Genomic DNA, 69,203 nt, shown 5'->3' with positions numbered 1-69,203 from the left:
ATAAATATGATCCTCCTAGCTGATTCCTTTTTCCTTAAATCCTGAACCATGGAAAAAAACATGTGAAAAAAGTGCCTAAATACATTATAGCACATTTCTATAAAATAACTTAATACTTAGTAATATGCAACTTGACACTTTTGTATTCATAATTTGACACTGTAGATAAAAAGTGCCTAAATAATTTGACACAAAATTTACTTAACAGTTTAAACTATATAAGTTGACACTATATAATGATAATATTGACAATTTATATTTTGCTGAAACAAGTAACTTGACACTTTGTAGCATGATATTACTTGCCGTCAAAAATAGGTGTTATGGTGTAACTTGCTGACAAAATAGACATTACAAATAATGGGATACTAAATTATTATTTGCAGAAACAAGAACTAATCCTGTATTCCCGTAATACCCTAGGCACCTAACAAAAAATACCATGATACCCATAGGCTATGTCGCTGTCAAGCTATTCAACAAAAACTATTCCACATGTTGTTCAGAGATTAAGGAAAACAACACAGGGCCAGGTAGGAAATGGACCGGGATAAGGCGCGACTGGTATGATCGCGCAGTTGCATATAGCACGACCTGCTCCCACATCTAACCTGAGCAGATGGAAGCGCACCTTACTCTCCCCTGCAGCAAATTGCATAATGCAACAAATAAATCTAACAACAAGGTATGATCGAACGATTAAGGGATACAGACAAGAGAGACATAGAGAGCTTGTTCATCATCTTTTAGTTTTCATTTCCTGGTTGTGCTAGAAAAGAGGAAAACAAACAAGGAGAAAATGACACAGAAAAAATAGTAACACATGACTTGACACTATTATATTGCTGAAGTTGACATAACTATCAGAAAGTAAGTTGACATAAAATGTATCATAAGTTGAATTTTTTTTATCCTCAGTCAAAGGTCCCAGTAAGTTGGGTGGCAGCTACTAGCTTCTATAAAAAAACATTAATAAATTGGGTTCCATGCATATTGGGTGCAAGCTATTAGGTCCCTCTAAAAAATAATATATCATGAACGGTTTACAATGCGTGCCCTCTATCCTGCTTGCATTGCCTCTCCACTCGGCTCCCCCTGCCTATAGCTATGAACAAAATGCAACCATGCCTATGTTGAAGTTTTTTCACTAGTTACATGGGGGGTGAAAAGCCGTGCATGATATATTTGTGTTGGGGATTGCTACCTCTAGAGGTCCGGGCCTCTCGAGAGTTCCGAAAGGGTCAGCAGGCTCCTAATGGGCATGACTTTAACCTTCGGTCCTGCGAACCGAACCGGTGAATTCTACCTTTGTTGCAGGGCCGAGTCGCGAGCAAGCCGAAGGTCCAGGAGAGGTTCGAAAGGGAGAATGAACAATCAGGCCCGCCTTCGGGGATGAGGCGGCGACTCCGAAGACAGGCGTGAAGGTCATCTTTACATCCAAGCACACACCAAGACAAGGTTAAGGACGTCAATGTGGCGTTCCGAAGGTGTCGAAAGCTCCGGTAATGACATGAAAAACATGATCATGCAGAGAAGTCCAACTTCAAATTTGGAAAGGAGTTCTGTGTCAGTAACTTCAAATTTTTGCTTCCATGCTATGCTAGAAAGAAAAAGGTAAAAAAATATCAAATAAAACTGCATTAGTTGTTTTATCAAAAGTTGCTATATAGCTGAGGATTAGCAACATATATATGCCAAGGATTAGCACCGGCGAGGGTTCAACAAGAAAAAAAGCAGTGTACGTGATCTAAAATAAATTGAAATAAAGATGTTGCATGTTGTATCAAAATAGAAAATAAATTTCTGAATAAGTTGATACATGGTCTATATAAGTTTCTACATCTTAGATAAAATAAATTGTACAGATATAAAGACTAAATTTCTCCCTGTTCAGAAAAATGGTCATCTCCCATATAGGTTCAGCATATGTTCTAATCTTAAAAACTACACATTATAATCTTAGGAAAACAACCTACAATTTTTCACATGAGTTATAAACACAAAATTGCACTTACATCTCAATACATGATGAGTTCTAATCCAAAAATTATAGCAAAAAACTCAAGCACACAGGGTACATTAGGATCTAATCCAAAAAAGCATCTGAATCACACTATACAGTTTCTGAATAAAAAATAATAGAGATGCTATGTCACAAGGAGCATATAGCACATCACACAAAATCTAATTTAGAAAAAAACATCTAAAAATTGCATTGCACACTGCATATCGCACATCATATTGAATAAGAAAAATTGCACAGAGATGTTGTGCACAGGTAGCACAAGCCCAAACAAGCATCATCATACGACCAAAGAGACATAAACATTATCGCTCAGGGAAGCACATCACACCTGGCAGGCAGCACATACATAAGCATAATTGCACTTACGTCTCTACATGACTAGCAGTAGCATAGGTAGCACATGGAGCATGCGGAAGGTTGGGAAGAGGGACTCACCTTGATTTGTCGTCGGGGCCGGAGGATGCCGTGCATCAGGGTGCGCGCCTCCGCCTCCTCTCCTCCGATGCTCATGGATGTTGGCCTGCTTGGGGAGTCACCGCCTCCAGGTCAAGCCCAGCTTGACATCCTTGTTCTCACGCGAACCGTGGCTTTCTCAAGTCCTCTTCGCTGCCGGCATGGAGTCTGCAACCACCAATCTCCCTCGCCGTTGCTCCGCCACACAACTACCATCTTCGAGGTGGCGTCGCAGCCCGTGGTTTCTTCCGGGCCCTCCTCTCCGTCGCCGGCACGAGCCCCGCCGCACAGCTACTACAGCTCCACCCCGCAACTGCCGCCTCCCCTCTCATCGATGGCGGCATCGATTCCTTCCAAACGAAGGAAGACGTCTCGATCTGATCTGATCTGTAATGGCCAGCGCGGCCTAGTATGAAGGCCGGTTTGGATGGGTGCGTTGGGTAAAAGGCCGATGGCCTGCTGGGCCGAGGAGTCGCGCTCCGGCGCGACCAGTCGTCCCTTAGACTTTACGTATTTTATTTTCTACCAGAACACAACTCATATGTACGTACTACGTGTGGATGTAGAAAGGCTCGAAACAGAATGAGGTTGTGCGCACTCCTATTGGAGGCCCATTCAAATTGAGCCCATGTCAGCCCAGCAATTTGTTAGCAACCTTTCTTCATACCGGATTCCATTACCAGGCTACCAGCACAAGTGAAAACAGGCAGAGATAGCTCACAGAAGATGGAGTCTAGGAAGTAGAATTACATGCGAGAGGAGGCTAGAGGACTTAAGGGCACGTCCATCAGATCGATAGGTGCTCTCTACAAGAGAATCCATATCAGCATTTATCCTACGTGGAAGGGATTAAATGAGGAGAGAGAGCCAAACTATCTACAGACCTGAAGAGATACTATAGCAAAAAACCAGGTGGGTCAGTCACATGAACATACAAGCATTAAAAACAGCTATAGACATTTTTATACATACTCCATTGAGATGGTTTACTATAATATTGCATATAGATGATATGGAACATGCTGTAGAGAGTTGCTCTCTATAATCATTGCGGGTGCTCTAATAAGTTTCTTGTGTTCGACATGTCAAGCAGTAACCAGTAATATCTAAAAGAACTTGTGTTTGCCATGATAATTAATTACTCTTCGACAACCGTTTGAAAGGTTTGGCAGTATTAATGTAGCCCAGCAGTGCTTTGCCACCACCAATTGAAGAAGATGAAGCCAGGCATCTGAATTCCGAAACCAAATCCATGATGTACCTCCACCGGCAAGGGCCACCAAACTTCTGGTGTGGGCAGCCTTACCATTTGTGGGAAAAAGCTTGCCAGATAAACGGATCCAAGGAATATCCTGATTCTGAAGAAATTTGAACAACACCGCTTTGTTTGGGGCCTCAGATTTGGAATCCCACGTTCATATGGACATGGTTGCCGGCTTGCCGCAAAAGGTCACCAGAAGAATACCAAAGCGGGTTTACCACAAAAACCTGGAAGAAGATCAACTTTACTGAACAGACAAATTTGAAACAAGCTTAACTGAAGACCGAAAGAAAGCTTCGCTGCAGTTCCTCCACATCTGAGGATACGATCCAATGGGACATCCAGACGCTAGATGATACCACAGACTGCAAGAGGGGAAAAAAATTCACAGCACTTACCCAAGCCGAGACAATTCACCATGCCAATAATAGCAAACAACAGTTCTGCTTGACTGCTTGGCACCCTTTCTCAATTTTCAGAAACCAAATATCGCATCTCATATGTCAACACACCCATGCTCTCGACAAGTGTCATAGAGAAAAAAAAAACTAGAATCTTCTCGGTCTTGAGAACACACACACCATAGTAAAACAAAACCAGCTCGACAGCATGAATCATCATGGGTTCGTGGTCCACGGTTAATCTTCAGGAATAAACCACACTTTAACACGTCTGCATCCTCTGTAAACATTGTCAAACAGTCCTGTCAGGTTTAACCATGTTGACTTTCCTTATTATAGTTAATTGGAGCCAGAGATTCGATAGTGTGTAAGTGTGCTCAGTGAAACCGGGAAATATTACAGAAGAGCAACACACAATTCTTGCATCGTGATTCGGTTGGATACTGTCATGAATGTATCACACGTGCAGTGCCTATGTAAACCAAGATGCTCACAAGATCCCAGAAGCTAAGCCAAGCTAGTCAGACTTCCAAAACTAAACCACTACCCTGTGCTTAGTTACACAACGGCTCAGATCAAGATGAGCGCTTCTTTATCAATATAATGCGCAGCTCTCTTGCCTGTTCATTTCAAAAGGAAAGAAAAAAGATCAAGATGAGCAGCTTCAACAGCAAAGGTGAAACTCCTAGCCTACTTGGTATATTACCTAATAGTAGTCCGTGAGCTTGCTCTCTTGAAAGGCTAAAGGAAAGAAGGATATATCACTCCACAGAGCACAGAGAGGAGATGAAGCAGCAGAGGAGCTGGTGCCCATTCCTCAGGCATAAGCTGATCGCGGTCCTGATCTCCATGGTCGTCCTTGCAGCGATACTCATCGGCTTCCTCACAGGAGGTAACAGCACTGTCGTTTTTTTTTCTCTCGCCTCGTCTATTTTCTTTGGCCATGCATTGCTTCAGCATCGCTATTGTCCTTGGTTCCTTGCCAGTATTCATAGTTTCATTCCGAAGCATCAAGCATATACACATTCCAGTTGCTCTCATCCATTTCAAAAGAAAAAGTCCCCATTCTGAAATTAGACTAATGCAGACAATGATGAAAGCAGCATTTTTTTTAAAAAAAAGGAGCATGTAGCACTTTTTCTTCTCGGGAAATGCTGAACATTAGCTTATGTTCTACTAAACTTATAGTACCAAAGTACATGGGCGGGCGAGTAGATGGCCTGTCGCCTCCGGCGCCAACCTCAAGCGGGAGCCCTCATTCAGCTTCCATATTTCCAGATAAAGGCTAGGCCCCGGTGTGGCATCTCCATGTCATTGAGCCCCAAACTTGGATTGGAGTTTTCATATTCTCCCGTGGTGTTGTATTCTGAGGCAGCAGAGTCGCATGGTTTGTATTGGGTAACAGATGCACACCAAGCTTACTGGCTGATTAGCTCGTAATCACCACAATTCTCTCACAGAAAGACTACCTATAATAATTGGAGAACATCCACTAGCTCTAACTAAAGCAAGTGGTACCGCGATTCAGTTTAAATATCATGGTTTTCAGATTTGAAAGTGTCTCTGTTTTTTATGCAAAAGTTGCATATTGTTTCATTCTGGGGAATGTTGCTACTCTTATAGCACCTTACATAATACTAAATTTACAGCAGCAGAGTCCATGGGTGGGCGATGGCGCGGTGAGCCGCCACCAGCTCCAGTCTCCAGTCAGAGCCATCACCAATTTTCCAGGTACAGGGATCATGGCTTGCCGTCCTCATCACCAGACAAAAGCTAGCCTAACCGTAACTGGTGTGGCATCATTTTGACATTGTTTGTTGCATTGTTCAAGAAAACGAGTTCTTTTCTCCCAATGTGAGAAGGCAGTAAATAAATGGGTTGTGCTGGGTTTATATGAATTAGCGGATGCACATAACAAGGTTTCCCATAAAGTGCAATCATTATGATTTGAGATTGGAGTGTGTTTTCAATTCCTATTGTTCTTTTGCAAATTACCCTAATGTTGTTCCTCTCAAAGATGGATCACGCATTCAATATGGAAAGCCACCGATTCAACCAAACAACAAAGATATGCTGGACACTGATTTTATGAACTGAAACTAATAAGGATTATGGAGTTTAATAGTCCACCTGAAACATGATAGACACACCACCTATTTTTCACTGGAAAAAAGAAGGCATATGGCAACCCCAGCAAACATGCACACCATGATAGACCTTCGTTCAAAGAAAACTAATGACATTTCAGTGATATATGATGCGTGCAGATGCAATGGTCTCCAGGTGGCAACCTGCTCTTCTCAAGACAAATGGCATATGAGCTAAATCTAGAAAAAAAATTGATGAAGAAAATCTTAAAGCGTGGGTAAACCATGAAGTCTGCTGTGATCTCCTAATCCTTGGACCAAAAAACCAGCATTAGCAGTAGCATATAACCTCCCATTTACGTAGATCTTTGCCAAATTCATCCATGTGTGTGTTTTTAGTTTGGGAAATCAAATTGGTTTATGGAAATGCTTTCTCTCATCTTGCCCTTGCCCTTGCCCTTGTTAACGATAGTGTTCTACTTGTGCACAATACATGGTGCTTGGATAATTGGAGGTATGCAATTCCTTTACTTATTGTATGTCTATGGAATATTTCTACTACACGTGCAAGCGCGCGCACGAATCTTTTGGTTGCATTACAACAGTGAAAACTTGAGTTCACTTTGGGTCCCTTTTCGTGCGATGAAATTTAGGAGAGAGTAGAAGAATTCTAGGAGCAAGGCAAGGATATGATATGAGCCCCCACACCATCATTGTGGCACGAAGTCTTCCCACTCAGAACACTATACCCACGGTTCAATAATGGAGCCCTATATTTACAAGTAGTAATATCATAATTCTGCAAGACTGCAGTTACAAGTGATGCACTACTGTACAGTAGCAGAATGTCGATACGAGCATACGACCTGTGCCAGTATAATTTGCTAGGTTAGCTACCTGTTCCTTCTTTGTTCACAATGGTGTAATTAGGGAGGCAGTTAAGCTTACTAGCAGAAGAAATTAGTCGTGCTAGTAGGAAGTGCCTAAGAAGCTCTTCTTACGAAATCACAGTGCAGTCAGTGTCAGTAGTTATACATGGGTGGTATGCCTGTGAGCTGCGAGATGCGAAGAAGGCACCTTTGTGGGGGAGGGGGATGACCGATGGCGATGACATGCCCCGTCCGGCACTGGCCTCGCTGGAAGCGGCTGCGGGAGCGGAAGGGCCGCCACCGAGAGAGCTGTGGCGCTCGGAAGCCGTTCGAGGCAGCCTGGATCGCTGCTACGGCGCTACCGCTGCCGCCGCCGGCCGAGATCGGAGGAGGTCAGGCAGGGCACTCAGGCGGACTGCCGGACGAAGGGAAAGGAAAGGAAGAGGGCCTGTAGATGATACTGTACATTTCTAGCCTACTAGCCCACCAACAGAAGGCAGGCCGGCCCAATAACCGAACAAAAAGAAATGTTCTAGAACAAATCAATGGAATGAAAGCTATAATGTTCAGGGAAAAAATATTCTAGAACAAATAATTTTTTTCGAGCTTGCTCAAAAAAAATCGCGCATAATGTTATTGTTCTAAGAGAAATCAAGATGTTTCATGAAAAACAAAATAAAATATTCCAAAAAAAAGGAAAAAAAAACAAGTGTGCGGACTCCCCGGCTGCAAGTGAGCCGCACTGGCCGCCGGCTACCCGCCTGCAACGGATAAAATCCATACGGATATCAACTTCATAAACTCGTACCCACATGTTAAAATCCGCGTCCGTGCCCCTACCCGCAATTCGCAATGGGTAGAAAACAATACCTATACCCGCTATCCGCGGATACCCGCATACCTGCGAGCACGCCCATATACCCGCAAACTTTAAAAAAATCAAGCCCACAAACACATTTTAATAGCATGTAAATATTAATATATCAATGAATGCACCTCTATATCTCATCACTAATACATTATAACCTACTAAGCAACACTCCAACACCATTTATTTGAGGAAACAAATAAATCTTAGCAAATAAATGAACTAGTCTCATACATAATACATCGCAAGAGTCATTGTTTGTGGGTTTGCGAGTTTACGGATTCGAGTATTAATTTTTCAAACCCGTTTAAAGATATCTGTTGGATTTAGAGTTGTACTCATGTCCGTGCTCACAGACACAAACTTATACCCGTATCCGCGCCCGTCGAGTTTAGTATCCGCGGATACACGGATATTCGTACTCGTTGCCATCCCTACTCCCATGGCACGCGCGGAAGCGAAGCCTCTGCCCGGCGTCAAGGCAACGGGAAGAGCAGGAGACGTGTGGTTGAAGACGCCATTGAACCGCCGATTGCTGGGAGCGCACGAATGTCAAAGCTGCCCTGCGTGTTCATGTAAATAATCTTATGCACCGTTTGGCCAGGTGTTTGACTCCATATGCATGAGAACGAAAGTGATTTCACTACAACAGTTGATGCTGTTAATCGTTAAGGGTCGTCGACACTAAAAAAAAAAGTATAGTGGGCTAGTGGCTATTCGACAACCATAATCCTTGAGATTGTAGCCTCTAATGATCTTTAGATTTGACATGTGTTCTTCGGCATTGCCCGTTATATATGATAATGGTATCAATGTACTTAATCAGTTGACTCTATTTATCGAGGAAATTCAGTGGCAAGCTCCTCGAAGGCGAGTGCAATAGTACAACTGCAGCTATCAGTTTGTGTTCTACTCCCTCCTTCCCAAATAATTAATTATTTTAATTTTTTTAGATATATAGATTTTACTATGTGTCTAAATATAATATATATTAGACGCATAACAAAATTTATACATCTATTAATAAAATAATTTAGAACACAGGGAGTAGCTACTTTCGCCGTCCTCCGAGACTGCACTTTGTTACAGAAGCTTTATTTGATCTCATCAAATGAGCTGTTACAAATGGAGGCCATGAAACATAGTTAAGGCCATGGTTAAGGCTAGGCTAACAACCATGGTTAAGGCTATGCTAACAGCCATTTCATGGCAATAAATCATCTTTATTGCTGCTGTTACAAGAGTTACAATTCCTGAAGTTAGTGACATTGTAAATCTCCCTATATATTGTAATCCTTGAGATCAATGGAATTTGGACTTTTCACCACACATTTTGTCTACACAAAATTTTTCTAACACGTTATCAGCACTGGCCCTAGCCAACTGAGTAGAAGAAGAACAATTATCTTACGCACTTTATGCATTTCCATGATATTTATTTTACAAGTATTATGCAAATGTAAAATTCCACGTCCTTTACATTATTCAATGCAAAAATCCCTCTAATTTGGATCAATTCTTTGAAGTATGCGATCATATGGATTTACATATGCATTAGCATTGCGATAATCCCTCTTACTCGGAATTCTCTACCAAATATGAAGGAAATTTTATTCATTGTTCGAGTTCATTCTGAATTCACAAAATTGAATAAGTATGCCATAATTTCTCAAAATTTTTGGCTTTTCACAATATAGGTGATATGGCAACCAAAGAGTTTGATATTCTCGCTCTTGATGGTTCCAATTTCCCTTCATGGGCGATGGATCTCAAAGTCAGTCTGTCGACCCTTGGACTATACAGATGTATAGACGAAACAGCTGCTGGGACTGTTACCCCTCAAGCATGTCCAATTACTCCGCCTTAAAGGTTACGAGGAATCATATCCATCAAGATCTAAAAATGGAATACATGTATGAGGAGGATCCACGTGCCTTATAGACAGCTCTCAAAAATCGCTATGAACAGCACAAAGCAATTATCCTCCCCGAGGCAACGCAGGAGTGGAACCACTTACGTCTACAGGATTTCAAATCTGTAGACGAGTTCAACCACGCTGTTCATAAGATTTGCTCTAAACTTCGGTTTTGTGAGAAAGAGCCTTCTGAAGCGGATAAAATTGAAAAGACTTTGTCCACAATGCTTTCTTCAGAAAGGATTCTAACTCAACAGTACCGTGAGAAGAATTTCACAGTATATTCTTCACTCATACAGACATTGAAACAGGCAGAAAAGAATCATGAGCTCACTGTATGGAACTCAAATCAGCGCCCTTTGGGTACTGCACCACTGCCTGAAGTTCATGCAAATGTGAAGAATACTGGTTCCAACAGGAACCAGCAATCTAGAAATTCCTCATCAAAGGGCAAACAAAAGAGAGCCAGAAATCCACGTGTTAACGTCCAAAAGGGGAAAGGCATTTCTAAGCCAAAAACTGATAATAGCAACAAGATCGCTTGCTTCAGGTGTGGCTGCTATAATCATATTACTAAGAAATGCAGGACTCCTAAGCATCTTGTTGAACTATACATGAAGTCCATGGGTCGTACACAGAACACCCAGAAGCCTGAAGCACACTTCGTTTCTCAAGTGTTGGAGACTAAAGCTATGGAACCCATCCCTCAAGGAGCGGGACCAAGCAACACCAAGACTCCGCCAACTGACGAAGGCTCTCTGGACATCAACGACATGCTCGTGGATTTCTCCACCAATGACATCTTTGGAGACCTCAAATAGACTCCATACCTTCATATTTAAATTTGCAGAAGTATTCTTGTAATAAAAGACATGATATTGCTACTTTCTCATTGTAATAAATATTAATATTTTCTTATGCAATAAATATTTTGTATTTATATGTACTTTCTATATTATGTATTTATTCTTATGAATTTAAATTCTGCATTATATAGATTGTTACGGGAGTCAATCTAATGGAAGAAGAAATGTGCCTAGTGGACAGTTGTACCACTAACACTATACTTAGGGAAGTCAAATTTTTCCAAACTCTCACCAAGAGAGGACAAATTTTGACCATCGCTGGACGCGATGCTATGATCGTTGGCTCCGGCAGGGCCACTTTCATACTTCCAATGGGTACTCAAATTCATATCGAGGAGGCATTACTATATCCCAATTCAACACGTACCCTACTAAGTTATAGAGATATCCGAAAAAATGAAATTCATGTGGAAACATATGAAGAACACAATGAGGAGTTCCTCCTCTTCACAAAAAATACTGGATATGGCAAGCAAACACTTGAAAAAGTGCCTTCTCTCCAGTCTGGATTGTACTACACATACATCAAACCCGTATCACATTTTGCATACAAAGTGATTTTTCAAAATGTTGATACATTTAAAACTTGGCATGAACGCCTTGGCCATCCTGGCATTGGGATGATGAGAAAAATCATGAGTAATTCTAATGGACGTGGTATGAGTGACAGAAAATTCCCCAAATCCTTAGATTTTGTGTGCACCTCATGTGCAACTGGGAAATTAATTTTGAGACCATCACATCTCAAAATTCAGGCTGAACCACTAAAGTTTCTTGAACGCATTCAAGGAGACATTTGTGACCCCATTCAACCTTTGTCTGGACCATTCAGGTACTTTATGGTTCTAATAGATGCATCCACACGATGGTCTCATGTGTGTCTATTATCGACACGGAACAATGCTTTTGCAAAATTGATTGCACAAGTCATCAGACTTAGAGCAAGTCAACCTGAACACCAGATAAAATCAATCAGATTGGACAATGCTGCAGAGTTTTCTTCCAAGGCCTTCAATGATTATTGTATGGCTTTAGGAATTGAAGTTCAACATTCTGTACCATATGTCCACACTCAGAATGGTTTAGCTGAAGCTCTTATCAAAAGAATAAAGCTCATTGCCAGACCATTATTGCAAAGTTGTAACTTACCAACCTCATGTTGGGGTCACGCAGTTTTACACGCTGGTGAATTAATACAATTGCGCCCAACTGCATACCATACAGCTTTCCCGCTGCAATTGGTTCGTGGTGATCCTCCTAGTATTTCCTATCTGCGGAAATTCGGTTGCGCTGTATACGTACCGATTTCACCACCACAGCGTACATCAATGGGCCCTCACAGGAAAATGGGGATCTACGTGGGGTATTTATCTCCGTCGATCATTAAATACCTGGAGCCACTTACAGGGGATTTGCTCACAGCCCGATACGCTGACTGTATCTTCAATGAAGAACATTTTCCGGCATTAGGGGGAGAATTCAAGTACCACACTGAATGCCCGAAAATAAATTGGGATGCCTTTGACACCCTAAAAGAGGATCCTCGTACCACAGAATCTGAACTACAAGTTCAAAGAATCATTAATTTGCAGAATGCTGCAAATAATTTGCCAGACTCATTTACTGTGAGTAAAGGTGTCACAAAATCATTCATTCCTGCAAGGAATGTGCCGGAAAGAGTAGAGGTACCAAATAAAACTATTCAACTCCCTATCTCAAAAGAGAGTGGGGAAAGTACGGCAAACCCTCGCAAGCGCACGAGAAAACAGAGGAAACAATCCTCTGACACAGTAAATGAAACTCAACCTCAAGTTGAGAGACACCAAGTGGATTTACCCAATCCACCTCCCACATCAACAGTGCACTCAATTTCTGATGATGGGACATTGGAACGCCCTGACGCTGTCGTATTGGGAAATACCGAACCGTCAAATGGGGTACATGAAATTTCCATAAACTATGTTGATTCTGGAGAATCATTCGATCGTAAGACTACAATTGTCGACATATACTTTGCCTCATCAATTGCATAAACCATCCAAAACGATCCAGATCCAAAATCCATGGTAGAGTGTAAGAAACGCTCGGACTGGAACAAATGGAAGGAAGCAATTGAAGCAGAGTTAGCCTCGCTCAATAAAAGAGAGGTATTCTCATCAGTGATACATACACCTACAAAAACCTTCCCTGTGAGTTTTAAATGGGTTTTCGTCCGGAAGCGGAACGACAACAATGAGATGGTGAGATACAAGGCGAGGCTTGTAGCACAAGGGTTCACGCAGAGACCCGGCATTGATTTCAATGAAACATATTCTCCAGTTATGAGTGGAATTACGTTCCGATATTTGATTTCGCTGGCAACTCAAAAACATCTATCTATGCAGTTGATGGATGTTGTGACAGCATATTTATATGGGTCACTAGATTCGGATATATAGATATGAAGGTCCCCGATGGGATCCCAATACCGAATAAAAGCGCAAATCGCAATATGTATTGTGTAAAGCTCAAAAGATCACTCTATGGTCTTAAGCAGTCGGGAAGGATGTGGTACAACCGACTGAGTGAGTACCTTTTGCAAAAGGGTTACTCCAATAATGATGATTGCCCGTGCGTCTTCATAAAAAGATCCTCCACAGGATTTTGCATTATATCAGTGTATGTAGATGATTTGAATATCATTGGCAACACACAAGATATTGATGCAGCCTGCAAACATCTTAAGACGGAATTTGAGATGAAGGATTTGGGTAAAACCAAATTTTACTTAGGTTTGCAAATCGAGCACCTTCACTCAGGAATTTTAGTGCACCAATCTGTCTATATCCAGAAACTATTGGAGAAATTCAATATGGACAAAGCATATCCAAATAAAACTCCCATGGTTGTTCGATCTCTCGATAAGGAAAAGGACATTTTCCGACCACGGGAGGAAGGAGAAAAGATATTAGGATCAGAATATCCTTATCTCAGTCTCATCGGAGCACTAATGTACCTTGCAAACAGTACCAGGCCTGACATTGCATTTGCAGTGAATCTATTAGCAAGACATAGTGCTGCCCCGACTAAGCGTCATTGGACCGGAGCAAAACAAATTCTTAGATACCTGAATGGTACTAAGAATCTTGGCTTATTCTTTCAGAAAACCAATGATCCTAGCTTAGTTGGATACACTGATGCTGGCTATTTGTCTGATCCCCACAATGTCAGATCACAGACAGGTTTTGTGTTCCTTCACAGAGGAACCGCTTTATCATGGAAGTCATCTAAACAAACCTTAGTGGCTACCTCTACAAATCATTCTGAGATTATTGCACTATTTGAGGCATCACGTGAATGCGTGTGGCTCCGCAGAATGATAAACCACATTGAGAAATCTTGTGGTATTGATTCCGCAGAATCACCTACCATTATCTATGAAGATAATGCCGCTTGTATTACACAGATGCAAAAAGGTTACATCAAAAGCAATATTACCAAACATATTGCACCTAAGTTGTTTTATCCCCATGAGCTTCAGCAAAGTGGAGAGATAAATATCTTACAAACAAAGTCTTGTGATAATCTAGCAGATCTCTTCACCAAATCCCTGCCTACTTCCATATTTGAGAAATGTGTTAAGGGAATCGGTGTGAGACGGTTCAGAGACTTACAAGTTTCAGGGGGAGACTCTCTGAATGATGGACCCAGCTAAACGCTTCACATTGCACTCTTTTCTTTGATGAGTTTTACTATCAGGTTTTCTCATTCAAAGTTTTTAATGAGACAATGTTCAATACAAGCATATGTCTTATCTCATGTTTTCCCCACAGGGGTTTTTCTAGAGATAAAATCAAGGCATATATATTACTCCCTAAACCTTGCAGGTTTATGGCACTGTAATAATCATTCATATTATTCCTAATTTTTTCCCACAGGGTTTTTAAAAGGAATTTAAGCATATTTTGATCCCAAGATGGATTCGATCAAAAGGGGGAGTGTTACAGAAGCTTTATTTGATCTCATCAAATGAGCTGTTACAAATGGAGGCCATGAAACATAGTTAAGGCCATAGTTAAGGCTAGGCTAACAGTCATGGTTAAGGCTATGCTAACAGCCATTTCATGGCAATAAATTATCTTTATTGCTGCTGTTAAAAGAGTTACAATTCTTGAAGTTAGTGACATTGTAAATCTCCCTATATATTGTAATCCTTGAGATCAATGGAATTTGGACTTTTCACCACACATTTTGTCTACACAAAATTCTTCTAACACACTTGTTAGTCCATAGCACAAACGGCCCAACAAAGCGCAGATCAGCGCCTCATTGCTTCGGGGAAACGTCCGTCATTTTACAACCCAACCGGCCGGTTTCCTTGCTGGTCTCGCGGAATCGCAGCGGCAGAGAATAATCTCACGTCAGCGGGCGCCCGCCGCTCGCCGGAGAACAAGGGATGCGCCGCCACGCGGGGCGCGACTCGTAGTTCGTCGTGGTTCAGGGCTTGGTCAGCAATGGTCGGCTTCCATAAAAGGAAATTATGGGCTCAGCTGTTGTTTTCAAAAAACAGATAAGATAGTATGGGTCAGCTGTCGAGCTATAACTAAACCGAGTGCGAACAGACTGCATCCAACCAAAACCTACACGTTTGCAGTCCGGTATGCTAGCAGCATGAAACACAGCGACGGCAGAGGCCGAGTGGATGGGACACCGGTGACTTTGGCAGATTTTGGTCATCTCCGGGCGGCTAACTGCACCCTTGATTGAATGGTAGCTACCTATTTTCGCCAAAGAGGAAAGCACAGTCACAATCACAACCTGTTGACTGACTCGCAACACGTCATCACGTCAAAGTAAACGGTCCATCCATTAATTGGCGGATCAGCTTTGAATATGACATTTATTTTTCTTCCTTGGAATGACTCGACCTTTCGCTTTCCTTCTGAACCGGCATTTTTTCGAGTTCAGATAGCAGCGGGTATCATTATCAATGAATTTGCCTTTGAGGAGCTTGATTACCTGAAATTTAGGAAGTGTAAAAGAGGGGGGGGGGGAGGGGGAATGGTATGATTCTTAATTAACAGAATAAGTGACGAGTATGAGAACATCTATCTGGAGACATCCTATAAAGCCGACAAAAAAGTTTGAAGAGGCAAGCAGCATTCGAGTACAACAAACAATACAGATTTCAGATTCTAGCTACTTGTTTGTATAGCACATTGGCGATTCACCTCGTGGAATCAGCAACACTCAACTCTGATATTGCACTCAACTCCGAGGTGGAGAATTGGAAGCTGTCGGCTGAAGAATCCTGCTCGAACCCACAGAAGAATGGCTCGGGTGGTATCTGCAGGGCATCAACGCCAGCTTCAAGCATCTCTATGACCTCAGCCATTGTCGGCCGATCATGAGGTTTCATCTGGATGCACCATAGACCGACAATGCACAGCTTCCTCTCCACCTCATGGATGTCAAAAGCTTCGCAAATCTCACCTACTAACTCTTTCCGAGATATATGACTATACACCCAAGCTGGGTAGTATGTCTGGCTTCTCCTTGCTGCATGCTGATCCAAGTTTCTCCGCCCCCCAGCCATCTCCAGCAAGAGCATGCCGAAGCTGTAAACATCTGATTTGCACGAAACAACACCAAAGTTACGAGATATCATCTCAGGAGCTATGTACCCAATCGTTCCCCGAGCAGCGCTCACCAGCACAAAGCTGTTGTCCCTTGGGTACAGTTTGGCCAGCCCAAAGTCAGCAATTTTAGGAGTGAAGTTACTGTCTAAAAGGATGTTGTGTGGCTTGATGTCGAAGTGCAGTATCTGCATATCGCATCCTCCATGCAGGTAACTGATTCCTCTGGCGATGCCTAGAGCTATTTCATTGAGTTTATCCCAGGAAAAACTTCGCTCAGAGGAGAAGATGTACTTATCAAGAGATCCACGGGGCATGTACTCGTAGACGAGCGCCCTCCTCATTTCCTCCGAGCAAAACCCCACGAGGCGCACTACATTGACATGGTGGATACTTCCGATGGTGGAAACCTCACTGATAAATTCGTCTCCATTGCAGAACGAATTGGCCAACATTTTGACAGCAACAAAAACATCACCAGGAAGCGCACCTTTGTACACAGACCCGTAGCCTCCTTGGCCCAGCTTCTCTCTGAAGTGCCCTGTGATTGCAGTGATATCTGTATAGGCATATCTTGTTGGGCTAAGAGTTTGTTGCATTTGGAGAAACTTCTCAACTGCATCAATGGATATCCTTGTTTTCCAGTATTTGTAGGTGAGGAAGGTGAATACAGCTAATGGTGAAAACACAAACCTTGATAGCATAGCAAGTACTGTATAAATAAGATTACAGACTTAAGTTAGATAAATGAAAGGATACAGGCTTGATGATCAGAATAGGTAAAATCTCTCATACCAATCATGAACTTCACAGTGTCCATTGTAGAAATTATGGTGAGGACGGCCCAAAATAATTTAGTCCGGTAGGAGTAATCATTTACACATTTCAAGAACTTCCAGTCGATCCCAAAAATGGCGGTAAACGTCCGATCCACAATGCTAGAATTAGATATTCGATCATGGAAATAACTGCAGGTTTTGCCAGAGTACACAGATCAGGATTAATGTGCAGAAAGCAGCTTAGGACCTTTAACAAACGAAACCAAATTCTGAAAGGAAATGGAGAGATAAGTCACCAGATCCAAAACTCACCTCATCGAATTGTCCATGCATTCCTTAATGATCTGACGATATGTCATGTCTTCATTTTGGTAAGGAAATCGAACAGCAAATCCATTCCTCATAAATTTTGCAACATCTTCAAAGGTTGCATTATATGGTGCCCTCAGTTGCCGATTGCCCAAAGGAATCATGGACAAGTAATTACATGAAGGTTGATGTATTGAACCCAAGGAATGAATGTAGTGGTGAAGACATAAACAAAAGAATTCTTTGTACTCTGGCAATCGACAAGCCTGTAAGTACCACTACAGCAACCGGTGGACGAGGAAATTACATCACTTCTTAGCATCTCTGAACAATTCACAAAAGCAGCCCAAGTAACTGTATCAGTATCCAACAGGATGATGCCATTGGTCCCTGAACTGTTTATATAGGGACGATGATTGCTCGCAGGAATGGGACAACTGCTATTATCCAAATTGGCATCAACAACCCAGAATATATTGTCAGTATAGGAGATGTTGGTCACAAAGTACTTTCCACTGTTGATGTAAATTATAGCCTTGTTATCAATACAAACCAGCTCATATTCTGGAAAACCGCAACCAGGTGGATCACCTCGCTTACGGAAAGGATATCGAATGTCTTGGAGAAGCCCACAGGAAGAAGAAGGGCAAATGATTTGCCCTTGAACATCTAGCAGTTCAGTGTTCGTTAGAAGGGCTGAAAGTGTGGAAGCCATGGCTAATGCTTGCAGGGCAACACAGAGAAGAAACACACGAGAGCTAGCCATGGAAGCTTAACAAAGGCAAGATCAGGGAAGAAAGTGGAAAGCAGAGCAACGAAGAAGATTATCTGTGGCTTGAGTGCTTCACCTATTATACGGTTGCGGTTGCGTGATGGTTAAAAGAGAAACTTTTGGTGTACATTGAAGGAAAGAAGAAGAAAAGTCAAGCCTGATGTACTGTACTGATAGTGAACTGCAGCACGAAATGATTCTGTTGATACAGTTTTCAAGATGAAGGATATGGTTTAGTCGATATAATGGTTAGTCAAAGGTTATTTGTGTGAGACTTAGTCCAATGTGGCAAGCGGAATTTCAGAGTGCATATGAGACAGGAGAAGGGAAAACAATTGTGAATTCTCCTCCTTAGGTGACTAGTCCATTCCAGTTTTATAGTGCTAATAATACTGACAAGGATTTGACTTGTATGGCATCTCTGAAAGAACTATCCAAGAAATTCCATCTTACGAAGCTGCTGAGTAAATTCTTGCACCAATATATTGGGCAGACCCATCACGACAGATTCACTGAAACCAACAAAATACTCAATTTCATAGAGACAACATCACCTCTTTCCCTTCTGTCTTCCTTCAACAGTTCTACCACAAGTAATGTGCAAAGCATTAGCTGCAGCTCTGGTGCTCTCTGTTCTCAACTACGGAATCACGATGGCCACAGCAAGCAGTGATGAAAACTTCTTCCAAAACTGTCCAGCATCCAGTTGCAGAGAAGGTGGACCGGAGATCCGGTTTCCATTCCGCCTTGAAACCAGCCCTCCATCATGTGGTGCACCAGGAATGAAGTTACGCTGCTCTAAGGAAGCAGACACCATCCTTGTTCACCCAAATCTTGGTTTATGCAAGGTGATTGCCATCGAGTATAGGTACCGTTTTATTGATGTTATCCCACTTGCAGCCTCCAACTGCCCTCTTCAAAAGATCATCTCTACCAATCTATCAACTGATGTATATAGACCTTATGGAGATCTTGCGACCCTAGTGAGCTGTTCAACAGAGTTCAGGCCACGTAATCAGGACCGTGTTGTTGGCCCCATCTCTTGCCTTAGCAACACAAGCGAATTTCCGTATTTGGTGTCTTCTTTTCAACCCATGGATGTCCTTCCATTGGATTGCATGGTGGTTTCCAAAGATATTTGGATACCTTACATTCTTAAGAATGAGAGAGAGGTGCTCTTTAATGAAACTGCAAAAGTAACCATTGCATTTGGTAAGACGATGTTCAGGTGGTCAGTTCCCAACATAACAAATGTTTGCCAAGACTGCGAAATTGGAGGGAGGCCTTGTGGATTTCGCTCAGAAACAAGGCAAGCATTCTGCAAGAAACACAGTAAGTTTCTAATTAGCTCCTGCAACTTCCAACTCATCTTTATCAACAGATCATATGCTATGGTTTACTTCTTATTGATTTCGGCATGGAAACACAACGGCCTAAGTAATACAAAATATCATCTTCCATTCCTTTCTAAGCTCTTTCAGCTAGTTGGCGCTGTTATGTTTGTTACTGCAGAGTATTCTTTGTTAAAGGGGCGTACCCAGTGCCGTAGGCTTCCCGCACTGTGCGGGGTCTGGGGAAGGGTTGTTTTTAAGCCCCAAGCCTTACCCACACAAATGTGCAGAGGCTGGGGCTCGAACCCGGGACCTTCCGGTTACAGACGGTAGGCTCTACCGCTGCACCAGGCCCGCCTTCTTTGTTACAGAGCACTTTTGCTGATTCCAGTAAAATGGTTCTGCTATTTCACTAAAAAGAAGTCATAACTAGTGACAGAAAAGATTAGGTCCCTATGATTAGTTCAAAATACCACCACAGCGCAAAATCCAAATTTGGCCCTTTTGCAAGATATCCCTACATGCCAATTCAAAAGCTATGTTCTCAACTTGCACATCACCGCTTTTATAAGCCTGCCAGCTAATACCCTGAAAAATTAAATTATTATAATTTCCAGATGCATATCAAATGAGTGTTGGAGACATGTTGCTGTCAGATACGTGGTTAGCATTGCTCTGGGGGCGAGTTCTCTAACTCTTTTGAAGAACAAGCTCAACGTTTCATATCTCCTCCAGTACCCAGTTATTTGGCTGTGAACTTAAAAGATTCCACCAAAAAAGAAAGCCATGACATAATCTAATTCTTTTCTTTCCTGCCTGCAGGATCACATGTCAAAGTCATTGCAGGTATGCAATTTAAACCCCTCTTAACCCATGGAGTTATTTCGCTGCATACAACTTCAATTGCCACACTATCATTTACAAAAGAGATAGTATCTGATGGATAATTGATTTTTATCTGACTACCTGATTTTCTTCATTGTGTTTGTTCAGCAACATCATCAGTAGCCATGATTTTAGTTGCTTCAGTGATTGTGTCTGCTGCATTATATCTCGCGCTGAAATCAAAGTATAATGAAGAAATACATTTGAAAGTTGAAATGTTCCTAAACACTTACAGCACATCAAAACCAACAAGATACACATTCTCTGAAGTGAAGAAGATAACAAGACGGTTCAATAATAAACTTGGCCAAGGTGGTTTTGGAAGCGTCTACAAAGGTGAGCTATCCAATGGAGTACCTGTGGCAGTCAAAGTGTTGGAGAACTCAAAGGGAGAAGGACAAGAATTTATCAACGAAATTGCAACCATTGGAACAATCCACCATGCCAATGTTGTCCGGCTTCTAGGTTTCTGCTCTGAAGGATCAAGACGTGCTCTAATTTATGAATTTATGCCTAATGCATCACTCGAGAAATATATATTCTCACAAGCATCTGATACTTGTTGCCGGGAAAAATTAATACCAAACAGAATGCTTGAAATAGCCACAGGGATCGCCAAAGGGATTGAGTATCTGCATCAAGGGTGCAAGCAGCGCATACTCCATTTTGACATTAAGCCTTCCAACATTTTACTGGACTACAGCTTTAAGCCAAAGGTTTCAGATTTCGGACTAGCAAAGCTGTGTGCAAGGGATCAAAGCATTGTCACAGTGACAGCAGCAAGAGGCACAATGGGCTACATTGCACCAGAACTATATTCTCGAAACTTTGGCATGGTATCATATAAGTCAGACGTTTACAGCTTCGGCATGGTGGTATTGGAAATGATGACTGGACAAAGTAGCTCAGACCCACAGACAGAGAACAAAAATGATGTTTACATTCCAGAGTGGGTATATGACAAAATAATCACCGGGCAAGAACTGGAATTAATCAGAGAAATAACACAAGAAGAGAAAGATATAATGAGGAAGCTAGCTATCATAGCGCTTTGGTGCATTCAGTGGAACCCAGCGAATCGGCCATCTATGACAAAAGTGGTGAATATGCTGACGGATAGCTTGAAGAGCCTAAAGATGCCTCCTAAACCATTTGTTTCATCATTTGGCTAGCAGACATGAAGTAAAAGCTTGAGACCACTCAGTCTTTCAGATATTCGTACCCATCAGTTACCGACATGTACCAAATATGCCTTATGTCTATCACATTTTGATATTTTTACCATTGTGTTCTGTACGTTCTGGATTCTGCACAATCAGATTCTTTTTTTAACCATGTTAATGAATATGTAATTCCTTGGGTAGGCTTTGGCTTCTAGAACATACAAAGCTGGTAACCCGGGGTACTATGCTTTGCCTTCTGTGAAACTAGGTCAAGTGCCTGTGGTCTAAAAACCAGGACTCAGCAAAATTGATTCAGTAGTTGTAAAACTTATAACAAGTTGCTGCTTACATTGAAGAAAGCTGCTGCTGTTCCTGCGATTTATTGACAAAGATTACCCGTCCTTAGAGAAGAATTCCTGCCTCCTGAAGAAGTTGTTGGTTATCACCCTTTGTTTCTGGAGAAATAGGGACCGATTAATCTGCAGGGAGGACCGGAGGAGACCCTCACCATTACGGAGCTCGAAGGCGGCATCGATGAGGTCAGGTACCCCCAAGGTCCCCTTGTAATGCGGTTAGGATCGACGGCGCACCATGGGCGCCGCGACGGTAGATGCTGCAGTGGTGCGTCGGCACGGCAAAGTCGTCGGGCAGATCGGCGCCGCCGCGGCCCAGCACCGGCGGCGGAACGCGCGTGCGGCGGTCGGTGGAAGGTTATGCGGAGCTATTTCACCATTCAGATTGCTCTCCAAAACAGCTTTCACCGGTTCACGCTGGTGAAGTAAAACCTCACATCTTCAACAAGGTGGAAATTCTCGTATTTCGTATGAAAATAGTAAAACAGCTTCTATTTTATTTTTATTTCAATTTAGGAAACGATTTCATGCTATCAAAATTATTTTGATCTGTGCAAAATAGATGAAATGAAATCGATTGAAGCCCTCCCAAACGATCTGAGCTGCAATATTGACGTGGGCTTCGGATAGGTGGACCGGACTTTCTTGCAAATAAATAATCAGACCGACCTCTCAACAAGAGGCAGTAGAAGACGAGGTTGGCCCATATGGCCATAGCAGCTCAAGTGTGTGTGCTGGTATGGACCATGGAGTGATCACTTATCTGAAGGACACATTTTTACTTACAACGTGATCCTAAAAAACATAATAATTAGGTAGCCTGTCCCGATCCTGGACATCGCTTTTAAGTGTGAAGGCAAGATTCAAATGGCACTAAAAGCTCGTGTTGTTGCCAAAGTTTTCCAATCGGAGTGTTGCGACACAAAAACTTTTTTCTTAAAACAACTTTTTACAGTCCACCTAGCAAGACAGTTCGTTTCTTCGTCGGGTAAGGCTTTGGGAAAAAAGTAGGCTTTTTTTAGAAGTAGTTAGGAGTACTGGTCCATTATATAAGAGTTAGACACCTATATTGACTAGATTCAACGCAGATGAGACTATCTAAATAGTTTTGGGACGCGTGATACCGAAGCACTCTCGCACGCGCACACACCTACCCACACGCCCACCTCAGCACCCGGTGGGAAATCACGCGTCGAGCAGAGCTCGAACGTGCGATTGGTGGCATCCGCACCTGGAGCCCTCACTAACCGAGCTATGGCTCGGTAAAAGAAAAAACAGTAAGCTCAGAAATGCCATTTCATCACAACTATCTGCAACAGGTTCCATGAATATCCAAAAAGCTCATGCGTCGATCTTCGGCCAGTTGCCAAGCATGTATCATGCATCTGCTCTCTTCCTATCCTACGCAAACCTAAGCGTACATGAGGCAGAAAATCAAGAGGCCTAGCCTGTTCATCCCGTTACACGGTTCGGTTCATCATTTGACAATTATATTGTGCATTTTTTCAGAAAAAGAAATCAACGTCCCAATCACAAAATCATGTGATGAGTGAGACTTCTTGGCACATAGCTGGCGGCACAGTTCTCCAGTCAAGCCGCCTTGAACCTTGTTTCACGCGGTTGCATGTGAATACTTCCCTCAAGTCTCGGTCCAAAGCTTGGACAAAGGTGCTGCCTCTAGGGTTACAGGTGATCTGAAAGGAAAAGAGAAGCAGTTTAGGGTTGAACAGAGTTGCATATTCTGCAGATGAGCTAGTATGTTATAGCAGTAAGAGTTATCATGCACTAGCACTGATAAGATTTTAATTTGCATTCACATATAGTGCTTGACATGTGAGAAATGGTATTACTCAAAAAATCACAGGCACAGTAGCTTTGTGCGTCTATGATTGATGATGCAACAAGTAAACAAGTTGAACAAGCAAGTCCCGGCCATGTAAAACTTTTTCCAGTGGATCATCTAGTTCTCCAGCGTATTACGTGTTTGGCTGTACGCCCCTGACCAATTCAACACGCAAACCTTGGGAATATCTATTACCCATGCCTCCTTGGATTTTTCTTTTCTTCCCCTCTGCCACAGGGCCACAGGGGCCATGGCCATGGTACAAGCCAAAATGCAACCCAACAAGTAGGCCAATGCAAGGAATCCAAAACAAGATGACATCCCTGAGTTCTTCCTGGACTCTCCACCTCCTGCATCTCTTCCTGCTCCTACCAGTCGGCAACACCATCACATTCAGCATCAGCAACAGATGCTCCGACACCATATGGCCAGCCGCTGTGCCGGGCGGTGGCGTGAAACTCGACCCTGGAGAGTCCTGGACCCTCAACATGCCGGCCGGCACTGGACCCGGGCGTGTGTGGCCGCGCACGGGCTGCTCATTTGACAGCACCGGTAAGGGGTCATGCCAGACAGGAGACTGCGGCGGCGTGCTGGCCTGCACAAGCAGCGGTCAGCCACCCGTCACGCTTGCTGAGTTCACCATCGGAGGAGGGACGGATTTCTTTGACATCTCCCTCGTCGATGGCTTCAACGTGCCCATGGACTTCATGCCGATCCCAGCAAACGGACAGGGAGGGCAAGCATGCAGCAGGGGGCCTCGCTGTGCAGCAAATATCACATCGCAGTGCCCAGAGAAGCTGAAGGTGCCTGGGGGCTGCAACAGCGCGTGTAGAGTGTTCAATCAAGACAAGTACTGCTGCACCGGGAATGTCAGCAGCACCTGCGAGCCCACCACCTACTCAGTGTTCTTCGTGCGTGGGTGCCCCGACGCCTACAGTTACTCCAGGGATGATAGCTCGAGCACTATCTTCAGTTGCCCATCGGGCACCAACTATCAGGTCGTTTTCTGTCCCCCTGTTGACATTTCAGCTTCGCCTCCAACTACAAATCCTCCTGCACCTGATGTTACTGGATCAACACGCACGAACCACTCATCTTTTACAAAAAGCAGAGTTTTGGGTGCGGTTCTAGGTTCCATAGGCAGTTTGATAGTACTTTTCGGATTTGTCACTTTTTTTGCATATAAACTAAGAAGGCAGCGACACCAGGAGATGCATGAAGGGGATGAAGAGTTCGGAGACCTACCAGGAATGCCAACGAGGTTCACATTTCAGCAGCTACAAGAAGCAACTGACCAATTCAGACACAAGATTGGGGAAGGAGGATTTGGGTCTGTTTTTGAGGGGCAATACGGTGAAGAAAGAATTGCGGTTAAACGTTTGGATCGAGCTGGTCAGGGTAAGAGAGAATTTTTAGCAGAGGTTCAGACAATTGGCAGCATCCATCACATTCATCTAGTGAGGCTGATTGGTTTCTGTGCAGAGAAATCACATAGGCTTTTGGTGTATGAGTATATGCCCAAAGGGTCCTTGGATAGGTGGATCTATTACTCATATGACAATGATGCTCCCTTGCTGGACTGGCAAACTAGATGCAAGGTTATTTCTCACATTGCTAAGGGTCTATGCTATCTACATGAGGAGTGCATGAAGAAGATTGCTCACTTGGACGTCAAACCACAAAACATCCTCTTAGATGAAAACTTCAATGCTAAAATTTCTGATTTCGGATTAAGTAAGCTCATTGATCGGGATAAGAGCCAAGTGATTACAAGAATGAGAGGCACACCTGGATATTTAGCTCCTGAGTGGTTGACATCCCAAATCACAGAAAAAGCCGATGTATATAGCTTTGGCGTTGTGGTCATGGAAATCATTAGTGGCAGAAAGAATCTTGACACTTCACGGTCTGAAGAAAGCATCCATCTTATTACCTTACTGGAAGAAAAGGTGAAGAGTGATGAGTTAGCAGATTTGATTGACAAGTACAATAGTGACATGCAAGCACACAAGCAAGAAGTATTAGAAATGATGAGGCTTGCAATGTGGTGTTTACAAATTGATGCTAAAAGAAGGCCTCAAATGTCTGAGGTGATCAAAGTCTTGGAAGGTCACATGAAGGCAGAAAGCAAAATTGATCATAACTTTGTGGCAACAAGTCAAACAATGTTTGGTATTGTTGAAAATACAGGTTCCTCAGATCCACCTCAAGCCTCACATTTATCAGCCCCCAGGTGAAATGGGGTAACTGTGAGAAGTTTGTAGCCTAGGTTAGACACAGATATGTGTATCTAGGAAAAGCCATTATCAGTTTTATATTTTTTCCAAGTTACTATAATTCTTTTGTTTGGTTTTCCATTGTAACACAAATCTGTTCTAGCAGCTTTCTTTTTCTGAAAGCTATAATCAAAATGCTAATATGAACAGGCTCAAAGCAAATTGGGAGTTGGGTTTTTTTTTATCTCCAAAATGCTGAAGTGGAAAGAGAGAGAAAAAACAAAGCAGTACTAGTGTTTACAGCCATGGATTTTCTACTGAAACTAAGTTTCCTGTCCTAGCCGTGTACTACTTTTCCGTGTATCGCAAAAGTGTTCCGGCCTTGCTGTTGTGGGGATTTATCTCCACTGCAAACCTTGATTATCCCAGTATCGAGTGACTCCTATGCAGCTGCACAACGAATTAACTACCACCTCATTGCACAAGCCATCCAGAGCGACCAACCGGAAGGCAGGATACGCTCACCTAAATTAATGCAGAGAAGCGATGCGGCAGCGATGGATGAGGTGCCCTGCAGGGCGGCCTCCTTCCCCTATGGTGGTGGCCGGTGAGGACCGACTTTTTACCGGGGGTGCCTGAGAGGACGAGAAGCAGATATGCTCCAGCGGAACAGCACAACGGCGGATCATGCAAGGAGAGCAGATTGCCCAGATCCCTGCCATCGCCGCCTCAGTCGGCGCACCGGCACCGCTAGGACGCGTGTGCTAGGACGCTGTGCGATGGGACTTGGGAGGAGGAAGGGGCTTATGGAAGGTAGATAAGTCATCTATCTCTAAAGCCCATTTGATCCAATTAGATGTTGCAAATATGTTCAATATTTTGATAGAATTAACTCAGCATTTTGCTTAAATAGATTCAACATTTGACGATCAAAATGTTGAAACTGTACAGACGAATGAAATTGGAAGTTCGGAATCTTGAAAATGTTTGAATGCGAAATGTTGAACGCAACGAGGCATCTTCTTCTCCAGCGAGGCGGCGGCATGGAGCTCGTACGCTGGTGGCACGGCGCGCGCCGGCGACGGCGCTGGTGTGCGTGGGCAATGGCGCGGCAGTGCGGTTGCAAGATGGGGAAGCCATGCGTGGCAACACGCAGGGCGGCCCGGCCGGCCGTCGCCACCGGCAGCTAGGAGAGAGAAGGTTTGGGAGAGAGAAAGAGAGGGGAATCTAAGGTTTGGGTTGACTCCAAAGGCTGTGGTTGTTTACACGAATCTCAAACATTGGAAAGTGGGGAAGGAAAAATCTCCCGGAAGAGCAAGTATTATAGCAGGCTGCAAGCAGGCTAAATGCTGAGGTGGAGGAGAAAAAAGAGAGGAGAAGTGGGCTGCAAACTTGCAGCCAGCTTGGACACAAGAACCAAGAAGACTTGTGAGAGAAACAGGTGGGTCCTCACATTAATGATGATGGGCTAACTACTATACAAGTGGGCTGAGAGGTAGGCTGCAAGAGTTCTTACAGCCAGCAGTTGGCTGTATTATTAACCTTGCTCGAAGATGGATAGAATTGGCGATTTGGTGTGGAGATGGACGAGGATGGTCTCCCCGCAACAGTTTGTGCTGAGGCTCTCTATAGTTGAGGTGGGATTGCCTTCCCTGCAATAATATTAACTGGGCATTGAGGCCTAGGTACACCAAAGCAGTCACAGTCCACCAAAGCTCAACCCACAGAGAGTATGCCCTTACGAGGACCGTGTTACTTTGCTAAAAAAACATTAAAGTGAGCTTATGGTCAAACAGCATATCAAAGGATCCAGGCTGTTTCTTGTGGTCAAAAAGTTCGATGCTTACAACTTCAACAAACAGATGTGTTTAGGGCTAGTGAGGGTGCAATGCATTGTGGTTGTGGTGATCAATCTGTGCAGATCAAAATGGCATAGCAAGCATCGGCATGCATGACAGAGGCTGCTGCAGCACAATCACTGAATGAAAAAAAAAAACATCTCTGGCAATTCACAAACATGAAGTTATCCAACAGCCATACTGCTACTATTGATCTCCTTCATACGGATAAATCCAGCCTGCAGAGGTCACTGGTTCTGCCGTTCTGGTTATAGTGGATTGAGGCTGGAGATCAAGCACGAATGCCCAAATCTTTTTGGCCTTTCCTTCATACTTGTAATAATCTAGCTAGATTATAGTAACCTATAGTAGTCCGGTCCTTAGAAAAGTACAGCAAAAATAATCGACGTCACAATCGCAAAGCTATTTGATGAGTGAGACTTCTTGGACCATAGTTGACGGCACGGTTGGCCAGTCAAAGTGTCTACGTCTAGAGCTTGTTCCGCGCAGGTGCATCTGAATGTATGCCGCACGCGATGGGCCAAAGCCTTTTTGTTTTCCACCCCCACCTCATTGATCGGGATAAGAGGCAAATGATCACAAGAATGAGAGGCAAACCTGGATATTTAGCTTTTGAATGGCTGACATCACAAATCACAGAAAAGGCAGATGTCTATAGCTTCGGTGCCGTGGTCATGGAAATCATCAGTGGTAGAAAGAACCTTGATACTTCAGGGTCTGAAATGAGCATCCATCTCATTACCCTATTTGGAAGAAAAGGTGAAGAATGATCAGTTGGCAGATTTGATTGACAGGCACGGTAGTGACATACTGACATGGAAGTACACAAGCAAGAAGTGATTCAGAAGATGCTGCTGGCAATGTGGTATTTGCAAATTGATTGCAAATTAAGGTCTCAAATGTCTGAGGTGGTCAAAGGTAACATGGATGCAGAAACCAACATTAATTGATCTTAACTTTGTCGCAACAACTCCAGCAATGTTTGGTTTGCAGAAAATATAGGTTCCTCAGGTCAAAAGCCTCAGATTTACCAGACCCTAGGTGAACTTTGGTAATTGCAGGTAGTTAGTACCCTAGACTAGATGAAGGAATATGCAACGCTAGGGGAAGTCTTTATTTGTTGTCTTTGTTTTTCAAGTTACTGCAATCGGAAGGCCCTATATTTTATTATTTTACAGTAATTTTACTTACAGAAATCACAGCGTTGCAAAGGTACATTGGTCTACACAAGATCAAAAACCCTTTATTATTTTTTTGTTTGGTTTCCCATCATAACACAAATCTCTTTCCAGTTCTCGCAGTTTCTTGAAATCAATTGTACAATTCAAATGGTACTATGCAGTATGCACATGCCTAAAGCAAATTAGGAGTCGAGGGGTTCCCAATCTCCCGTCTGCTGAACTAGTAATCTATTTAGTCTAACAGTGTAATGCCTTCGACAAGATATGACACGGAATCACTTTTCTTTTTTTTTTAAGAACTATTTGTGGCTCTTCTCTAAAACTTTACTTTCTATCCTAATGAAGGGCAGTGCTTCAGCCAATTTGATTCAAAAAAAAAATCTTAAAAGATTTACAGCTCAGTAGCGTATAAGAAGCCGCTGCTTACTTTGGATTGCAGTCGTTGAGATTTAACTCCATTTTGCGAACCTTGACAGGGGGTTACTTACCCCTCCGTAACGAATTAATCCTGCACGACTCCACAAGCAGTCTGTTATGACTATCACCTCGTTGCTCAAGTCATGTAGAGTGAGTAATCGGCAGTAGGAGAGAAACCTTTATCAATGCAGAGAAGGAAGGCGTCCAAGGCGGCGTTGGATGAGGAACCCTATAGGGGCGGCAGGGGCCTCTATGACGGTGGCCAGTGAGGACCGACCGCATGCTTCGGGGGCTCGAGAGGCCGAGACGCAGCGATTCTCCAGCAGCGCGCGACGCTGAAGTAGTTGAGAAGGCCGTCCAGATCGCCGCCATTGCCGCCGCGGCCGGGGCACCGGAGCCGCCGGCGCCGCCTGTGCGGAAGGGGATGGGATGGTTTCCCCGCGAGAGTCTGGGCCTGCAACTCTGAGTTGGGCTGGGCTCGTGAGTGGGCCCTGCTTATTTGACCAAAACCAAACAGAAAGGGCGTGCACGAGTGGGCCCTGCTTATTTGACCAAAACCAAACAGAAAGGGCGTGCCGTGCATGGCTCGGACCTGGAAGTTGGAAGTGCAGCAGAACCCGTGGATGCGTGCCGCGAATGCGCACTGACCACTGGGGCAATGGAAAGTTCAGAAATGCTGCAGAACATATCCGCATGCATGTCATGATGCCTTCCGCTAACCATCAGAAGAATTTGTTCGTTCACATGTACGAACGAACCCACAAACTAGGGGAAAAAATATAATTTAATCGCGAACAGCAAGCATGTTTCCCGAGCCTGAAGTGAACATTTCACGATTTGTGAAGTACAAGGGTATCTACAAATAATGTTAAACGTGAAATGTTAGCAGTTGTCTCCATGAATCGGTCAATAACAACCGATGTAAGTAGTTATACTATAAAGATCGAAAATAATTGAAAACATTTCTTACTTGTATTAGGCCTGCGATACCCTCGGTCAATAACAACCGATGTAAGTAGTTATACTATAAAGATCGAAAACAATTGAAAATATTTCTTACTTGTATTAGGCCTGCGATACCCCTCACGTTGAACTCGCATGTCGGAGTTGAGGAGGATGGAAGGGAGGGTAGACCCATAAAAACCGCAAGTTAAAAGATGTTTCTGCCCAAAATCAATTGTTTTCCTCACCGCCTCTGCAGTCTACCCGCTCGCGTACCCATGATTTCACACACCCCTCCCATCGCCCGGGCTCGGGCCACACCGCGCCGGACCTGGAACCAACGATGCTGTTCGAGATGGAGATGGAGATGGACGCTGGCGGCAAGCGCGGGAGGTTGTGCTGGAGGGCGCCTTGCGAACCCTCAAGGGCCGGACATATCGCGGGTGCGCAACGCCATCTGGAGTCGGACGGGCTTCGACGGATGACGGGTCAACGCCGGCCATCGAAAGCTTGGGTTTCGATTTCCTTTTTCCTCTTCACCACTTGCTCTCAGATTTCACCTCCTCTTTTTCCAGGATGAAAATTTAACACGCACGAGTTGCTTCTTGTTTGTGGCCTGCAGGAGCTACACCTTAATCTCCTAAGCTGTTCATAAAATAGATGTTTTGTAACCCCATAATCTTAGAGTATTACCCAGAATTCCTTTTCACCTCTCAGCCATTAGTTCATTACACAGAATCACCCCATGGAATCAGTCTTAATCACTTTTTTGCCCAAAAAAAAAGGGGATGTTTGGCAAAGTTTTGCCACCTCCTGAATTCATCTATGATTTAAACTGAGTTTAACCTTTGATTTAATAATATGTTCAGACAAATTATGTGGCTTGCTGTTTATGCCGATTGAATAAAAAATTCCTATGAGGAGCATTTATGAATATAAATACGTGTTCAATATTTTTTAAAATACGTGCGATACGCACATTTTACTAGTCCAAAAAAAAAGGTAAGAAGGGGATACTAGAGGAAGGGAATGATAGAGCTTGCGTCCTGTTTCTGAATCTATTTATTGATCGATGATTGCCCTGATAATGTATAGCCCCCTGCCTGTGACTAGCAAGTTGGTTGGGCCAATCCCATTCCAGTGAAGGCAGCCTCCAGACCACCATATGAAGATTCAGATGAGCCCTAAAAGCGAACTCCGCAATCGCGATGTTACCTGTAGTTATCCAGCGACCATATGACATGACAGTGTTACCTGCAGCAACATAACTGAATGAAAATACCCTCCTCTCTATAAGAGCAAGTATTATAGTTGGCTGTAAGCCGGATAAATGATAAAGTGGAGGAGAGAAGAGAGGAGAGAGAGGAGAAACGGGCTGTAAGCTTACAGCCGGCTTAGGCAGAAGAACTAAGAAAATCTATGAGAGAGACATGTGGGCTATATATTAATTGTGAAGAGCTAACTATTGTACATATGGGCTGAGAGAAGGTTGCAAGAATCCTTACAGCCGACTTATTGACTGTATTATTAGCCTTGCTCTAACATGCAGTACACACTAATAAAAAAGCTTATCCAACATCCATCATACTTCTCTAAATCTCCATATCAAATGAAATGGACACACTCACTCACAGTCATAAACCACATGAGCCTGGAGATGCTCGCCTCATTATCTATACTATCTACTAAAGTGCCAAGAATTGATGCAATCTCATGAGCCTTGGCCCCACGTGGGCCCCGCATACTGTTTATGCAGGACCCATGTGGGGCCCACATACTCTTCAAGTGGGGTCCACGTAGGACCCACATACTTTTTTAGATAGGACCCACGTACTATTTAGGTGGGGTTCATGTGGGACCCACATACTATTCAATTGGGATCACACATATTATTCGGTGGGACCCATAGTTCTATTGAGTCGATCTCTTTTCCTTTAAAAAAATATTGCTTCCATTACTTGAAAATATAAAATATATTTAATTATTTTTTATAGATAAAAAATATTTAATTATTTTTTGGATTTCGCTTTTTCACTTCGTAAACTCACAAAATATAATTGAATCATTCATTCATTGCTAATTTTATCTTTTTTTTCTTACCAAAACCAATAACCAATGTAAACCCAACCATTAAATATACCTACTAACACAAAATAAAAATCCTAAAAAAATATCTGTACATCCATACTAGAAGGTTTCGGATTGGTACGTTCTCGGACTCTGAATTACTATGCTGATTTACTGTAACTTTTAGATTTGATTCAATACATCAATATAATGTTGCTTTGAGCATAGTTAACAGATAATATTTTCCCACTATTATGTGATCAATATTTTGGTATAGGTGCGCATAGCGCGCCAACCGAACTAGTTAAGATCAACTTGCCAATAATTTTCTTCTGTTTTTGGCCTTTCTCCATAGGATAAGCATGGCATGCATATCTTTGTCATAGAAACATTTCGTTATCTAGCTAGATTACAAGAATGTCTAGTAGCCAGGTCATAGAAAAAAAATCCACCAGTAATGGCCGACGACGCCACAATTGCAAGGTTATGTCTTGGAATGAGACATCTTGGCCCATAGTTGAGGGCATCACTGGTCAGTCAAAGCAATTAAGGCTGCATCTGAATAGTAGCTTTCACATATGCCGTGCCCGCTGGGTCAAATATTAATTTTCACTCCACTTGCCACTGGGAGGCTGCAGCAACGCGTGCATGGTGTTCAACCAGGAAAAGAACTGTTACAATAATAGGGATGGTGCCAAGACTTGCTGTTTGGGATTAATTTCCATCTATTCCTCCAAACCCATCTAGGGTGGGTAATATGGTAGCCATTACATGGGCATCTAGATGAGGCTAAACTATACACACCAACACTTGCGAACCGACCACCGACTCGGTGCCGATCCTCATCCGATATGCCAAGACGCCTGGAGCTACACCTTTGACAGTAGCTCGAGCACTGTGTGCTCAATTGGAGTCAAACTTCATCCCAATCCATTAGCTCACATTTCATAACTCGCGTGACCTGATCAACAAATCCTCATCGTTTAACTGCAGCCTCCCATGATACGAGGCATTTCTTTTTTATATAGGATGATACAGAGCATTTCGACTACGCATCCTGAATTCCTGACCCATGTTAAGGACAAGATGAACACCTTACTGGAATGTGCAGAGAGTAGTCCACACATATGGAAGGGTGCAGAAATCATGTCAACTAGTTTAGGAATTTAGTGAAATGCTAAATTGGAAATTTGGAACTCAAATCTGATGCAATATGTTTCTAGTTAAGTGTATTACATGGTGAAGACCGGCAACTCTTGCCTCAGGAGGATAATACAGTGGAATGATAAAATATTAAATGATAGTGCTAAGCATTAATATTTGTGCATTAAGCATAGCTGCCAAATACTCCAGAGCAGAGGCAAGACAAAACAACGTGTCCTCATCAGAGATAGGAAACTACACAATCACTGTATCACACACTGGCAACCCTGAGCTTAGTATGAGTATATGACAAGCTACAAACGGACAAACATATGTCCTTGTACATTTAAGACACATAGAAACAAAGTATTTCACTCATCTTCCTCCTCTATCACATTCAGTTCGGAGGACAGAGAGTACGAAGCCACTTCAGGAAGCATCTCCTCGTCACAGAAGAACGGCCTCGGGGGCATTTGCAGAGCGCCCGCATCCCCTTCAAGCATCTCTATGACCTCGCTCATCGTCGGCCGATCACGAGGTTTCATCTGGATGCACCAGAGCCCAACGACGCACAGCTTCTTCTCCAGCTCGTGCATGTCGACATCTTCACTGATCTCCCCAACCTGCTCCCCGGTCAGCTGGCCGTACACCAGCGATGGGTAGTACGTCTGGCTGGAGCTCCCGGCGTGCGGGTCAGCATTCCTGCGCCCTCCGGCCATCTCCAGCAGCAACATCCCGAAGCTGTACACGTCGGACTTGCTGGATATGGCACCGAAGCTCCGTGACACCATCTCCGGAGCTATGTAGCCGATCGTTCCCCGCATAGCGCTCAGCGGCACGAAGCTGTTATCCCTTGGGAATAGCTTGGCGAGCCCAAAATCAGCAACTTTTGGGACGAAGTTGCTGTCGAGAAGGATGTTGTGCGGTTTGATGTCGAAGTGTACAATCTGCATGTCACACCCCTGGTGCAGGTAGTTGATGCCTCTAGCAATGCCCAGGGCAATCTCGTTGAGCTTGTCCCATGAGAAGCTCTTCTCTGACGAGAAGATGTACTTGTCGAGAGATCCCCGGGGCATGAACTCGTAGATGAGTGCCCTAACCGTTTCCTCAGAGCAGAACCCGACGAGGCGCACCACATTGACATGGTGGATCTTGCCAATGGTGGCGACCTCGCTGATGAACTCTTCTCCATTGCAGCTAGAGCTGCCCAACATCTTGACAGCAATGGGAACACCGCCTGGCAGCAGCACGCCCTTGTATACGGAGCCATAGCCTCCTTGGCCGAGCTTCTCTCTGAAATGGCCCGTGATCGCAATGATATCTGTGTAGGCGTATCTCGTTGTTACAAGCATTTGCTGCATTCGTAGAAACTTCTCTACTGCGTCGAGTGTTATTCTTGTTTTCCAGTATCTGTGGGCAAGGAAGGTAAACAATGCCAGCGGCACCAATATGTACCTGATAAGAACTGCACAGAAAAAAATGCTTTAGCGGGAATGTGTTAATACAATAGAATGATGCATGGAGATCTGAAGTACGTACGATGAATAAACTTGAGAACCAACAGAGCAGCTGGTAATGTTATACTGATGATGTCGAGGAGAAAAGATGTCACATGATTAGATGACCTAAATTGCTCAGTAACGCAGTCCCAGAAATACATGTCAATCTTAAGAATGTCCCAAGTTTGAAGCTTGGTGCTGCCCCCCTTACGGAAATCATAACGAAATCCACTGCAAGACCATGCCATAGCATAGAAAGAAATTGCATTGGGAACCAAATAAAGCCTCTAACAACACCCCCCGGCCCCCACGCGACGCGCGTGCGCAAACACATAGATAGATCAGGTACTCACCGCTTTGACCATGCGAGGCACTCTCTGATGGTCTCCCCATACGTAAAAGGAAATTGAAGAGCAAATCCTTTCCTCATGAGCTTAATAACATCTAGATAGCTTCCCTCAAAAACATCTGATGCCAACGTCGTGCCTGGACCACCCAAAGGAGTCATAGCCAGGAAACCACATGAGGGCGCAAAATACTCAGCTTCGACAAAGGAATAGTCAGGCCATATTGACACATAGATGAAAGAATCTGCTGTGCTCAGGCATTCGACCGGCCATGAACCATTGTACTTTATTTCCTGCGAACAATTTATAAAGATAGCCCACCAATCACCCCAGTAAGGGTCCAGCTCAAAGCTACCATGTGAGATGCCATCGTAGTGATAATAATAATAATAATCATCATCTCTGTAATCCCACCGCGGAAGGGGGCAACTGTTTTGCATGCCCAAGTTGGCGTCAACAACCCAGAAGTAAGAACCAGTATAGTTGATGCTAAGCACGTTGTATACTCCACTGCCGATGCGGATCGTAGCGCTGATCTCCGTGCAAACCAGCTCGTACGATTGAACACCACACCCATGTGGATCACCTTGCCGACGGAAGGGATATGATACATTGCTAAAACCACCACAGGAGAAAGGAGGGCAAACAACATGATGTCGCCCTCCTACATCTGCAACAAGAACTGCAAACACAGATAACAAGGTTAAGGCTCGCAGGAAAGTAGTAGGGCAATGAGATGAAGCAGACATCGCCATGGCAGGCAGGTTCACGCTTCATAGAACGGCAAACCAGTCAATGGCAGCTTGAGAAGGTAAGGGAGTAGCTACAAGAGTAGCTCCCAAAGCACCTTTACTATTTCAGCAAGAAATTCGCACATAAACTGGCAATATATACATGATTGTGATGCTGCTGACTTGGTAGCGGTCTTTCTTTTTCGTTTTGTTCTGTTTTCATTTCTAGTTTTTCATGTGATGGCAACGAAGAGGGAGAGACAAGTTTACCATTCAATGGAGCTTTAAACTGGCACACTACTTGGATACTGAATAAAACTTAATAAAGTGTGCATTTGTACCGTGTTTCCAAAAAAAGGTAATAAAGGGCCCAAAAAGCTATCCGGATACCAATAGTTAGTGTTAATTTGATTTGCAATTGAATCCGTCAAATGGAATCCTCAATAGAATGATATGAATTTTTCCCAAGGCTACGGATCAATAATTAACCAACAATAGGCACCGGCAAAGACACACAAAAAAAAAGAAACCACTAATAATAGTAAATACTGATACCCAGGACACATCTCAATTTTAGTCTCAGCTGAACCCAACGAGGGCAGCTTGGCTTATAGCCGCTTGATTGAAATGTAAAAGCAATTGTCTCGCGGTTACAAAGGATGGCAGCTGCTTATATAGAGCAGGGCCTCTACTAGCAAAGAGCTTCTTGGGAACCAAGACATCTCATGATCAACTTGAGAGCCAAGGCACCCCTACTGATAAAGTAAAAAGTGCATAAAGTAAGATACAAGTGCTAGCTTAACACTAACAAATACAAAAAATATGCGACTTTCCTCGATAGAATTTTCAACCATACACTGCAACCACTAGAACACGGCAGAAGATTCCCACTTAAAATTTAAATACTCCTTACCAGTCACTTAGCTATCACCACAAGCCTTATCACAACTTGGAAGCATATTACTGCTGAATGGAACATGGCAGGAAAGCATTCATAACAATAATAATACAAAAAAGCACATCACTTTCATAGGCACAACTTTCAAGCATTTTCGTAGTTTTTACTGCCAACGAAGGATGGATTATAACCATACAGACACACACTGCAACCACTGGAACATGGGAGAAATCCCCCCCCCCCCCCCCCCAATAGCTCTAAATACTCATCACCAGTTACTCATCTATCACCGGAAGCTAGACTTTAACAAGTTAGTCAACAAGGTATCTGCACATAACTGATAAGATAGTTTGGTGTAGTACTGTAGTGTGACGACAAAAAAAATGATCACTCCCTTCCTGAAACCACATTACCACAAAACTCTGTAATCCCGCCGCGGAAGGGGGCAACTGTTTTGCATGCCCAAGTTGGCATCAACAACCCAGAAGTAAGAATTAGAACCAGTATAGTTGATGCTAAGCACGTTGTATACTCCACTGCCGATGCGGATCGTAGCGCTGGTCTCCGTGCAAACCAGCTCGTACGATCGAACGCCACACCCATGTGGATCACCTTGCCGACGGAAGGGATATGATACGTTGCTCAAACCACCGCATGAGAAAGGATGACAAACAACATGATGCCGTCCCTCTACATCTGCAACAAGAACTGCGAACACAGATAACAAGATTAAGGCTCGCAGGAAAGTAGTAGGGCGATGAGATGAAGCAGACATCGCCATGGCGGGAAGGTTCGCGCTACACAGAACGGCAAACCAACGAATGAGGCAAAGATGGGTGAGTAGCTACCAAAGTCACCACTCGTGTAGCAGCAGGGGAGCAATCAATCATTATTTGTGCGAGAAAACTGCTATACTAGCACTACATGATTGTGATACCACTGACTTTTGACTTCGTAATCTTTCTTTTTCGTTTCTCTTTTTTGTTCCGCATGCCCCCTTTGATGGGACCGAAGAGAAAACAAACAAGTTTAACCGTTCAATTGAGGTATAATATATTTTTTACTTGGATATTGAATTGTGTTGTGTGTGTTTTTTATGAAATACTCCCTCCATACTCGAAAAGAATATCATTTTGGACAAGGTTTTGATCAAATATTGGGAACATAAATCATGAATAACTTTTAAGTTGTTGAGTTTCAAAATACATAAATCATATGAATAGATTTTCCTTGAAAAATACTTTCATAAAAATATAAATATATCACTTTGCGATAAATATTTTTATAGAAATAAGAAGTCAAAGTTAAGCTTTGGAGACCGTATCGCTTTCTAAAACGACATTCTTTTCAAATATGGAGGGAGTATAGTACAAACACGGAATAGTTTGGAAAAATGTGATCACCCATACCGAGTCAATAACTCGAACTCGAATATGCAAATTCCACCACAAAAATTTTACCAGCTAAACTACCTTCAATCTGCCTGTTCTTTTAAGTTTTAGTCCTTAATGGGAAATAACACACTTGGTGTGTTCTAAAAAAAATGCATCCTTAGTGGCATGACATGAATTTTCGGTAGGCTACAGAACCACAGCAGGCATCAGAACACTAGCAAACAAGATAGAAAAGAAAAATAGTTAATTAATGATAGTGGTAGAAAATACACAATTTCAAATACTGTAAGAAAAATATTATTGTTTTAAATATATGATATTAGTTAAACTTAATGACGGGAATAATTAGTGTATTCCTCCAACTCTAGATGGGTGGGTATATATAGAACATATACATGGGCCTCTAGATGGGTCTCTATACACATGGGCTCAATATACTCCAACACCCCCCCGAATCTGAACTACCGGCGCAGCGGTGTTCAAGACTGGACAACAAGAAATCTAACACCCCCCGCAGTCTGAACAACCGACGCAGCGGTGTTCAAGACTGGACAAGATGAGAGTACAAGTAGTGCACAAAAAGGGCTAACCCCCCCCCCCCCCCCCCCCCCGCAGCCACAACTAGCCACCGGCTACGTTGAGGCTGGATCGAAACTCCGAGAAGGTCGACGAGGGCAGCCCCTTGGTGAAGATGTCAGCAAACTGGGAGGTAGTCGGGACATGGAGTACCCGAACATCGCCGATGGCGACTCTGTCGCGCACGAAGTATAGGTCGATCTCCACGTGCTTCGTCCACTGATGCTGGACGGGGTTGGTGGAGAGATACACGGCGCTGATGTTGTCGCAGTAGACGAGCGTGCTCTTGGCGAGCGGGCTGTGGAGCTCCGCCAAGAGCTGTCGTAGCCAGGACGCCTCCGCCACGCCGTTAGAGACAGCCCGGTACTCCGCCTCGGCACTAGAGCGGGAGACAACCGGCTGTCGCTTGGACGACCAGGAGACCAGGTTGCCGCCTAGGAAGACGGCGTAGCCGGAGGTGGAGCGACGAGTGTCCGGGCAGCCGGCCCAGTCAGCGTCCGTGTAGACCACCAGCTCAGCAGAGGACGAGCGGTGAAGTACCAGGCCGAGGTCCACAGTGCCACGGACGTACCGGAGGAGACGCTTCAGCGCAGCAAGGTGTGACTCCCGGGGATCATGCATATGGAGACAGACCTGCTGAACAACGTAGGTGAGATCCGGTCTGGTGAAGGTGAGGTACTGCAAAGCGCCGGCCAGACTCCGGTAGGCAGTAGGATCATCCACCGGAGCACCCAGATCAGCAGACAGCTTCGCCTGAGTGTCGACTGGGGTGGAGCAGGGCTTGCAATCAGTCGTCCCAGCCCGCTCCAGAATATCGAGGGCGTACTGCCGCTGGTGAAGGAGAAGACCAGACGGACGAGGCTCAACAGTGACGCCCAAGAAGTGGTGGAGCTGACCGAGATCCTTCATAGCGAACTCCTGCCGCAGAGAGTACCAAGCCCGAGGAGACTTGGCCTCAGTGAACCCAGTGTCATCATGAACGTGGCGAACCGAGAGTACCAAGCCCGAGGAGCTTGCTTCAGCCCATAGAGAGACTTGTTGAGCCGGCAGACCATATCCGGACGACTCGAGTCCACAAATCCCGCAGGCTGAGAGCAGTAAACAGTCTCTGACAAGGTGCCGTGAAGAAACGCTTTCTTCACGTCCAGCTGGTGCACAGGCCAAGTGCGCGAGAGCGCAAGCGAGAGAACCGTGCGCACCGTAGCGGGATTCACGACCGGGCTGAAGGTCTCATCATAGTCCACACCAGGCCGCTGAGTGAATCCCCGGAGAACCCAGCGAGCCTTGTAGCGCTCCAGTGTGCCGTCAGCCCGACGATTATGCGTCCAGATCCACTTGCCAGTCACCACATTGCAACCAGACGGACACGGCACGAGGTCCCGCGTCTGGTTGGCTAGAAGAGCCGCGTACTCCTCTTCCATCGCGCGACGCCAGTGAGGAACCGCCAAGGCGTCGCGGACAGAGGAGGGTACGGGAGAGACCCGCGGCTCTCCCTCGGCGGCGGAGAGAGTCGCGGCCTGGGACGCCATCCGCCGAGTCACCATGGGATGGATATGCCGAGGATCCCGATGGATGACTGGCGGGTGGTACACCTCCGGCTCGGCTCGAGAGGGAGCCGGAGGAGGCGGCAGCGGCGACGGCTCCGGTGTCGGTGTCGCAGGAGCCTCCGGAGCAGGAGGCGGCGCCAGTGTCGACGTTGAACGACGCCGGTACACCTGCACCGGCTCAGCGTATCGCTGTGTCACCGGGTTCGGCGCCGAACGACGCCGGTACACCTGCACCGGCTGAGCGTACCGCTCAGGTGCAGGGGAAGGCACCGTGGCCGCGCATGGCGCATCGGGAGACACCGGGTCCGTGCGCGTCACGACCGGAGGTCCGGGGGCCGCGCGTGGCGCAACCGCGGGCACCGGGGCCGCGCTCGGCGCAGCAGGGATCACCGGAAGTGGTGCCGGTGCGCCGGGAAAACCTGCAGGAAAAGGACAGACAGGTAACGGTGGCTGAACCACCAGGTCAGTCGGAAACAGAGACGCCAGCTCGGGATCAGAAGAAGGTGTGGAAGAGGTGGAGTAGGGGAAATCCGACTCGTCGAAGACGACGTGTCGGGAGATCAGAACGCGGCGAGAGGTGAGGTCAAAGCATCGGTACCCCTTGTGGTCAGGGGAGTACCCGAGGAACACACAACGAGTCGAGCGGGGCGCCAGCTTGTGAGAAGCGGTGGCGGAGGTGTTAGGGTAACACGCACACCCGAAGACCCGAAGGTGGTCGTAGCGAGGAGGGGTACCGAAAAGAGCATGGTGTGGTGTGGGAGCAGGAGAAGCAGTGGACGGAAGGCGGTTGAGGAGGTAGGTGGCGGTGTGGAGGCTCTCAGCCCAGAAGCGCGGGGGGAGAGAGGCCTGGATCAGAAGGGTGCGCACGACGTCGTTCGTCGTGCGAATCATCCGCTCAGCCTTGCCGTTCTGAGGAGAGGTATACGAACAAGACATACGCAGCTGAACACCCCAAGACAGGAAGAAAGACCGGGAGGTGGAGTTATCAAACTCCCGCCCGTTGTCACACTGGACGGCCTTAACGGTGAGGCCGTACTGAATGGACACCCAGGCAAAGAAGTGGAGGAGGGTGGGGAAGGTCTCAGACTTGGCGCGCAAAGGAAAAGTCCAAGAGTAATGAGAAAAATCAACAACAATGACTAGATAATATCTATAGCCAGACATACTGAGTACAGGAGATGTCCACAGGTCACAGTGAATGAGATCAAAGGCATGCGCAGCATGCGAAGAAGAAACAGAAAACGGAAGTCTAACATGACGACCTAACTGGCACGCATGGCAGAGGTGCTCAGCAGGAGCCCTAGTACATGGAACACCGGTACTACGGCGGAGCTGAGCCAAAACGTCGCGTCCGGGGTGACCAAGCCGGCGGTGCCAGGTGGTGGAAGAAGGCGTCACGGCAAAAGCAGAAGACGAAGAAGCCGAAGGTGAGGCAGCAGAAGCAGGAAGCCGAAGAGTGTAAAGGGGCCCCGGGCTGTCACATCGGAGGAGCGGATGCCGGGAAGCCGAATCCTTCACAGTAAGACCAGAGGAGTCAAATTCGATAGAACAAGAGTTGTCAGCAGTAAACTGGCGAATAGAAAGAAGGTTGTGAACCATTTGAGGAGCAACAAGAACATTAGGAAGATGAGGAGCAGAACCCATGGCGGTGACAGGAAGGCAAGACCCACCACCAACCATGATAGAAGAAGGACAAGAGGGGTGTGGGGGTCGGACAGAAGAGAGGATACCAGCATCGGGAGTGGTGTGGAATGAGGCGCCCGAGTCGGCGATCCACTCGGTGCTGGTCGGCGGCGTCAGTCCCATGGTGCTGAAGGACTGCGCCAGAGCGGCCTGGTCCCACCCCCCAGGCCAGGTCGGCTGCTGGCTGGGCTGAGTGGGCGGGGTCCAGGACGGCGCGAAGAGTGGAGCAGCACCAGTGAACATGGCCGCCGGCTGGAGCTGAGGACGAGGCCCTCCTCCCGGACCCTGGAATGGCCACATCGAGATACGCCCTGACCATGGGTTGCTGAAGGATGGCCATGGCGTACCTCCAGCGGTAGGGGCCGGAGCGGGAGCCGGAGCCTATGTCGGCGCGCCCCGACGGCCCCCACCCGTACCGGTGCTCCCAGAAGCAGTGCCACCACCACCACCCCGTCGCCGGCGACGTCCATGGCCCCCCTCCTCCAGTCTGCCCGGCGGGAGCAGCACCAACGAGGGAGGTGGCAGGAGCAGCGGAGGAGGCCGGTGGAGTAGCAACGAGCGCGGCGGGGGTGGGCGAGGACGATCCGGGCGCGAGACCCCTGGTGATCTCCTCGAGGGCGAGGTCGTCCCGGACCTACAGGAAGGTGGGGAAAGGCCTCTGGCGGGCGATCCAGCCCTTCAGGTGGTCGTAGGTGCTGCTCAGTCCCCGTAGGACATTGAGCACCAAGACCCGATCGGACATCGGATCCCCGAGGTCGTGAAGACCCATGCTCTTCATCCGCCGGCAGTACTCACCGACGGAGAGGTCCCCCTGCACGAAGGTGCGGAAGGTGGCGTCGAGCTGGAGGGCGCGGTACTCGGCGTTGCCACGGAACTGCCCCTCGAGCGCCACCCAGGCCTGCCGCGCGGTGCCGCCGTGTGTCCTGACGTGGTCCTGAAGATCCAGGGAGATGGTCCCGAAGATCCAGGACAGGACGACGCTGTCGAGGCGCAGCCACGTCACGTCACGCGCCTCGATTGGCGAGTCGACGAGGACGTGGTCGTCGAGTGCGTAGCGGCGGAGGGTGAGGAGGACCTGGTCCCGCCAGCGGCCGTAGGAGGAGGACGCGGGGTCGAGGAGTACGGAGACCAGGGCCCTGATGTTCTGGACGCCGGCGGCCTGAAGGTGGAGCTGGGCGACCATGGGGTCGGTCGGGTCGTACCGGGGTCCAGAACCAGCGGGCGGGGCCTGGTGGGAGGAAGAGGCGCCGTGCTCAGGGTCGACGGGCAGGCCGGAGGAGACGCGGAGGTAGCGCTCCGCCTCGGCGACCAGGAGAGCGAGGGCGTCGGCCGTGGCGCGCTCGCACTCCCAAGCGAGGGCAGCCGCGCGGACCCGCTCCTGGGCCGCCGAAGCCTCCGACTTGGCGGCGAGGAGGGCCGCGGCGAGAGCAGCGTCGGCCTGCTGCCCTCGGAGGGCGGCGGCGGAGAGCGGCGCATCCGCAGGGGTCATCCCAAGGGCCAACCACGCGGGATCGAACGCAGCGGCATCGGCGGTGGCAGTCTGCTTGCCCGCAGCGATCGCTGCTCGGTAGGCCACAGCGGCAGCGGCGGTCGCATCTTCAGCCAAGGGCTGCAGCAGGGGCTGCAAAGGGCCGGGAGGACCCCCACTGCCCCCTGCGCCTGCGCCCCCTGCACCAGCGCCCTGCAAGGGGCTGGGAGGACCCCCGATGCCCCCTGCGCCTGCGCCCCCTGCAGCAGCGCCAGCCGTGGCGGCGGCGGCGGCAGGGGCGTGTTGTGCAGGCGCGGCGGCACTCGCGACCCCCCCCCCCCCCCCGCGCGCGCGCCCCCTGCGTCCGCGCCCGCAGAGGCAGCGGCGGCGGCAGGGTGCAGGGCGGGATCCGGTCCTGGATGAGGATGAGGCGGGCCGCCCGCGCCTAGGAGGCCTGCGTCGCCGGCGGCGGCCATCGCAACCGCGGCGTAGGGCGGTCGCGGGCCACGCATCGCGGCAACAGCAGAGGAGTGGAGGGGCCAGGCGGCGGCGGCGGCGCCCTGCGCGCCCGGCGCAGCGCTCCCCGCGCCCGGAGCAGAGGGGGAGGGAGGGAGGGGAGGGAAGGAGGAGAGGGGAAGGGAGGGGGCCGGCGGCGCCGGCGGCCGGCCGGCCATGTCCGGCGGCGGCAGGGGCTGCGGGCTGGTGGGAGGGAGAGAGGAAGGAGAGAAAAATCCTAATCCTAGGCTAATGATACCATAATGACAGCCTCCAACCCTAGATGGGTGGGTATATATAGAACCTATACATGGGCCTCTGTACACATGGGCTCAATATACTCCAACAAAACTTATTAAGTTGTCCATAACACCATATATTTAATATCGGAGTACGTGATCTTCCTTGGTAGATTTTTCAAGCACTTCTATGGTGTCTGGTTTTTTCTTATCAGCTAAGATGCACTGCACACGACGCAATGCAAGAGCTGTTCCCAATAAGATATTGATATTTTTATAGTTTCCCAATATCACTTTCACACTCACACATCTTGACTCGGGAGGTGCGTGCAATTATGAGCTGAGCCCATTTTGGATGGTCTACCTGTCCAAAAAGAATGCAACTTTCGCTTTTCAATAAATCAAGGCAAAATTTGCTGCAGGACACCGTTGAAATGCTGCCTTTGCCACGAGCCACTAAAAAACCGTGTCGCTGCTCAGGGACACTAGAAAATCACAGCTCTTTGCTGGAAGACACCACACCCACTATTTTATTCAATTTAACTGGAAAGAGATACAAAATGACAATATTACCCTTACTGCCTTATCCTCTCCCGTGGCTTATCCTCTCCCATGGCCCCGACACGGCGAGGAGCAGCTGCTTCACGTACTCACAGCCGCCGCCGGCCAGCTTCCGCTGCTCCTCCACACCCCTGCCATCCGCAGCCTGCTCCTCGATGTCGTAGCCGTCGTTGTGGGAGTTGCCGTTGGCATCTGCCTCCACCGTCGAGCAGGTGCGCCTAAAGCTTGTCCTTCATGAGCCCTGTGACCATCCACGCGAGCAGCCCAGTGGCCTCGTCGGCCGACGCGCACTGTGGCTCGAGGATCTTGCGGAGAAGGAAGATCGGGACCTGGTTCTCGTGCTGTCGTGCATGAGCATGTCGCGGAGGAGTGTGCACAGACCTCCTTCCGGCAAAGTCAACGAGGTGTGCCATCCTCGACGACACCCACCGCAGCGCCCTGCCGTACCCCTCGGCCGCCGTGTCTCACCGCTGAAGTCGAGGTAGCAGTGGTAGTGGGCACGGACCTCCAGCCGCTCGCGAGAACTGCTGGACGAGGCCCTCGAGCTCCGTCGCTGCCCACCTGCGCGCTCCACTGCCGCGGGGCATGATCCGCGCACCCCACCGCCGCCGCTCCGCCCTGCCGCGCATGGGAGCGCCGCCACCCACTCCTCCCACCTAGCCTCTGCGGGGCTGCGCGCGCATGGGAGAGGCAGAGGGCTGCGCGCCGAGAGGCCTCCCGCCGGCGTGGCCGTTGCCGGGAGGGGCCAGCCGCTGGGGAGAATCGACGCGCCGTCGGTCGTCATCTGTTCGCGTTGGCCGCGGGGAGAGAGCACCGCCGGAGATGCACACCAGCACTCCTACGCACTGGGAGGGGCGTCCGCCGGGGTTGCGCGTGGGGAGAAGACGCCGGGGATGCGCATGGGGAAGGGGCTACAGTTGGAGGGCCGCCGGCAGCCGTCGAAGCCGTCGGGGAGGAGTCGCGCCTCGCGCCGCCTCCTGGTTCGCGAGCATGAGAGATGTCCGTGGATGGGTTCGGCGTGAGGGTGAGAACAAGGCAGAAGGGTAAACTTGCCATTTCGCGTTGCTCTCCAATTGAATTGAATAAAATAGTGCGTGCGGTGTCTTCCAGCAAAGAGCTGTGATTTTCTAGTGTCCCTGAGCAGGGACACAATTTTTTAGTGGCTTATGGCAAAGGCACCATTTCAACGGTGTCCTGCGGCAAATTTTGCCATAAGTCAAATAATTTCAGTTTTGACCAAATTCATACAAACTAATATTAATAATTATATTACAAAATAAATACCATAAGATTAATCATGTAATATATTTTCATTTGGAGACATAAATGCTAGTAACCTTTTGTATAAATTAGATCAAATTTAAAATTATTTGACTCCTCAAGAAGAAAGAGTCTTTTAATTTTTTTGGGACGGAGGGGGGTAGACGGCTAGACTAGACTGCACCAGTTCACCCCATGTGCAGATATCGTTTTTAACTTTCCACATGCGACCAATCCCATAGGCTGCTAGGCAGTACTCCGTAGTGACCAGACCATCACATAGCAACAATCAAGTTATTCCTCGCCATAGGTCCTCCAACATCTCATCAGCAGCTTCCAGCCGGGCCGATGGACGACCCTTCTTCAACATTCTGGACGCTGGCACGCTGCCATCATGGCCGTGACCACCACTTTTTGTTGTGCACTGCCGTCGTGGTTGCGCAGGTGCCAAACCAACTCCGCCACTGAAACACGGCAGTAAGTTCCCCCTAATGGCCGTAAAGAATCATCGCCAATTACTCATCTATCACAAATCCATCAGAATTCAAAGCTCTCATGTGGAGTAATGCTTTAACTATGGAAAATATTAGTCAAGAATGCATAAATACCAAGTAACTGATAAGAATAGTTTCGTATGATGTGACCACAAATAAATTATCACTGGTTCCTGAAACCCCATCACTATCCCACCTCCTGTTCGGCTAGGCATAAAAGGCTGGCTGAAGCTGCTGGACGAAACACGAGTCCACCACCAGCTCAGCACCAGCCGCTCTCTTTGCCAGTCAACCGAACAGGAGCCCAGTCATTAAAGTTCCATTGGCAGCAGGAATTCCAGCAAGCAGCTATCATGATAAGGACGGCATCCGTCCGTCCAAGAGGTTAAAGCAAACAGGTGCTCATTCTGAAGCACTTGCAAACCTTCTCTTCGTCCACCTCCATCCCCACATACACTCCATGGATTTGCATAAATTTCTTCTCACAGCTCTGCTGCTTTCACTTCTGAACTATGCATCCTATGCTGCCAAATCATGGCAAGAAGACTTCCTCAAAACTTGTCCATCACATAGATGCAGCAAACATCATGGGCCAGAGATCCGGTTCCCGTTTCGGCTTTCAACCCACCCTCAATCATGCGGCGCACCTGGGATGCAGTTATCATGCTCTGGCCATGACACAATCCTAGATCACCCAGTTCTTGGTTCCTGCAAAGTAATTGCAATATATTACAGGCATCTTGTCATGAACGTCATCCCACTCGTGTACTCATCATCACGCTGCCCGCTTCAGAAGCTCATCTCAACAAATCACTCAACTGATGTGTATAGACCTGTCCAGTTGGCTTTTCGTGATTCAGTACTAGTAGGTTGCTCAATTGATTCTGTAGCAACAAATCAAGAAGATATAGTTGGCCCAAGCTCTTGCCTAAGCCTTAGTAACAATGCAAACCAGTTCTGGTATCTGGTGCTACGTCAAACAGATATGTCTACTCTTCCCTTAGGGTGCGAGGTGGTCGCAAAATCCATCCCAATACCCTACGCTTACGATAGAAATGGTCCAAAGTTCTACACATTCTTTAACAAGCCACTCTTCAAAGATAGGGCAAAAGGAGCAATCAACTTGGGCGAAACACCATTGAATTGGAGCATCAGCAGCATTACCAGCATTTGTCAAAGGTGTGAACAGGAAGGGAGACATTGTGGATTCAGTTCAAACCATGGACAAGCATTCTGCCTGAATCACGGTATTGTTTTCCCAGCCCAGATCACATATACTATCGTGGTGTTCCATTTTAAGTTGTAACTGCATCTTCATTTAGCATTTATTAGCCTTAGAATCTTCTACTTTATCAAATGTCCATGTCCTCACACTTCCCACAAGGTCACCAACGGCTGAATAGTTTCACAAAGTTATAATGCGAGCCTTCTGTTTGTGCACAGTAAGATAATGTTAACGCTCCTTGTTTATCTATCTTATGTTGTAAGGGAACTTTGCGTTATGTTAACCTACAGTATACAGATTTTTGCATACATATAAATTGTTTTACAAAATTCAACTGCAAATTGAGTCCAAATTGGCTCTTTGGGTCACTGGCTAGTGTTCCGTTGCAGATCTTTGCGCTAGCTTAAAGTAAGTGTAGAGTCGGTAGAAACTAGAGACATCCAATGCCCAATGGCTAGCTTCTGGAAACGCAATAAGGCTGTAGAGTCATCCTAGGCAACAGATGATATTGTTGAATTATAATGGTGATGGCCGGTGAAATAGGTAAACAGACAGTTGCAATCATCTGTAAATTGGTTAGTGATTTAATCACGAAAGTTTATGTCTGATGGAGTAATAGCTCTTATACCATATATCTGCATGTACAAGTGAAAGTGATGTCATTATTATGTAAAACACTTCTATAATATACATTTTTACTAGTATACAATTATAAAAAGCAGTTGTCAAAATCTTGCAATAGATACTGCAAAGGGTTAAGAACCTTGATTCAGTGAGAGCAGCAAGGGTGTACCGTTGCAGGCAACATTTTAGAAGTGCTTTAAATTTTCTTGTAAAAACAAACCGTGGGAAGACTAATTTTCACTCTTCATACCTGCAGGTTCGAATGTCAAACTCATTGCAGGTAATGCTGCCACTGAAAATTACCTTTCTGGCTGAATTTTTTGTTGCTAAACCCCAAATTTTATCCTCTAATGTTCAACAACCACCACTATATTATTTTCCAAACAATAATTTGTCCACAGGACGTAGCTATTCATGTTTGTTGTGCAGTTTGCTCATTTATTTTCTTTTAATTCAGCTACAACATCGGTAGCCACTTTTGTTGTTCTGGTGACCACTGCACTCTATCTTTTATTGAAGAAAAGATATAATGAAGCAATACATTTGAAAGTTGAGATGTTTCTCAAGACATATGGCACCTCCAAACCCACAAGGTACACTTTCTCCGAAGTTAAGAAGATAGCAAGACGGTTCAAGGAAAAAGTAGGCCAGGGTGGATTTGGAAGTGTTTACAAAGGACAGCTACCAAATGGTGTACCAGTGGCAGTCAAGATGTTAGAGAACTCTACAGGCGAGGGGGAAGATTTCATCAATGAAGTAGCAACCATTGGACAAATCCACCATGCAAATATTGTCCGCCTCCTAGGATTTTGCTCTGAAGGTACAAGACGCGCGCTTATTTACGAATTCATGCCTAACGAGTCATTGGAGAGATATATATTCTTGCATGATTCCAGTATTTCCCAAGAGCTTCTAGTACCTCACAAAATGCTAGAGATTGCTAAAGGCATTGCTAGAGGAATGGAGTACCTACATCAAGGATGCAACCAGCGCATCCTCCATTTTGACATCAAACCCCACAACATCTTGCTGGACTACAGCTTCAATCCAAAAATTTCGGATTTTGGCCTTGCTAAACTGTGTGCAAGGGACCAAAGCATTGTTACCTTGACTGCAGCAAGAGGCACAATGGGCTATATTGCCCCGGAGATATATTCTCGGAATTTTGGTGGGATATCATACAAGTCAGATGTTTACAGTTTTGGCATGCTGGTGTTAGAGATGGTGAGTGGACGAAGGAACTCAGACCCAGGTATTGAGAACCAAAATGAGGTTTACCTCCCGCAGTGGATCTATGAGAGAGTAATCGCTGGGCAAGACATGGTACTTAATAGGGAAATTACAGAAGAGGAGAAAGAAAAGGTGAAGCAGATGGCCATTGTGGCACTCTGGTGCATTCAGTGGAACCCCAAAAATCGTCCATCAATGACAAAGGTGGTAAACATGCTGACAGGAAGGTTGCAGAATCTACATATACCACCTAAACCTTATATCTAGTCTGAACGCCGTCCTATGCCATAAAACATGGAGGACTTCTTTTTGTGGAAGTTTAAAACATAGAGTACCATGATTTAGCAAGCATGGTCAGGAGTTATGCTTAATTTCACTTGTGAACATCTGAACATAGTAATGCCTAGACGTAGCATACACTTTATTTGGATCATTCCAGTGTATCAGGTCACATGAGTGTGCCTTTGTCAGTCTTTGCTGTGTAATAACTTAATTTGAAACATATCACATCGAATTTGGTTTCCAGTGTCATGGTTCAATTGTTGAGATTACCTAGAAAAGCAGTTACTATAATTTGTCTGCACTCTTCAATATTGTGTATTACTCCTCTAAATGACCAAATCCCTATTGCACACCTCAGTAAGGTTCTACTTTACCAGATCATTGTTCAGAATGAGGCCGAAAAATCAGAAGGGAAACATCATGCAGGCCGCAGGGCAGTTAAGGAATCAAACCTCAATAAGGTTTTACTGCATGTCCTTCCCACAGGTTGGAATTTCATCGAGATGTGGCGATATGCCAGCATTATCATCATCCTGGGATATGAAATTGTGCGTGATCGAGCAACTGTCCTGAGATCTAGCAACGAAGAAGCAAGAGCAAGGGTGCTACTGTTACCTCTGTCAGTACCGAGTAGGAGGTGGGTCCGGAGAGCTGCGCCAGTTGCCTCACGTAGCCCTCGCCGGAGCAGAAGGTGGCAGCGACGAGGGGCGGGCCCGTTCCGGCATTCAGAGGCGGTGGTGGGGAAACGTGGAACTTCCTGATCGGCCGCCAAGTTTCGGTATGGGCTTACTGGAATTCGTCATTTGGTGGGCTACAACTGCGATCAGCGGGAAGCGGTGGTGCAGTGCAGCGCTTGACCGGCGCGCCGCAGCGCCGGTGGCGGCGGGGTGCAGCGAAGGAAGCGCTCGGGTTCGGCGGTGCGCCGGAGACAGCGGGGAGGTACAGGTCGCGACTGGCAATGAGCGCGAGGAGGTCCATGGCCATGGGCTTGGTTGGGCCCGTGTATAAAGCCCTTTTTACCTCCCTCAACTTTAAGCGAAATCTGATTTTCCTCTCTGGACCGCAAAACCAGATGAACTGGCTCCCTGGTCTTCCCATACCGGGCACGGGTCCACCTTTAGTGGGTTTGAGCCCGATTTCATCCGACGTGGCACAGGTCGACGACACGTCCGCCGGCTCGCGTGGCGTCGCGTGGCATGGGGCCTACTCGTCAGTCCCCTCTCACTCATAAACGCTCCCCCGCTGCCGCCCGCATCCTCTCTCTCCCCCATTTTCCTCCCTGTCTTGGCTGCCGCCGCCACGAACCCTAGCCGTTTCTCTACCGCTTCTCTGCCGCTTAGGGGGTTCGATTCCCCGACTGGTGGAGCAGAGAGGGTGGGGGCCGTGGAGGAATAAGGTGAGTTTGGAATCTATATATGTTCTTAGGCTTCGATTTTGGGTATATAGATGTTGGATTCGGTATTGGGGTTGATTTACAAATGTAGGATTTTGAGCATGGCTTTGGTCTTAACTGCATGTGCGTAGGTAGATCTGGTCTGAGGCATGAATGTCCTAGATACATTGGCGGTTAGGTTCCATTTTAGGGGTCAATTTGTCTGCCATGGCCAAAAGAAATCATATGTTGGAGGAATGGAAGCAATGTCCTACATTGACAGAGAATTGGTATTTCTTCCAGAGATAGTTGGCCACCTGCGCGACCACTACTCGGTATATGAAGGGGGTTTGCTGCATTGGTTGTTTCCTGAAAAGAAATTGGAAGATGGTCTGCGTGTGTTGTTTGATGATGATGCATGTCTGAAGATGTCACAATGCATTGTAGAAATGGGGGTTGCTGAGATTTTTGTGGAGGATGGTGGAGCAGAAAAACAGTGTGAAGTTGAGTCTGATGCAGAGAGGAATGTGAGTGACTTTGAGGATGAGCTGGTTGATATGGAAGAGAAAATGTCTGAAGATGATGTTGTAGAAGCAATTGAGAAGCAAGTAGTCAGTAAAACCGAGTCAAGAGCTGAAGTTGAGAAGCAGATAATGCGTCTGCAAGAATTCTACAGAAGTCCAACTAAGAAGTATCAGCAACTCAGTGGGTCTGTTAATGAGGAGGTGAAAGGAAATGATGGATCAGATGACTCAGAAGACAGTGACTATATGCCTGGGGATGCATGTTCCTCAGAAGAAGATGATGAAGCTGCAGAGATTCTCAGTAAGTACAAAGCTTTCAAGAAGAAGTTGAGGAAGGGTGAAAAGATGTCATTAGATGATGTGGTCTTAGACAGTAAAGCTACAAACCAAGTTGAAGAAGATTCTCAGAGTGAAGGTTATGATACTCCCAATGTAGAGTCAGATGTTGATGACTTATTTGAAGAGATAGGCAGTGATGGGGAGATCAGGCAGAAGAAAGATCATTACAGGAGGTTCAAATCAAGTGATGATGTCCCCAAATTTGAGTTGGGGATGAAATTATGTGGGAAAAAAGAATTCAAAGAGGCAATCATCAGGTATTGCTGCATGAAAGAAAAATTGTCAGATTCATCAAGGATGATCCTAAAAGAGTTAGGACTATATGTGATTGGCAACACTGCCCTTGGGTCTGTTTGTGCTCCAGGAACTCCAGAACAACCAGCTGGCAAATAGCAACATTCAGAGATGAACATACTTGTCCCCCTAGGAGAGATAACAAGCATGTGACTGACAGGAGGATTGCTGCCAAGTATGAAAAGTTTATAATGGCCAACCTTGGGTGGAACTTTGCTCAGATGAAGAGTACTGTGCTAGAAGAGATGTTTACTGATGTCTCCATCTCCAAGTTGAAAAGAGCAAAGACCATAGTCATGCAGAAAGCATATGATGCAACCAAGGGCCAATATGAATTGCTTTATGACTACCAGCTTGAGCTGTTGAGGAGTAATCCTGAAAGCACAGTGGTGATAAATAGTTTGCCTGATGTTGAACCACCTATGTTCTGGAGGATGTTCATTTATTTTGATGCTTGCAAGAAAGGTTTCATGGCTGGGTGCAGGAGGGTAGTTGGTCTTGATGGTTGTTTTTTCAAAAGTGCAACTAATGGAGAACTGCTACAAACTGTTGGTAGAGATGCTAACAACCAGATGTATCCCATTGCATGGGCTGTAGTAGATAAAGAGAACAACAATAATTGGGATTGGTTCTGTGACTTGCAATTTAGGGTCATTCAAGTTGGTGATGGCAGAGGTTGGGTCTTTATATCTGACCAGCAAAAGGGAATTCTTAATGCTGTTGAGAAATGGGCACCAGAAGCAGAACATAGAAATTGTGCAAGGCACATTTATGCAAACTGGAAGAAAGAGTTCTTCAAAAAAGAATGGCAGAAGATGTTCTGGGCTTGTGCTAAGGCTCCATGCCCAATATTTTTCAATCTAGTTAGAGCCAGGTTGGCAAAAGAGACTAGGCCAGGAGCTCAAGCCATCTTGAACACTCATCCACAACAGTGGAGCAGGGTTTGGTTCAAACTGGGCAGCAACTGTGATTCAGTTGACAACAACTTATGTGAGTCATTCAAAAAGTGGATAGTGGAGGCCAGATTCTTTCCTATCATCACCATGTTGGAGGCTATAAGGAGGAAGGTCATGGTCAGGATCCAAGAGCAGAAGAGCAAAGCAGAAAAGTTGAACTGGGGAATTTGTCCCAACATCAAGAAGAAATTAAATGCTTACATCAAGATGTCAGGCTACTGCCATGCCATAAGTAATGGAGCAGACAAATTTGAGGTGAAGCATTGGGATCACAGATTCACAGTTGACCTTCAGGCTAAAACATGCAGTTGCAGGTACTGGCAGCTATCTGGAATGTCATGTTGCCATGCCATATCAAGTATCTATTTCATTTCAAATTCTTTGGATGCATACATTGCTGACTGCTACTCGGTGGGGAACTTAAGAAAGACCTACATGCACTGCTTGGAGCTAGTTGAAGGCCAAGATAGCTGGCCTACCTCTGATAGACCAAAACTGAGAGCTCCTGGATACATTAAGATGCCAGGTAGACCCAAGACACAAAGGACTAGAGAACCACATGAGAAACCAAAAGCAACCAAGATGTCTAGAGTTGGAACTGTCATCAGATGTGCAAAGTGCAAATGTACTGGCCACAATAGGAGCTCTTGTGACAAAAGGAGTGCCACTGCCCCATCTGATGGTGCTGCATCTGGTTCTGCTACTAGAGGCATGAGTGGCACTGCACCATCTGCTCCACCTGGTGCTCATTCTGTTCCTAGTCATGCTAATGATGCTTCTAATCAAGTGCCTACATCCAGCAAAAGGAAGCTGTCCCAGACCATTGGAAGTCAAGACTCTGTTGGCACCACTACTGCTAATGCTAAGGTACATAGATCAAATATTTCATTATTATCAACTATTTTCAGTCTGTTATCAACCAAATAAAGCTCTGTTCTTTTGTAATGAAAAAGCCTAGGTTTGGTGCACAGCAGGGCAAAGGCAAGGGTTCAAACTGGGCCATCAGGGTCAGCAACCATCAAAATGAATGCACATGGATCAGCACCATCTAATGTCATTGTTCAAGTCAGCGCAGGATCAGCACCAGGATCAGCAGCTGCACAATGTTCAACTCAGGAACCAGCAAACAATAAACAAGTTCAGAAGAAACCAACCACACCAGGACCAATGCTTCTCCTTCCTCCTTGGGACTCTGCCAAACTGTGAAGTGCTTCCATGCCTACTAAATGTAGGCCAAACAAGTTATTTCCATTTGTGATGTATGCCAAACTGTGTGGCTATTTGTGTCATTAAACTGTCATGTTTGTTCAGTGATGTATGCCAAACTGTGTGGCTGTTGGTCTCATGTATGCCAAACTATGGCTATTGCTGTTGTGCATGCCAAACTGTGTGGCTATTTGTGTCATGTATGCCAAACTGTGATGGCTTATGCCCTATGCAAAATGCCAACCTCTATGGCCTTGAATATTATGTGTGCCAATAATATCGTTCATGCTGTTACCTTTGCAATCTTGACAATTTACTTGCATCACAAACTAGAGGCATACACGTACATCCCAGGATAGCTAAAATTCATTAAGCTAGACAATACTGCCATTACACACCAGAGTTTCAAAGTGCACAGCCATTATAGATGCATCACAAAAGAGGTGGTACCACACAAAATACAACCTACCACACAGATGCACCATCTAGTCCCATTACCATGTCCACTCCTAGATCACATATCTAGATCATTAGCATTCCTAACATAAACTACTGGCAGCACAACAAGCCTAACCTAAGAACTAGGAAGCAGCAGCAGCACCAAATCCAACAACCAAACCAACAATCCACAGCTTGTTCATCTTTGCCTTCTGAGACATCGCCAAGTTGCCAGCATTCAGAGCTTCGTTGGCTTCCTTCAGAGCAACGATTTCCTTCTTCATCTGCTCCATCTTCACCACAGCATCGGCAATTGCAGACTTCAGGTCCACCCTTTCACGCTTCAGTGCCCACACAGCGTCACGCAGGTCCACCAGCAGGGTAGCGACGAATGGATCCACAGGCCCATCGTACCATCCCATGAAACCACATCCTCCAGACTGCAATGTTCACGGCGTGACAATAGTACCAAACGATTTCAAGTACATTGTATTACGGACTACCATAACTAAATCCGGACTGTAATGTACTTACCCGAGCATTGTAGCACCTCAAGTACCTCCGTCCCGGATTGTCATCGCTCCAGGAGATCCAGAGGGCCGCCTTCGTCCCACAGTGGCAGTTCACGGAGGGTTCGTAGTTGAACGGCCCTCTACGGTACGGGATGGGCGACTGGCGGCGCCAGCCATCTCCGTTGCATGGTCCAAGACCTGCACTCGAGCTCATCGAGCTCGACATCCTAGCTAGGGTTCCCGACGACAGGGATTGGGTCCGCGGGACCTAGGGTTTGGGATGAAAGGGGAGGGAAATGGGGGAAGAGGATGCGAGCGGCAGCGGGGGAGCGTTTATGAGTGAGAGGGGACTGACGAGTGGGCCTCATGCCACGCGACGCCACACGAGCCAGCGGATGTGTCGTCGACCTGTGCCACGTCGGACGAAACCGGGCTCAAACCCGCTAAAGGAGGACCCGTGCCCGGTATGGAAAGACCAGGGAGCCAGTTCACCCGGTTTTGCGGTCCAGGGAGAAAAATCGGATTTCGCTTAAAAGTTGAGGGAGGTAAAAAGGACTTTTTCCTTTGTTGAGAGACTTCAGAGAGAGGTAAAAAGGACGAACTGAACACCATCTCTTGAATTTTGTTTTCTCGAGTTATCTTCCGGTCAAAATGGGCCAAGCTGCACGCATTCAAAGAAAGCAGGCCCACTGCTCTCTCACACAGTCACACTCACATGGTCACACCCATCCGAAATTTGAGTTCACGGTCACGGCCTCACGGGTACGCGATCCACATTCAAATTATGTGTAAACCTACTCCCCATCCCAATGGTGAGCATCTCCATCAGTCTCCCAATAATCCTTTCCCAATAACTGGTATTGGAAGATGTTACAATAGCAATTTTAGGATTATTGGGGGAGTTGCTTTTGCAGTCTCCCAATAACCTTCTCACGATCCAACTATTTTATTAGGAGAGTCACAACTTCCCCTTTATTTAGGGAGAGATGAGGTGAATTATTGAAATGTCCCAATAACTATTGGGGAAAAGGAAAGGTTTTGGGAGACTGCTGGAGCACTAGTTTCCTATTTACTCTTCTAATACGGTAGTTGGATTGGGGATTAGGAGACTGGTGGAAATACTCTAAGGCCAGTCTAAGTGAAAGTTTCATAAAAAATTTTGTCGGTACCTCTGGACTAGGGTACCCCCTCTTGATGTGTCAAGACTCGTGTAGTTATCCATAACTACGCCCAAAGGAGCTGAGCAGCCGGACCCCTCGGGTCCGACTCCATCTCACCGGACCAACGGTCCCGGACCCGCATCCCGCTCGGGGACGGGTCCGGAGTCACCACGTGTCCCGGAGAAGGGAGCGCTCAGCCAAAACAGCTGGGAGCCCCGGACCTCCCACGGGGTCCCGGACCCCCATATACTGTCCGGACCCCTCAGCGGGGAAACAGACACCCCGCCTGGGGGGTCCGGAGCCTCCACGTGTCCACAGACGCAGGCACGCGCGCGGCTACAAAGCTTCCTCGGGAAGCTTCGCCCACCTACCGCGTTCAATGCGGGAGACGTTAAGAGCGCTCTGCCACAGCAGAGCCCGAGGTGACTTTAGCCAGGCTGTACTGTTGATCGCGCGTTACCAAGGCGCACAGTGCAGCCGTTGGCACCGCCCACGCCACGCATGTCAGTCTGCTACGCCAGTTAGACACGATAGCTCGGCGACGGAGTATCATAATACCTACGCGGTAGACCCAACAGTCTACGCCGCAACCTACACTGCCTCAACGGGCGCCTCGTTGATAGGACAAGTGAAGACCCCCCTTTTTCGGTCAAAGAGTCTACAGTGCGATGAAGCGTATCCGGGAAGAGATTCTCAACACTGTAGCACCATTTATGTCTTTTTCGTAGTACACTATACATCCTTGTTGGGCCCACATATCGGGGTCCAACACCTGTGTACGCGTCCTTCTTGTGCTATAAAAGGGGAGACGCCCGCTAGAGAAGGCATCAAGTCTCAAAGGGACTTGGAGGCAGAGGATAGACTCATCCACGAACACAAGAGCAATATAACTCTCAGTGGACGTAGGGTATTACGCTCCGGCGGCCCGAACCACTCTAATTCCCGGGTGTTCTTGTGTTCTTGCTTCATGAGTAGATCTGATGAATCGCTTGCACTTCCCCGAGTAACCACCCTCTGGGATTAGGCGGGTGCACTACGCCACCCGGCTATGGCCCTCCTTCTAGAGCCACGACATCTGGCGCCGTCCGTGGGGACAGCGCAAGCGTTGGCCAGATCTTCGCTCACTTCCTGGCTTCTGAAGTTGAGCTCATCCTCTGCAACGATGACGAGAAGATGAAGAGGGGCACGACATCACCTACGCCGCATGCCCTGACACCAAGGCAACAATGACCTCAGTGCGGTGGCGCACGGCAGCGGCGCCTGCTATGCGTCGCCACTACGACACCTCAGAGCCGGCACGGTGGCGCGCAAGAGCGACGCCTGCTGCGCGTCACCCTGCGACACTTTAAGCGTCGGCTCAAGATTTTCTCTCAACCAACCACCCGGGGTCCCCTGCGGCGGCACGACGTCGGCTCGAGGTTTCCTCTCAGGATGGAGCCTGGAGCCGGAAGGATGTCTGTCGCCTTCTCCCTCGCCTGGCTCAAGCCTCCCTTGGAGCTGCTGTAGACAGGCGTCAGCCTCCACCGCAAGGCGCGGGGGCCCTGTGCCAGCACCAAGAGGGAGCCGGCGAACGACCGCCCTTCTATACGCTCCGTGCTCGTCCAAACGAGCACCCGTCCTTCCGCTGCGCCAGGGTATCAAGCTGGCTTCAGCTCACTATGAGCAGCCATCAGGCTGGCTTTCGACGGTAGCTGGCAACGGCAGGGCCACTCCCATTCAAAGCCAAAGAAGTTGTTCTCATGCAATCTAAGCATGAAGCAGTTCTTGTGCAAAGGAGGGGCCTGCAAGCTCCCGAGGTGATGCTGGATGATGCTGTATAAGCACGTCCAGGGCGCCTCCGCCCCCAACAACTGAGGAATCTCCAAGATGGCAGTTCCACTCCGGCCAGGGACGTGCATGCATCACAGGGCGACGGCTGTAGGTTACCACTAGATAGGATTGAGTATGTTTCTCCTATGTAATGATGTGGTGCCTACGTGTGGTCCAGAGCGGTAAAGGTCCGCCCTTGTAAGCCCGATCTCTGGCTTCATCGCACAAACAGGCGACACCAGCAAGTGGTCCAAAGCGGTAGAGGTCAGCCCTCGTAATCCCGACTTCTGATGTGCACCATGAATCAAGTAATGAAGGAGATTGGCTTTCTCAGTCTTATCTTAGCATTAACTTAATGGCACTTGTCCGTTGAGCTTGCATTTTTTCTTCTCCCATGCGGAGTCTTTCTTGTCGCTAACGATCCAAATTGAGTTGTTGGCTTGTGGTCAGGCTGGGACACCCCTTCTAGCTGGAAGGCGGTCCAAACTCCTAGGGACCTGCTCCGGAGAAGTGGTGCTTGCATCCTGGGGTGGAGAAGTTCTGTGTAGCCGCTTAGCCTGGTAATGTACCCTAAGCCTATGCACTTCACTGCCCTGTTACGAGTACCCTAGTATCCAAGGCTGCCGTACCTAGGGGTTCGGGCTCCTTTCTAGTATAAGGCATGGTTTTCTATGCCTTACCACGTGGTCCGGTGACGTATCTCGTTGATCGATGGCGACAACTCAAAGTCCACTCCGGTGGCCCGCTCCGGCGGAGACCGCTCGCCACGGTCGCTCAAAGTCCACTCCGGTGGCCCGCTCCGGCGGAGACCGCTCGCCACGGTCGGTCAAAGTCCACTCCGGTGGCCCGCTCCGGCGGAGACCGCTCGCCACGGTCGATCAAAGTCAGTCTGCTACGCCAGTTAGACACGATAGCTCGGCGACGGAATATCATAACACCTACGCGGTAGACCCAACAGTCTACGCCGCAACCTACACTGCCTCAACGGGCGCCTCGTCGATAGGACAAGTGAAGACCCCCCTTTTTCGGTCAAAGAGTCTACAGTGCGATGAAGCGTATCCGGGAAGAGATTCTCAACCACTGTAGCACCATTTATGTATTTTTCGTAGTACACTATACATCCTTGTTGGACCCACATGTCGGGGTCCAACGCCTGCGTACGCGTCCTTCTTGTGCTATAAAAGGGGAGACGCCCGCTAGAGAAGGCATCAAGTCTCAAAGGGACTTGGAGGCAGAGGATAGACTCATCCACGAACACAAGAGCAATAGAATTCTCAGTGGACGTAGGGTATTACGCTCCGGCGGCCCGAACTACTCTAATTCCCAGGTGTTCTTGTGTTGTTGCTTCATGAGTAGATCTGATGAATCGCTTGCACTTCCCCGAGTAACCACCCTCTGGGATTAGCCAGGTGCACTACGCCACCCGGCTGTGGCCCTCCTTCTAGAGCCACGACAAATTTCATGTATTAAATTCTATATGCCACATAAGCATTTCTGATGACTTGACATGATCATTATGAGGAGAGAGCAGGGGGAGTTTCATGGGATGAGGGGAGAGTTTCATCCCCATGAAACCCACCTGGCACGATTACCTAGTTCTCTGTTTTTGAAAAACGTGCGATGGAACTTGCACTGAGACTGGCCTAAGGGTGTGTTTAGTTGGTGAAAAATTTGGATTTTGGTACTATAGCACATTTCGTTGTTACTTGATAAATAATGTCCAATTATGAACTAATTAGGTTTAAAAATTCAGCTCATGCTAATCAATTAGACTGTGTAATTAGTTATTTTTTTAACTGTATTTAATGTTCCATGCATGTGTCTGAAAATTCGATGTGACAAATACTGTACAAAACTTTTTAGGAACTAAACATGGCATAAACTAGCTTAGAACAAAAACGAAAAACATTGCCGACTACTAAGACCAACACAGGCAATGGTCTCCTACGGGCTACGGCTACCAATCCGTTCCCAGTTCCCAGTGTGTTCTTAAGAAAACGATGCAGGTTGCTGGAGCTCGCCTCCATTCCGCGCTGACTCGCCACCGCCTCCATTCCGCGCTGACTCGCCACCGCCGACTTCCATGCTTGCTTTATTTATGGTCATCGCCGAACTCCATGTTGACGTCGCCAGCAGCCAGCGTCACCGCGCTCGAGCGCGGTTGCAACGTTCACTACTACAGAATCGGCCCATTTGTTCCAGTTCCAAATGCTCATTTGTTCTGGTTTTGGAACCGGATTCGGGCTGTCGGGAGTCTTTTGTCCCGGGTGGTAGAACCGGGACAAAATGTCCCTCACGCTAAAACATTGTTTGCGCCCCGCGAGATTCGAACCCAATACCTATTGCTAAGCGCATAGTTTTCTTGTCAACTCACCTAAGTAGTACATGTGACTCAGTAAAGAATAACTTCCTTTTGAACTATCACGTGGAGGGGTCTTTTATCCGGGTTGGTAACACCAACCGGGACAAAAGGGTCCTTTAGTCCAGGTTGATGCCACCAACTGAGACAAAAGAGTCACCCTTTAGTCCGGGTTGGTGTTACCACCCGGGACAAAAGTGTTAGGCCTTTTGTCCCGGGTGGAGCCTCTTTTTGTCCCGGTTGGTGCCTCCAACCAGGACAAAAAGCCCATGTCCCCCGCTGGCCCGGCTAGCCGTTGGGCCCGGAACAAAAGCCACCTATTGTCCCGAGACCAAAGTCAGCCGGGATAAATGGCCTAGAACAAAGGCATGTTCTATAGTAGTGGTTCTTTGCTTGGCTGCACTTCCTACTTCAATTCAGATCACTATTGTTATGAAAATTTTCTTGTGGGGTTTTATAACATGACTTCAGTTCAGAACACATCACGCTTTCACTTGAATAGGAATTTCCCCAACATCTACAAATATTCATCAGATCACCACCACCGCATAAAAGTCATGTGGATTTTTTATATTACTGGTGTCAATACCTTCTCTAAACATAAAAAGAATATGAGATATAAAACACACATGCCAGGGATATTTCCACGTTAGCATTTACATTAAAGTCTTTGTATAGTGACCCAGAGCCTCAGACTACCCAGCAGTCACCCAGAGCATCCGTAACATTAGCTATCGAGTTTTGAAACGGCAAATTAGTAACACATCATAACATGCTTCATCCTATCTTCTATCGCAATGTTCAGAATGGATGCTGAAAGTATCAAGAGGCCACCTTATATAATAAAATAAAACATGAGAGCTTTACCCAAACCATTTCTTCCACCCCTCATCAGTCCGTGATAAATTCTTCCACCAAACCAATATTCTATTCACTTATGGTACCTCAGCGTTAAGGAAATTCTAATCTTTAATGCCTGCGATTTCTATCTCAATATGATATCAGGCATCGTAATGTGGCTGCTCTCAGCTGCCACAAGTTATCACAATTTGAAACTCACATTTTTCTGCTTTTGATAAAAAAAAAGAGAAACTCCCATTTTCCTAGTGCTTTGCCATGTCTTTTTTTTTGAGTAGTAATTCTTGATGCTTTATTCAGGAACTCCGAGCTCAGCCAGATCGCGAGCCAAAATAACATTTACAAATTCAGGGAGGGGATCCATCCAGACACTCGGATGATCCGGGTCCCGGCATCGGCCAAGTTTAGCCAATTCGTGAGCAGCAAAATTACAAGAACGAGAAACATGTTCCACACTAGCAGAATTAAACAAAGTTGACATAAGAAACTTTGCCTCTCTGAAGAGCACACCACCTAGCGCTTGATCATGTTCAGTCGACTGCAGCGCCTTCACCAACACAAGCGAGCCCGATTCTAGCACGATGTTCTGCACCCCCACCTCTGCTATCGCATTCAGAGCCTCAACACATGCATGGGCTTCAGCACAGAGAGCATCTGCTGCGATTTCGATGCATCCAGCCCCTACCATGGCCGCCTTTCCTTCCGAGTCCCGCATCAGAAAGCCCCAAGCACCTCTCTTATTTGCCACACTGAAAGCCCCATCAATATTAACCTTCCAAACACCTTCCGATGGAGGATCCCATTTTTTATCCTGACTTACTGACTCTGACACAGCATTCCCCATAATCTCCATGTCAGTGGAGATGTTGATCATCCGGGCTCTAAACAGCACCTCCTCCGTGAATCTCAATTTCTCCCCAGCATTCGCTTTGTTCCTGGCATCCCACCATGACCAAAGCAGGCCAATAATCGTCAGCTTCTTTTCTTCCTTTTGAGACAGGATGCACTCGGCAACCTGTGTTGCACAAGATAGTGAACACAGCTTGAGCCTAACGTCCTCCAAGTTCATAGCTCTCCAGCATGCTTTGACATATTTGCACTTCAAGAAACAATGTCCTCCATCTTCATCCAGTCTCCAACAGATGGGGCATCTCGTATCAATCACCATCCCTCGCCTAGCAATGTTCATTCTCAGAGGCAAACTATTATGTGAAAACCTCCAGAAAAAATGGCGAATTTTGGCGGGCACTTCAGCTGTCATACACTTCCATTTGAAACAAGGGGACCTTGACGACAGAGAGCTTGATCTGCTTTCCCCTTGTTGACGGATTTTGTCCCTTGTCTTGCCATCATCTAACACATGATAGGCTGATTTTACTGAAAAGACACCCTTCTTGTCATAGTGCCAAGCCAACAGATCCTCCATGCCTTGTTTAACAGGGATACACAATATACGAGCAACATCCTCTTCCCAGAACACCGACTGGATTAAGGCCCTATCCCAGTCACCACTTACTGGATCAATCAGCTCAGAAACCCGACGCAAAAGAGTATGACCACGTGGTGTGACAGGTCTTCTGGTAATGCCATCAGGTAACCAGGGATCAGACCAAATGTCAATCTGTGTTCCATCCCCTACTCTCCAAATTAACCTCTTCTTAAGAGCATGCACACCTCGAACAATACTGCGCCAAGAGTAAGAAATACCTGGTTTCTCCCTAACATCCACCAGATTTCCATCAGGGAAATATTTTGCGCGTAATACTTGAGCACACAAAAACTCTGGGTTAGTTAACAGTCTCCATCCTTGTCGGGCTAGCATAGCTAGATTAAAGAGATGCAGATCCCTGAAACCGAGCCCACCATTCTCCTTTCTAGTGCATAGTTTATCTTTAGATAGCCAATGCATTTTATTCTCCTGATCTTGTTGTGCCCACCAGAAGCGACAAATCATTGTCATGATATCATCACATAGGGTTTTTGTCAAATCAAAACAAGACATAGCATAGCTCGGGATGGCTTGCGCCACGGCCTTAATCAGGATTTCTTTTCCAGCTTTGGACAGCAGCTTCTCCTTTCCATCCCTGTATCCTTTTCCACACCCTATCCTTTAGATAAGTAAAAGTTTTCTCCTTTGATCTTCCCATATACAAAGGCAGCCCCAAATATTTCTCAGTACGAGCCTCCACATTTATTTCCAAAGCTGACATCATATGTTGTTTCTCTGCATTTCTTGCATTTTTGCTAAACATTATGGAGGACTTTTCCTTATTAATAATCTGCCCCGAGCAATCTTCATACAATGAAAGAATATGTTGCACACGATTTGCACTCCGATCATCTGTTTTCAGGAGTAGCAAGGAGTTGTCTGCAAACAAAAGATGATTAATGCTCGGTGCATCCTGGCATACCTTCACTCCCACCAAATCACCATCCTCCTCAGCCGCCTGGAGTAGACATGAAAAGCTTCAGCACACAGCAGAAACAAATACGGTGAGAGCGGGTCCCCTTGCCGAAGACCACGCTCAGGTATTATTTCCTCAGTGAGACCACCATTCACCTTAATTCGGTATTTGACCGTGGTGACACACTTCATGATTATATTCACCCATTCCTCACAGAATCCCAACTTATTCATCATCATCTCCAGAAAACACCATTCCACACGGTCATAAGCTTTGCTCATATCAAGTTTAACCGCAGCAAAGCTTTCTCCCCCACCACGCTTGTTCTGCATGAAGTGAGTCAGCTCATATGCTAAAAGCACGTTATCAGTGATTATGCGGCCAGGCACAAAAGCACTCTGATTTAAAGAGATAATATCAGGAAGAATAAGCTTCAGTCGGTTAGACAAAACCTTGGATGCAATTTTGTAAGTCACATTGCACAAGCTTATTGGCCTCAGATCCTTCAACCTCTCCGGGTTAGAGACTTTGGGGATCAGTACCACCATTTTATCATTCCATCCCTCTGGCATGGCACCTCCCACAAGTAGGTTCTTGACTTCTTTGGTGATATCAGCACCCACAATATCCCAAAATTATTTGTAAAAAAGGGCCGGCATCCCATCCACTCCTGGGGCTTTGAGATCACCCATGCTGTCTAGGGCTGATTTAATCTCCTCGTCAGAATACTCCCGCCTCAAGAACTGATTCATCTCATTAGTTACTCTCGGATGAACCCGCGAGAGCAGCTCATCATAGTGGCTACCTGCACAGCTGCGAAATATTTTTTTTATAAAAGTTAGTGATGATATTCTGCAGCTCCCCCTCCTCTTCCACCACCACCCCATCGTCCTTCACTAATCTCCTGATTCTATTCCTCCTTCTCCTTTCTGAGGCATACCCATGGAAGAACTTTGTATTTCTATCCCCCTTCTGCAACCAGTTTGCATGCGCTCTTTGGCGCCAATAGAAATCTTTTTGGCTTTCTAGTTTCTCCAACTTATATTTCAAAATTTCCTCCCTACCAACACTATAGGCGTCAAAACTTCTCCTACGACATGCCTCCAACTCCCTCTTCACCCTCTTTATTCTTTTCCCCAAATCTCCAAGTATGTTCCTGCTCCAATCCCACAGTTCGGCTCCCACCTCACGGACAGCTTCCACCACAGTACCCGATCTGGCCTCCATCGTCAAATTCCACGCATTGTGCACAATCGTTCGGCAATTGTCCTCCTGAATACACCCAGCCTCAAACCTGAACGATTGGCCCCCCGGCTTCGGCCGATCTGCAGCTTCATCATTCATCACAACAATAATGGGTCGGTGGTCCGAGTGGGAAATTTGGGAACCGAGCACACCATTCATCATCAGCAACCGCTCTATCCAATCGTTCCCGAATATATTCCTCACTTTGGTGGTTATTATTTTGCCATGTGAATGGGTCCCCCACGAATCCTAGGTCCGTCAGCAAGCAGTCCTCCAGCGCATGCCGAAAGCGATCCATACAAACCTAAGATTTTGCTTGTCCACCCTCCTTCTCACACCCCAGCAACACCTCATTAAAGTCGCCCACACACAGTCATGGACGTCTCCTAGAAGCATTCAAAACCCTCATTGCCTTCCAAGAATCTTCTTTCCGATTGGTTTTTGGTTCACCATAGAAACCTGTGAACCGCCAAACAAATCCATCAGCCTCCACCACATCCGCATCTATGTAAAAACGGGACACCCCCCGTAGATGCAGATTAATTTCTTTCCTCCAAAAGACTGCAAGCCCGCCACTTTGCCCCTTGCAATCTTGCAACACCAGATTAGTTAACCCAAGCTTCCACCGCAACCCCTCGATTCACCTTCTGTCCATCTTCGTTTCAGACAGAAAGAGTATATAAGGTTCCTCCTCCTTCTGGAGATCCAGAAGGCCGCGAATTGCTAGGGCGTTCCCCGAGCCCCGACAATTCCAAGCTATTAGCTTCATTGGTCCTTGCAGGACTGCTCCGGCAGTCCCGCTTTCATGTTTGTGTTTGCAACATCCTCATCCACCCATTCCGCCACTCTGCTCCTCTTTACACCTTCCATCGGCACCGGCTCCTCCCCATCCAAATTCCTCTTTTTACCTTCCTGCATAGTGGAAGAAGGGCTTCCAGCCTCTACCACCACCTGTCTCGGCTTCTTTTTATACGTCTTGCGGTTAGATTTTACTGAGGAATCCTTCACCTTCCCCGCCGCCCCCTCTTCATGCACCACCTCCAACTCTTTCCCCCCTAGCTTGATCGACGTGCATGAGCTGCATGGTACTGTTTGCATGCTTCTTCCCCTCCTTATCCCCTTTAGAGTTCAGCTCTTAGGCATCCGCCCCCACAACAACCCCAGTATCCCCAGGCTTTGTCCCCAGTTTATGCACTGCGTCGGCGTCCGGATTGTCGCCGAAAGTCAGCGCCTTCTTTGCACCTTTGTCAAGCCCCTCCTCCTGAACAGCTTCCTTGCCATCATTCTTCAGTGGGCTCGTCACCTCGTCCTCCTCCCCTACTTTCCTCCCCGTCAGCAAACCACCATCATTACTGCCCCTCCTCCATGTCGGGCCCTCACTCCGGGAGCCATCATGCCCCCACTTTCCACCCGATCCACTCGAACCACGCCCCCAGCTCAACCCAGATTTCCCTCCCCCGCCTTTTTCCCTCTTCGATCTCCTCTGTCCATCAGAATCAGGTCTCCCTCTCCCCGGCAAGTACCTCAAGGACTTGTCGAACTGTGGGACTTCCCCCTCCTTCAGCCTAACCGAGCACGCCTTCTCAGTGTGGCCAATGATGCCACACACATAGCAAAAATCTGGTAAGTACTCGTACACCAAAGGACACCAGCGATCCGGCGCACCATCAACACCTTGCACTGATACACCCCGCATGAGAGGCTGGCGAACATCCAGCCTAATACGCACCCTCAGAAAAGCGCCGGATCGGCACCTCACCATCCTCCAAATCCAGCATCATAAACTCCCCAATCGCTTCTCCAATGGTCTTCCCCGCTTCCTTATTCATCATGCCAATGGGGAGATTTGAGATTCTCACCCAAATTGGCACCGAGATGAACTCAATCTCATCTAGGGTTTTCCTCCGATCCACATCCGAAACTACCAACAACTCCTTTAATATCATCCATGGCCCTTCATCCAACGCCTTCCTCTTCCCCGATTCTTGTAGGAAGTTGATGAGGAACTTGTTATCACCCAAGGGTTTGCACTCAATCCCTTTAATGGGGCACCAGATCCTACCCAAAGCCTGCTCCACAGTTTCGGCGTGGATCATCTTCTCCGACATCACCTTCCCCAGCGCCTTGCACAGCAGAAAGTTGCAGATTCTTCATCATTCCTTCCACACTCTCCATCGCCTTGCACCAGGGACGTAGACCGAACGACACGACGAAAACCAGCGTTGCCACCACCATTAAACCCTAGGCTAGCAGGGGAGGTTCACGGCTGCGAAACGCAGAATATGGGGACACGATGGCGTGGGAAGTTGGGAGATCCAGCACCGGGTGATGCGGATCCGAAAGAGGGGAGAGGGAGGAGAAATCGGTGGGAACGACGGTGGCCGGCAAACGATCGCCTCGAGTCGCCTAGGGGAACCCTAGACGCCGAGGAAAAAAGATGGTTCGCGTGCTTTGCCGTGTCAACTTCGCGAGAGTTTGTTTCACTAGGAAAAATGACAGGACACGACCACATCCCGACATCCGATCGAGCTCGGCCGCATCGCCGACGTCCAAACAAAGGCCTTGTTTGGCTATTCCACGATTCTAGCGCGCACATTTCCCGAGGAGAGAATCTCGCATGCATGGTTTACTAAATAAAGTCTATTTGTAAAATCTTTTTAGAGATGGGTGTAACTTTTCGCGATGAATCTAATGACGGTAATTAATCGATGATTGGCTACAGTGATGCTACAATAATCATTCTCTAATCGCGCGGTCAAAGGCCTTATTAGATTCTTCAGGGTCACTAGCGCCGGGGTTCTGGACTTAGTTTTGTAAACTGACTTTGTTTGATACCGTAATTAGCGGTCAAAATATCATTAGCACGCTAAAATTCTAGGACGGACAAGGCCAGGCCGTGTTCGGTTAAGGCTGTAAAAATTTTCGCGAAAACTTTTTGGTCTTTTGACCACTAATTTAGAGTACCAAATGAAGTCTATTTACAAAACAACCTCCACAACCCCCGTGTAAATCGCGAGACGAATCTAATGAGGCCTTTGACCGCGTGATTAGAGGATGGTTACTGTAGCATTACTGTAACAAATCATCAATTAATTACCGTCATTAGATTCATCTCAAAAAATTACATCCGTTCCTGAAAAATTTTGCAAATAGACTTCGTTTAGTACTCCATGCAAACATTTGTCTTTTTATGTAAACTTATTCGATGGTTTACCAAACACGGCCTGAAAACCGCTCCGACGTTCCAGCCGATGCTGACCCACACCCACACCAGTCCACCACCCACCCGTCAGTCCGTCACCAGCTGAAAAACCCTCGGCGCCCCTGCACCCGCCGCCACGCGTGGCCGCCCGGACGGCGCCTTCCACGCTTCCACCCCAATCCACAAGCACAAAACCGAAACCGACCGAAACGCCAAACCCAGATCCCTCCCCCCTCTCGTCTCGTCCTTCACCCGATTCAAAGTTGCAGCGCCGCACAACGCCAAGGGAGAAGCGAAGCCTCCGCGAAATCTTAAAAAAGCGAAGGGAAAATCACACTCCTCGCTTCCCC

At 46.8% G+C, this 69,203-nt stretch overlaps 7 protein-coding genes and 2 long non-coding RNA genes across 20 annotated transcripts in view; 4 read left to right on the top strand and 5 right to left on the bottom strand.

The window, feature by feature from the left end:
* Positions 1 to 3,419: 3,419 nt before the first annotated feature.
* LOC120675183 lies at positions 3,420 to 7,666 on the bottom strand. The gene is made up of 3 exons (XR_005675259.1): positions 4,848 to 7,666; positions 4,139 to 4,761; positions 3,420 to 3,967 (listed from the first exon to the last, which is right to left on the bottom strand). It is a non-coding gene; the product is annotated as an uncharacterized LOC120675183 (long non-coding RNA).
* An 8,166-nt stretch (positions 7,667 to 15,832) lies between these two features.
* Positions 15,833 to 22,362, bottom strand: LOC120673394 (rust resistance kinase Lr10-like). Its single transcript, XM_039954210.1, has 6 exons — positions 22,109 to 22,362; positions 21,950 to 22,023; positions 20,519 to 20,610; positions 17,453 to 19,539; positions 17,157 to 17,329; positions 15,833 to 17,073 (listed from the first exon to the last, which is right to left on the bottom strand). Exons 4-6 carry the CDS (start codon positions 17,611 to 17,613, stop codon positions 15,953 to 15,955), a joined length of 1,455 nt encoding a protein of 484 aa, XP_039810144.1. The 5' UTR covers positions 17,614 to 19,539; positions 20,519 to 20,610; positions 21,950 to 22,023; positions 22,109 to 22,362; the 3' UTR covers positions 15,833 to 15,952.
* Positions 18,752 to 21,800, top strand: LOC120673393 (rust resistance kinase Lr10-like). Its single transcript, XM_039954209.1, has 3 exons — positions 18,752 to 19,553; positions 20,375 to 20,398; positions 20,546 to 21,800. Exons 1-3 carry the CDS (start codon positions 18,818 to 18,820, stop codon positions 21,607 to 21,609), a joined length of 1,824 nt encoding a protein of 607 aa, XP_039810143.1. The 5' UTR covers positions 18,752 to 18,817; the 3' UTR covers positions 21,610 to 21,800.
* An 869-nt stretch (positions 22,363 to 23,231) lies between the features above and the next one.
* Positions 23,232 to 31,684, bottom strand: LOC120672807. Of its 3 annotated transcripts, none has more exons than XR_005674329.1 (7): positions 30,440 to 31,684; positions 30,062 to 30,325; positions 29,647 to 29,931; positions 29,480 to 29,560; positions 28,469 to 28,614; positions 25,585 to 25,733; positions 23,232 to 23,647 (listed from the first exon to the last, which is right to left on the bottom strand). It is a non-coding gene; the product is annotated as an uncharacterized LOC120672807 (long non-coding RNA). The 3 variants fall into 3 exon arrangements; XR_005674328.1 differs by having other exon boundaries at positions 30,530 to 31,684; XR_005674327.1 differs by having other exon boundaries at positions 30,062 to 31,684.
* LOC120672806 (G-type lectin S-receptor-like serine/threonine-protein kinase SD2-5) lies at positions 23,736 to 26,352 on the top strand. The gene is made up of 2 exons (XM_039953399.1): positions 23,736 to 24,794; positions 25,005 to 26,352. Exons 1-2 carry the CDS (start codon positions 23,994 to 23,996, stop codon positions 26,031 to 26,033), a joined length of 1,830 nt encoding a protein of 609 aa, XP_039809333.1. The 5' UTR covers positions 23,736 to 23,993; the 3' UTR covers positions 26,034 to 26,352.
* A 2,085-nt stretch (positions 31,685 to 33,769) lies between the features above and the next one.
* Positions 33,770 to 50,937, bottom strand: LOC120672980 (rust resistance kinase Lr10-like). Of its 5 annotated transcripts, XM_039953636.1 has the most exons (6): positions 50,790 to 50,937; positions 50,627 to 50,707; positions 35,882 to 36,149; positions 35,474 to 35,760; positions 35,161 to 35,351; positions 33,777 to 35,086 (listed from the first exon to the last, which is right to left on the bottom strand). In XM_039953636.1, exons 4-6 carry the CDS (start codon positions 35,626 to 35,628, stop codon positions 33,993 to 33,995), a joined length of 1,440 nt encoding a protein of 479 aa, XP_039809570.1. In that variant the 5' UTR covers positions 35,629 to 35,760; positions 35,882 to 36,149; positions 50,627 to 50,707; positions 50,790 to 50,937; the 3' UTR covers positions 33,777 to 33,992. The 5 variants fall into 5 exon arrangements, with proteins under 5 accessions (XP_039809569.1, XP_039809571.1, XP_039809568.1 ...); XM_039953635.1 differs by lacking the exons at positions 50,627 to 50,707; positions 50,790 to 50,937 and adding an exon at positions 36,215 to 36,358 and having other exon boundaries at positions 33,770 to 35,086; XM_039953637.1 differs by lacking the exons at positions 50,627 to 50,707; positions 50,790 to 50,937 and adding an exon at positions 36,315 to 36,331 and having other exon boundaries at positions 33,770 to 35,086.
* Positions 46,287 to 50,443, top strand: LOC120672978 (rust resistance kinase Lr10-like). 2 transcript variants are annotated; one of them, XM_039953632.1, is made up of 3 exons: positions 46,287 to 48,060; positions 48,919 to 48,942; positions 49,120 to 50,443. In XM_039953632.1, exons 1-3 carry the CDS (start codon positions 47,274 to 47,276, stop codon positions 50,157 to 50,159), a joined length of 1,851 nt encoding a protein of 616 aa, XP_039809566.1. In that variant the 5' UTR covers positions 46,287 to 47,273; the 3' UTR covers positions 50,160 to 50,443. The 2 variants fall into 2 exon arrangements, with proteins under 2 accessions (XP_039809566.1, XP_039809567.1); XM_039953633.1 differs by lacking the exon at positions 48,919 to 48,942.
* A 15,849-nt stretch (positions 50,938 to 66,786) lies between the features above and the next one.
* Positions 66,787 to 67,759, bottom strand: LOC120674542. The gene is made up of 2 exons (XM_039955707.1): positions 67,381 to 67,759; positions 66,787 to 67,331 (listed from the first exon to the last, which is right to left on the bottom strand). Exons 1-2 carry the CDS (start codon positions 67,757 to 67,759, stop codon positions 66,787 to 66,789), a joined length of 924 nt encoding a protein of 307 aa, XP_039811641.1.
* Positions 67,760 to 68,991: 1,232 nt separating this feature from the next.
* LOC120673816 (formin-like protein 3) overlaps positions 68,992 to 69,203 on the top strand; it is a 14,168-nt gene continuing 13,956 nt past the window's right edge. For 2 of the 5 annotated variants that reach the window (XM_039954830.1, XM_039954831.1), the window contains exon 1: positions 68,992 to 69,203. This exon is cut by the window's right edge and continues 185 nt beyond it. The gene's annotated coding sequence lies outside the window, so the exon portion shown is untranslated. The other 3 variants (XM_039954828.1, XM_039954827.1, XM_039954829.1) reach the window with 2 other exon arrangements.

The sequence above is a fragment of the Panicum virgatum genome, chromosome 5N (genome assembly GCF_016808335.1).
Source record: "Panicum virgatum strain AP13 chromosome 5N, P.virgatum_v5, whole genome shotgun sequence".
Classification (NCBI taxonomy): Eukaryota; Viridiplantae; Streptophyta; class Magnoliopsida; order Poales; family Poaceae; genus Panicum; species Panicum virgatum.
The sequence above is the reverse complement of the archived record's forward strand: the minus strand, read 5'-3'. Positions and strand labels throughout refer to the sequence as shown.

Coding starts and splice junctions, on each gene's coding strand:
- LOC120673394 (XM_039954210.1), bottom strand. CDS start 17,613: ATGATTCCTTTGGGCAATCGGCAACTGAGGGCACCATATAATGCAACC. Junction 17,330..17,452: donor TGCATGGACAATTCGATGAG/GTGAGTTTTGGA, acceptor CAAAACCTGCAG/TTATTTCCATGATCGAATAT. Junction 17,074..17,156: donor CACTGTGAAGTTCATGATTG/GTATGAGAGATT, acceptor TTATTTATACAG/TACTTGCTATGCTATCAAGG.
- LOC120673393 (XM_039954209.1), top strand. CDS start 18,818: ATGTGCAAAGCATTAGCTGCAGCTCTGGTGCTCTCTGTTCTCAACTAC. Junction 19,554..20,374: donor AGCATTCTGCAAGAAACACA/GTAAGTTTCTAA, acceptor TCCTGCCTGCAG/GATCACATGTCAAAGTCATT. Junction 20,399..20,545: donor ACATGTCAAAGTCATTGCAG/GTATGCAATTTA, acceptor GTGTTTGTTCAG/CAACATCATCAGTAGCCATG.
- LOC120672806 (XM_039953399.1), top strand. CDS start 23,994: ATGCCTCCTTGGATTTTTCTTTTCTTCCCCTCTGCCACAGGGCCACAG. Junction 24,795..25,004: donor CATCGGGCACCAACTATCAG/GTCGTTTTCTGT, acceptor CAGCGACACCAG/GAGATGCATGAAGGGGATGA.
- LOC120672980 (XM_039953636.1), bottom strand. CDS start 35,628: ATGACTCCTTTGGGTGGTCCAGGCACGACGTTGGCATCAGATGTTTTT. Junction 35,352..35,473: donor TGCCTCGCATGGTCAAAGCG/GTGAGTACCTGA, acceptor ATGGTCTTGCAG/TGGATTTCGTTATGATTTCC. Junction 35,087..35,160: donor GGTTCTCAAGTTTATTCATC/GTACGTACTTCA, acceptor TTTTCTGTGCAG/TTCTTATCAGGTACATATTG.
- LOC120672978 (XM_039953632.1), top strand. CDS start 47,274: ATGGATTTGCATAAATTTCTTCTCACAGCTCTGCTGCTTTCACTTCTG. Junction 48,061..48,918: donor AGCATTCTGCCTGAATCACG/GTATTGTTTTCC, acceptor TCATACCTGCAG/GTTCGAATGTCAAACTCATT. Junction 48,943..49,119: donor GAATGTCAAACTCATTGCAG/GTAATGCTGCCA, acceptor CTTTTAATTCAG/CTACAACATCGGTAGCCACT.
- LOC120674542 (XM_039955707.1), bottom strand. CDS start 67,759: ATGTCGGAGAAGATGATCCACGCCGAAACTGTGGAGCAGGCTTTGGGT. Junction 67,332..67,380: donor GATCCGGCGCTTTTCTGAGG/GTGCGTATTAGG, acceptor GGGGTGTATCAG/TGCAAGGTGTTGATGGTGCG.